Source organism: Chiloscyllium plagiosum, unplaced genomic scaffold (genome assembly GCF_037043375.1).
Source record: "Chiloscyllium plagiosum isolate Xiang-an unplaced genomic scaffold, Cpla_swu_hap1 HiC_scaffold_28, whole genome shotgun sequence".
Lineage (NCBI taxonomy): Eukaryota > Metazoa > Chordata > Chondrichthyes > Orectolobiformes > Hemiscylliidae > Chiloscyllium > Chiloscyllium plagiosum.
In genome coordinates this window covers 5,352,092-5,415,402 of record NW_028270166.1, presented here as the reverse complement: position 1 = coordinate 5,415,402, position 63,311 = coordinate 5,352,092, and the positions used below count along the sequence as shown (strand labels likewise).

At 44.0% G+C, this 63,311-nt stretch overlaps 1 protein-coding gene and 1 non-coding gene across 2 annotated transcripts; one reads left to right on the top strand and one right to left on the bottom strand.

The window, feature by feature from the left end:
* Positions 1-20,386: 20,386 nt before the first annotated feature.
* On the bottom strand, positions 20,387-57,107 carry pgpep1 (pyroglutamyl-peptidase I). Its single transcript, XM_043721479.2, has 5 exons — positions 57,008-57,107; positions 45,517-45,569; positions 32,965-33,081; positions 30,218-30,450; positions 20,387-28,911 (listed from the first exon to the last, which is right to left on the bottom strand). The coding sequence occupies exons 1-5, from the start codon at positions 57,042-57,044 to the stop codon at positions 28,719-28,721; spliced, it is 633 nt and encodes a 210-aa protein (XP_043577414.2). The 5' UTR covers positions 57,045-57,107; the 3' UTR covers positions 20,387-28,718.
* Positions 35,041-35,113, top strand: trnak-cuu (transfer RNA lysine (anticodon CUU)). Its single transcript has one exon. It is a non-coding gene; the product is annotated as a tRNA-Lys (tRNA).
* Positions 57,108-63,311: the final 6,204 nt, after the last annotated feature.

The following is a 63,311-nucleotide window of genomic DNA, read 5'->3' as shown; positions in this document are numbered from 1 at the left end:
GTCATTTATATAAACAATTTGGATGAGAATATAGAAAACATGGTTTGTAAGTTTGTGGATGACTCCAAAATCATTTAAAAATCACCCAACACTAGGTTATAGTCCAACAGGTTTATTTGGAAGCACTAGCTTTCAGAGTGATGCTCCCAGCGCCCCGAAAGCTAACGCTTCCAAATAAACCTGTTGGACTATATACCTGGTGTTGGGTGATTTTTTTTAACTTTGTCCATTCCAGTCCAACAATGGCATCTCCAAATCATGACTAAAATCAGTGGCATTATAGACAGTGAAGGTTTTCTGATATTACCAAGGCAGCTTGATCAAATGGGTCAATGGGCTGAGGAATGGCAGATGGAGTTCAATTTGGATAAATGCGAGGTATTGCATTTTGGTAAAACAAACAGGGAGTAGGGTCCGTACAATTACTGATAGGGCCTTGAGCAGTGCTGTAGAACAGAGGGACCTAAGGTTCAGGTACATAATCCATTGAAGTTTGTGTCACATATAGACTGGGTGGTTAAAAAGGCATGGCTAATAATAACCCATTGGTGGGAGGCAATAGCCTAGTGGTATTATCGCTAGACTATTAATCCAGAAACTCAGCTAAAGTTCTGGGAATCTGGGTTCAAATCCCACCATGGAAGATGATAGAATATGAATTCAACAAAGAATCCAGAATTAAAAGTCTAATGGTGACCATTGTTGATTATGGGTGAAACCCATCTGATTCACTAATGCCCTTTAAGGGAAGGAAATCTGCCATCCTTACCTGGTCTGGCCTACATGTGACTCCAGACCCACAGCAACGTGGTTGACTCTTAACTACCCTTCAAGCAATTGGGATGGCAATAAATACTGGGCTAACCAGACATGCCCACATCCTGTGAATAGATTTTTGAAAAAAGCACACTTGCCTTTATTGCTCAGGCCTTTCAGTACAGGAGTTGGGACGTCATGTTGAGGCTGTACAGGACATTGGTGAGGCCTCTTCTGGAATACTGTGTCCAGTTATGGTCACCCTGTTATTGGAAGGATGTTATTAAACTGGAGAGGGTTCAGAAGAGATCTACCAGGATGTTACCAGGTATGGAAGGTTTGAGTTATAAAGAAAGGCTGAGACTTCTTTCACTGGAGCCTGGGAGTTTGAGAGATGACCTTACAGAGGTTATAACATCATGAGGGGTACAGATAGGGCTAATGGCAGGTGTCTTTTCCCTCGGGTGGGGGATTTCACGACAAGAAGGCATATTTTTAAAGTGACAGGAGACAGATTTAAAAAAGACATGACAGGCAAATGATTTACACAGAGGGTGGTTTGGGGGTAGAATGAGTTTCCTGAGGAAGTGGTAGATGTGGGTGGGTACAGTTATAACATTTAAAATATGTTTGTATAAGTACATAGAACAAAAAACATTTGGAGTGATATGGGCCAAGTGCAGGCAAATGAGACTAGTTTAGTATGGGATTATGGTCAGCGTGGACTGGTTGGAACAAAGGGTCAGTTTCTGCACTGGATGACTATCAGCAGTTCAGGATGGTTGAAAACATTTCGCAGCCACTGAAGCATTTTTGCTGAGCAGTCAGTGTTCTCAGACTGGAAACCATTGACTCGACAGCGGTTCAGTAGCTACACAAGCTTATCTCAGTCAGCAGCGGTGATAGAAACGCATCTTCACTGTTGGGGTTGTCAATAACTCAGGATTGCCCCGAAGTCTCTAAACCTTGCACTAAATAGTCATGATTTGGAGGAGCCAGGGTTGGAATGGGGTGTACAAAGTTAAAAAACACACTACACCAGATTATAGTCCAACAGGTTTATTTGGAAGCACTAGCTTTTGGAGCGCCGCTCCTTCACCAGGTGGTGTGCACTATAAGATTGTAGGACAAAAATTTATAACAAAAGTTTACAGTGTGATGGAACTGAAATTACATGTTGACAAAGATCCCGGATTGTTTGTTAAGTCTGTCTGAATATGTTGGTTTCAGTTCTTTCACATGTAAATCACAGAACATTTAAAAGTTACATTCTCAAGTGAACTTTAACGATAGATGCCATGTTGGCCCAGATAATGCACTGAAGGTGTGAGGTGCCCTGTGTGAGACTGTCTGTGCCCCAATGTTCAGACTGATTCTAATCTAAAAAAAGGGATTTACAGAATCTTACATGGATTCATGCAGTTTCTGAGCAAGATAAAATATAATTCTGCACGTACAAATTCAACCCACAAACTTGTATATGTGTGTGTGTGTGTGGGTTTGTGTGAGTGTGTGTGAGTGAGTGTGTGAGAGTGTGTGTGAGAGAGAGAGAGTGTGAGTGAGTGAGTTAGTGAAAAGGGGTATAAGTCTATGAGAGAATGCGTGTGAGAGTGTGGGTAGTGTGGGTGTATAAGAGAGGGTCTGTAAGAGTGTCTGTCTCTCTGTCGGTCTCTCTAGTGTAGTGGGGTCACCTGTACTGTGACATGAACCCAAGGTCCCAGTCGAGGCCATCCTCATGGGTACCAAACTTGGCTATCAGCCTCTGATCGGCCACTTTATGTTGTTGCCTGTCCTGAAGTCCATCTTGGAGGATGGTCACTCGAAGGTCCGAGGTCGATTGTCCCGGACCGCTGAAGTGTTCTCCAACTGGGAGGGAACACTCCTGTCTGTAGATTGTTGTGAGTTGTCCATTTATCTGTTGCCGTAGCCTCTGCTCGGTTTCACCAATGCACCATGCCTCAGGGCATCCTTACCTACAGCATATGAGATAAAGAATATTGGCCAAGTCACATGAGGTAAAAACAATGACTGCAGATGCTGGAAACCAGATTCTGGATTAGTGGTGCTGGAAGAGCACAGCAGTTCAGGCAGCATCCGAGGAGCAGCAAAATCGACGTTTCGGGCAAAAGCCCTTCATCAGGAATAAAGGCAGTGAGCCTGAAGCATGGAGAGATAAGCTGGAAGAGGGTGTGGGTGGGGAGAAAGTAGCATAGAGTACAATGGGTGAGTGAGGGAGGGGATGAAGGTGATAGGTCAGGGAGGAGAGGGTGGAAAAGGAGATAGGCAGGTAGGACAAGTCCGGACAATTCATGGGGACAGTGCTGAGCTGGAAGTTTGGAACTAGGGTGAGGTGGGGGAAGGGGAAATGAGGAAACTGTTGAAGTCCACATTGATGCCCTGGGGTTGAAGCGTTCCGAGGCGGAAGATGAGGCATTCTTCCTCCAGGCGTCTGGTGGTGAGGGAGCGGCGGTGAAGGAGACCCTGGACCTCCATGTCCTCGGCAGATTGGGAAAGGGAGTTGAAATGTTGGGCCACGGGGCTGTGTGGTTGATTGGTGCGGGTGTCCCAGAGATGTTCCCTAAAGCGCTCTGCTAGGAGGCGCCCAGTCTCCCCAATGTAGAGGAGACTGCATCAGGAGCAACGGATACAATAAGTGATATTAGTGGATGTGCAAGTAAAACTTTGATGGATGTGGAAGGCTCCTTTAGGGCCTTGGATAGAAGTGAGGGAGATGGTGTGGGCGCAGGTTTTACAGTTCCTGCGGTGGCAGGGGAAAGTGCCAGGATGGGAGGGTAGGTTGTAGGGGGGCGTGGACCTGACCAGGTAGTCACGGAGGGAACGGTCTTTGCAGAAGGCAGAAAGGAGTGGGGAGGGAAATATATCCCTGGTGGTGGGGTCTGTTTGGAGGTGGAGGAAATGTCGGCGGATGATTTGGTTTGTGCGAAGGTTGGTAGGGTGGAAGGTGAGCACCAGAAGCGTTCTGTCCTTGTTACGGTTGGAGGGGTGGGGTCTGAGGGCGGAGGTGCGGGATGTGGACAAGATGCGTTGAAAGGCATCTTTAACCATGTGGGAAGGGAAATTGCGGTCTCTAAAGAAGGAGGCCATCTGCTGTGTTCTGTGGTGGAACTGGTCCTCCTGGGAGCAGATACGGCGGAGGCGGAGGAATTGGGAATATGGAATGGCATTTTTGCAAGAGGTAGGGTGGGAAGGGATGTAATTCAGGCATCTGTGGGTGTCGGTGGGTTTGTAAAAAATGACAGTGTCAAGTCGGTCGTCACTGATGGAGATGGAGAGGTCCAGGAAGGGGAGGGAGGTGTCAGAGATGGTCCAGGTAAATTTAAGGTCAGGGTGGAATGTGTTGGTAAAGTTGATGAATTGCTCAACCTCGTCACGGGAGCATGAGGTGGCGCCAATGCAGTCATCAATGTAGCGGAGGAAGAGGTGGGGAGTGGTGCCGGTGTAATTACGGAAGATGGACTGTTCTATGTAGCCAACAAAGAGACAGGCATAGCTGGGGCCCATACGTGTGCCCATGGTTACCCTTTTGGTCTGGAGGAAGTGGGAGGATTCGAAGGAGAAATTGTTAAGCGTGAAGACCAGTTCGGCCAAACGAATGAGAGTGTCGGTGGAAGGGTACTGTTGGGGATGTCTGGAGAGGAAAAAATGGAGGGCTTGGAGGCCCTGGTCATGGCGGATGGAGGTGTAGAGGGATTGGATATCCATGGTGAAGATGAGGCGTTGGGGGCCGGGGAAACGGAAGTCTTGGAGGAGGTGGAGGGTGTGGGTGGTGTCTCGAACGTATGTGGGGAGTTCCTGGACTAGGGGGGATAGGACAGTGTTGAGGTAGGTAGAGATGAGTTCAGTGGGGCAGGAGCATGCTGAGACAATGGGTCGGCCAGGGTGGTCAGGCTTGTGGATCTTGGGAAGGAGGTAGAACCGGGCAGTGCGGGGCCCCCACTATGAGGTTGGAAGCTGTGGGTGGGAGATCTCCTGAGGTGATGAGGTTCTGTATGGTCTGGGAGATGATGGTTTGGTGATGGGGGGTAGGGTCATGGTCAAGAGGGCAGTAGGAAGAGATGTCCTCGAGTTGGCGTTTGGCTTCAGCGGTGTAGAGGTCAGTGCGCCAAACTACCACTGCGCCCCCTTTATCCGCTGGCTTGATGGTGAGGTTGGGATTGGAGCAGAGGGATTGGAGGGCTGCGCGTTGTGAGGGTGAGAGGTTGGAGTGGGGGAGGGGGGTAGACAGGTTGAGGTGGTTAATGTCCCAGCGGCAGTTGGAAATGAAGAGGTCGAGGGCAAGTAATAGGCCAGCGCGGGGTGTCCAGGTGAATGCAGTGTGTTGGAGGTGGGCGAAGGGGTCCTCGGAAGGTGGGCGGGAATCCTGATTGTGAAAGTAAGCTCGGAGGCGACGGAAGAATTGTTCGATGTCACGGCGTGTATTAAATTCATTGATGCGTGGACGGAGGGGGATGAAGTACCTGCCACGTACATGGTGGGAGGTGTCCCCACGTGTAATGTTGGTATCTGTGTACACACTCTGACATGTCGTGTAGCACCTACTATGACAGCGTTGTATGGAGTTGTCCTGAAAGCTGGGCAGTTTGCTACGAACAATGATCTGTTTGAGATTTTGTGGTCATTTAAAAGGTGAGAAGTGGAGGTGTGGAGTAGGTCTTGGCGAGGTGCTCATCCTCATCGATAATGTGTTGCAGGCTGCGAAGAACAGGGCATAGTTTTTTGGCTCCAGTGCTGGCCTTCCCACCTCCCACCATGTACGTGGCAGGTACTCATGTGACTCTGTCAATGTTCTCTATCTTATACGCTGTAGGTAAGGATGCCCTGAGGCATGGTGCATTGGTGAGACCGAGCAGAGGCTACAGCAATGGATGAATGGGCACCGCACAACAATCACCAGACAGGAGTGCTCCCCCCCAGTCGGAGATCACTTCAGCGGTCCGGGACATTCAACCCTGGACCTTTGGGTGACCATCCTCCAAGGCGGACTTCGGGACAAGCAACAAAGAAAAATGGCCGAGCAGAGGCTGATAGCAAGGTCGGTACCCATGGGGATGGCCTCAACCATGACCTTGGGCTCATGTCACACTACAGGTGACCCCACTACACTAGACAGAGAGGCAGACCCATACACTCATGCAGACCCTCTCTCCAAGACAAGCACTCTCTCATATGCTCACAAGTACATTCCCACACTCCCACCCTCCCAACCCTTTACACTCACATCCCCCCCCCCCCCCCCCACCGCCCCCCACACAAGTTTGAGAGGTGATTTTGTACGTGCAGAATTACATTTTATCTTGCTCAGAAACTGCATGAATCCATGTAAGATTCTGTAAATCCCCTTTTTAGATTAGAGTCAGTCTGAACATTGGGGCACAGACAGCTTCACACAGGGCACCTCACACCTTCAATGCATTATCTGGGCCTACATGGCACCTATTGTTAAAGTTCACTTGAGAATATAACTTTAAGAAAGTTCTGAGATTTACAAATGAAGGACCTGGCAGGGAGATTTGTGAGAGCTGCTCAGGAGGATTCAAACTAGTAAGGTGGGTGGGACCCAGGGAGATAGTGAGGAAAGAGATCGATCTGAGACTGATTTGGAGATGCCGGTGTTGGACTGGGGTGTACAAAGTTAAAAATCACACAACACCAGGTTATAGTCCAACAGGTTTCATTGGAAGCATGGTGGCACAGTGGATAGCACTGCTTTCTCACACTGCCAGAGACCTGGGTTCAATTCCTGCCACAGGCAACTGCCTTTGTGAAGTTTACACATTCTCCCTGTGTCTGCGTGGGTTTCCTCCCAAAGTCCAAAGATGTGCAGGTTAGGCGAATTGATAAATTGCCTGTAGTGTGAGGTGTAGGGGAATGGGTCTGGGTGGGTTGCTCTTTGGGTCAGTGTGACTTGTTGGGCTGAAGGGCCTGTTTCCATACTGTAAGTAATCTAATCTAGCTTTTGGAGTGCTGCCTCTTCATCAGGTGGTGAAGGAGCGTCGCTCCGAAAGCTAGTGTGCTTCCAATGAAACCTGTTGGACTATAACCTGGTGTTGTGAGATTTTTAAATCTGAGACTGATAAGAAGTGATGCAGATAGTCAGGGACAAGGTAGGACTAATAAATTAAACTGCATTTATTCCAATGCAAGGGGCCTAACAGGGAAGGCAGATGAACTCAGGGCATGTTTAGGAACATGGGACTGGGATATTATAGCAATTACAGAAACATGGCTCAGGGATGGGCAGGACTGGCAGCTGAATGTTCCAGGATACAAATGCTACAGGAAGGATAGAAAGGGAGGCAAGAGGGGAAGTGGGTTGGCATTTTTGATAAGGGATAGCATTACAGCTGTGCTGAGGGAGGATATTCTCGGAAATACATTCAGGGAAGTTATTTGGGTGGAACTGAGAAATAAGAAAGGGATGATAACCTTATTGGGATTATATTATAGACCCCCTAATAGTCAGAGGGAAATTGAGAAACAAACTTGTAAGGAGATCTCAGCTATCTGTAAGAATAATAGGGTATTATGGTTGGGGATTTTAGCTTTCCAAACATCGACTGGGACTGCCATAGTGTTAAAGATTTAGATGGAGAGGAATTTGTTAAGTGTGTACAAGACAATTTTCTGATTCAGTATGTGGATGTACCTACTAGAGAAGGTGTGAAACTTGACCTACCCTTGGGAAATATGGCAGGGCAGGTGACTGAGGTGTCAGTAGGGGAGCACTTTGGGGCCAGCAACCATAATTCTATTAGATTTAAAATAGTGATGGAAAAGGATAGACCAGATCTAAAAGTTGAAGTTCTAAATTGGAGAAAGGCCAATTTTGACAATATTAGGCAAGAACTTTCGAAAGCTGATTGGAGGCAGATGTTCGCAGGTAAAGAGATGCCTGGAAAAAGGGAAGCCTTCAAGAATGAGATAACGAGAATCCAGAGAAAATATATTCCTGTCAGGGTGAAAGGGAAGGCTGGTAGGTATAGGGAATGCTGGATGACTAAAAAAATTGAGGGTTTGGTTAAGAAAAAGAAGGAAGCATATGTCAGGTATAGACAGGATAGATCATGTGAATCCTTAGAAGAGTATAAAGGCAGTAGGAGTATACTTAAGAGGGAAATCAGAAGGGCAAAAAGGGGACATGAGATAGCTTTGGCAAGTAGAATTAAGGAGAATCCAAAGGGTTTTTACAAATATATTAAGGATAAAAGGGTAACCACGGAGAGATCAACAGGGCGGCCTTCGTGTGGAGCCATAGAAAATGGGGAGATACTAAATGAATATTTTATGCCAGTATTTACTGTGGAAAAGGATATGGAAGATATAGACTGTAGGGAAATAGATGGTGACATCTTGCAAAATGTCCAGATTACACAGGAGGAAGTGCTGGATGTCTTGAAACACATAAAAGTGGATAAATCCCCAGGACCTGATCAGGTGTACCCGAGAACTCTGTGGGAAGCTAGGGAAGTGATTTCTGTGCCTCTTGCTGAGATATTTGTATCATCGATAGTCACAGGTGAGGTGCCAGAAGACTGGAGGTTGGCTAACGTGGTACCATTGTTTAAGAAGGGTGGTAAGGACAAGCCAGGGAATATAGACATGGGAGCCTGACCTCGGCAGTGGGCAAGTTGTTGGAAGGAATCCTGAGGGACAGGATGTACATGTATGTGGAAAGGCAAGGACTGATTAGGGATAGTCAACATGGCTTTGTGTGTGGGAAATCATATCTCACAAACTTGGGTGGCACGGTGGTTAGCACTGCTGCCTCACAGCGCTAGAGACCCGGGTTCAGTTCCCGCCTCAGGTGACTCTGTGTGGAGTTTGCATGTTCTCCCCGTGTCTGCGTGGGGCTGCTCCGGTTTCCTCCCACAATCCAAAAACGTGTAGGTTAGGTGAATTGGCCATGCTAAATTGCCCGTAGTGTTAGGTGAAGGGGTAAATGTAGGGGAATGGGTCTAGGTGGGTTGCGCTTCGGCGTGGACGTATTGGGCTGAAGGGCCTGTTTCCACACTGTAAGTAATCTAAAAAAAAAACTTGATTGAGTTTTTTGAGGAAGTAACAAAGAGGATTGATGAGGGCAGAATGGTAGATGTGATCTATATGGACTTCAGTAAGGCGTTTGACAAGATTGCCCATGGGAGACTGGCTAGGAAGGTTAGATCTCATGGAATACAGGGAGAACTAGGCATTTGGATACAGAACTGGCTCGAAGGTGGTGGTGGAGGGTTGTTTTTCAGATTGGAGGCCTGTGACCAGTGGAATGCCACAAGGATCAGTGCTGGGTCCTCCACTTTTTGTCATTTACATAAATGATTTGGATGTGAACATAAGAGGTACAGTTAGTAAGTTTGCAGATGACACCAAAATTGGAGGTGTTGTGGACAGCGAAGAGGGTTACCTCAGATTACAACGGGATCTTGATCAGATGGGCCGAGAAGTGGCAGATGGAGTTTAATTCAGATAAATGAGAGGTGCTGCATTTTGGGAAAGCAAATCTTAGCAGGACTTATACACTTACTATTAAGGTCCTAGGGAGTGTTGCTGAACAAGGAGACCTTGGAGTGCAGGTTCATAGCTCCTTGAAAGTGGAGTCGCAGGTAGATAGGATAGTGAAGAAGGCATTTGGTATGCTTTCCTTTATTGGTCAGAGTATTGAGTACAGGAGTTGGGAGGTCATATTGCAGCTGTGCAGGACATTGGTAAAGCCACTGTTGGAATATTGCGTGCAATTCTGGTCTCCTTTCTATCGGAAAGATGTTGTGAAACTTGAAAGGGTTCAGAAAAGATTTACAAGGATGTTACCAGTGTTGGAGGATCTGAGCTATACGGAGAGGCTGAACAGGCTGGGGCTGTTTTCCCTGGAGTGTCGGAGGCTGAGGGGTGACCTAATAGAGGTTTACAAAATCATGAGGGATATGGATAGGATAAATAGGCAAAGTCCTTTCCCTGGGGTTAGGGAGTCCAGAACTAGAGGGCATAGGTTTAGGGTGAGAGGGGAAAGATATAAAAGAGACCTAAGGAGCAACTTTTTCACACACAGGGTGGTACATGTATGGAATGAGCTGCCAGAGGAAGTGGTGGAGGCTGGTACAATTGCAACATTTAAGAGGCATTTGGATGGGTATATGAATAGGAAGGGTTTGGAGGGATATGTGCCGGGTGCTGGCAGGTGGGACTAGATTGGGTTGAGATATCTGGGTGGCATGGACGGGTTGGACCAAAGTGTCTGTTTCCATGCTGTACATCTCTATGACTATAACTGAAACCAACACACCCATTCTAAAAGATGAGAGACTTAACAAACAATCCAGGTCTTTTTCAATACATAATTTCAGTTACATCACACTGTAAACCTTTGCTATAAATTCTGTGTCTTATGATCTTATTCTCCACAACCACCTGGTGAAGGAGCAGCGCTTTAAAAGCTAGTGCTTCCAAATAATCCCATTGGATGATATCCTGGTGTTGAGAGTTTTAACTTTGCTCCAAATAGGATTCTTTCGAGATAGAGGTTACTTTCTAATTTACCTTAGTGCATTAGTTTTAAAAGCGTTAGACATGGGGTTACTTGACTGACAGTCACAAATCACTCAATTAATTGGCACCACATTCATAAACATCCACCGCCCCACTCCTTCCCCCCCCCCCCCCCAATCACCCCACACATACGCTCAGTAGCAGCAGAATGCACTATTTATAAGATACACTGCAGAAAGTCAAAAGTCCTCAGACAACACCTTCCAAATGCATGACCATCTCCATTCACATGGACAAGGGGCAGCAGATACATGGGAACACCACCCCCTACAAGTTCCCCTGCAAGCCACTCACCAGCCTGACCTTGGAAATATATCGCTGTTCCTTAACTGTCACTGGGTCAAAATCCTGGAATTCCCGCTCCAAGGGCATTGTGGGTTCAACACACAGCAGGTGGACTGCAACGGTTCAAGAAGGCAGCTCACCCCCACCTTCTCAAGTGCACTTAGGGACAGGGAATAAATGCTGGGCCCAGCCAGCAACACCCTTGTTGCATGAAACAATTTTAAAATTTGGAGTATAAAAACTTTTTTTCTGCTTAATGTAGGAAGATAGAACACAATGGAGATGGACATTAGGAGATGTGACACAACTGCAGGGGTGACACATTGTTAGAATGAACATAAAAGTGACCATGAAAGGGGGCAGTACCTCACTTAGAAGTTGCAAGTCAAACACTGAAACCTCCGGAATCTATCCTGAGTTTGGAAGCCTATTTGACAAGACTGGTATGTTGGCAGGACTTGCAAACATTGATTTGACCCACAATGCCCTTCGGGTGGGAATTCTAGGATTTTGACCCAGTGACAATGAAGGAACAGCGATATATTTCCAAGGTCAGGCTGGTAAGTGGCTTGGAGGGGAACTTGTCGGGGGTGGTTTTCCCATGTATCTGCTGCCCCTTGTCCTTATGAATGAAGATGGTCATGCATTTGGAAGATATTGTCTGAAGTTTTGGTATTTGCACCTTGTCTTTAAGAACTCAATATTCTCGGTATATACGATATTGTGACTCCTCTGTTGGCCTGTAGCAAGTTTGCAAGCTGCACACACCAAAGTCTGCTGTAATGTCTGCTCCATAACTTGTAAGGTGTTTTATTGTTTTAAATAAACTTCCGCAGCAAGTTAATCAATCGCCAATGAGCAACTGATTACTTGTTCATTCCCATTAACGCGACAGTCAGAAGCTGCACTGATGATTGTGGGGACCTCAGAACTGGACAGATGTCATAGATTACCCATGCCTCTCTTTTTGCTTAAAGCTGGTTCTAAAGTTCTAAAGATGCCTTTAAAATATTAAAGCCAACAGTTTTTCCACTTTCCTGGACAATTCACAACATTCAACAAACATAATGAGTAGGAACAGCAGCTGCAGACTCTGGGCACATTGAAACACACTGATCACATTCAGTGCTGTATTTAAGTGGGAAAATGTAACTGGCAGCTCTTTGCTGATTTCAAACTGACTACTTCCTCTCATTCTTCCTGTTTTCAGCCTGGACTCCTGCCAGGTTTCATATGTTTCTGGATTAGTGGTGCTTTACCTGGACCATCTCTGACACCTCCCTCCCCTTCCTGGACCTCCCCATCTCCATTAATGACGACCGACTTGACACTGGCATTTTTTACAAACCCACCGACTCCCACAGCTACCTGGATTACACCTCTTCCCACCCTACCTCTTGCAAAAATGCCATCCCGTATTCCCAATTCCTCCGCCTCCGCCGTATCTGCTCCCAGGAGGACCAGTTCCACCACAGAACACACCAGATGGCCTCCTTCTTTTGCAACCGCAATTTCCCTTCCCACGTGGTTAAAGATGCCCTCCAACGCATCTCGTCCACACCCCGCACCTCCGCCCTCAGACCCCACCCCTCCAACCGTAACAAGGACAGAACAGCCCTGGTGCTCACCTTCCACCCTACCAACCTCCACATAAACCAAATCATCCGCCGACATTTCCGCCACTTCCAAAAAGACCCCACCACCAGGGATATATTTCCCTCCCCATCCCTTTCTGCCTTCTGCAAAGACTGTTCCCTCCGTGACTACCTGGTCAGGTCCACGCCCCCCTACAACCCACCCTCCCATCCTGGCACTTACCCCTGCCACCACAGGAACTGTAAAACCTGCACCCACATCTCCTCCTTCACCTCTATCCAAGGCCCTAAAGGTGCCTTCCACATCCATCAAAGTTTTACTTGCACATCCACTAATATCACTTCTTGTATCCGTTGCTCCTGATGCGGTCTCCTCTACATTGGGGAGACTGGGCGCCTCCTAGCAGAGCACTTTAGGGAACATCTCCGGGACACCTGCACCAATCAACCACACAGCCCCGTGGCCCAACATTTCAACTCCCCCTCCCACTCTGCCGAGGACATGGAGGTCCTGGGCCTCCTTCACCGCCGCTCCCTCACCACCAGACTCCTGGAGGAAGAACGCCTCATCTTCCGCCTCGGAACACTTCAACCCCAGGGCATCAATGTGGACTTCAACAGTTTCCTCATTTCCCCTTCCCCCACCTCACCCTAGTTCCAAACTTCCAGCTCAGCACCGTCCCCATGACTTGTCCGGCCTTGTCCTACCTGCCTATCTCCTTTTCCACCTATCCATTCCACCCTCTCCTCCCTGACCTATCACCTTCATCCCCTCCCCCACTCACCCATTGTACTCTATGCTACTTTCTCCCCACCCCCACCCCCCTCTAGCTTATCTCTCCACGCTTCAGGCTCTCTGCCTTTATTCCTGATGAAGGGCTTTTGCCAGAAACATCGAATTCGCTGCTCCTTGGATGCTGCCTGAACTGCTGTGCTCTTCCAGCACCACTAATCCAGAATCTGGTTTCCAGCATCTGCAGTCATTGTTTTTACCACGTTTCATATGTTGCAAAGTAAAATAGTAAAGGTCAGTCTCATTAAAAGCAATGTAAATAAAAATCCCTGTAATGTGAGTGACTTACTTTCAGGATCACTGGTGTTTTTTCTATCAGTCAACATGATTATTTACCTATCACTTATTGCGTTTTCTTATCCCCATTGAAATACCAGATTTAGGAGTTGTACTGGCTATCCAACAAAATTATTCCTGATCTGGCTATTTTCTTATTTCCACTTTCACCTATAACCCTGGATTTCCTTGTTGAACAAAAATCTAACTCAGCCGTGAATCAATTTAATAACTGAGCTTCCATTTCCTTCCAGCAAAATGGAGTTGCACAAACAACGTTGCAAGAGAAGGCTTTCCCTTTATCTCCATCTCAAAGTGGACATTCCTGAGATCCAAACTCTCGCAAAGGGGAAACACTCTCTCAGTCGTTTGGAGTCAAGGAGAGGAGTCACTGAAACGACTACATAATGATATTAACAATCTTCATCCCACCAAACTTACCGTGGACTACTCTTCAGAATCAATCGCATTCTTGGACACAGGCATCTCTATCAAGAACAGACCCCTCAGTACCTCACTGTACTACAAGCCCACGGCTAACCTGAAAATGCTGCACTTCTTCAGCTTCCACCCTAAACCTATTAAAGAAGCCATCACCTATGGACAGGCCCTAGCTTACACAGGACCTGCTCAGATGAGGAGGAACATGACAAACACCTAAAGATTTTGAAGGATGCTTTCACAAGAACAGGACATAGTGCTCATCGATCACCAGTTCTGACCTGCCACAGCGAAAAACTGCAATGACCTCCACAGAGGATATGACCGATAGAGTACACTTCGTTGTTCAGTATTTCCCTGGAGTGGAGAGACTATGCCATGTTCTTCACAGCCTTTGATATGTCATCGATGACGAGGAACATCTCGCCAAGATCATCCCTACACCTCCACTTTTCTCCTTCAAACAACCACCAAACCTTAAAGAGACCATCGTTTGCAGCAAACTGCCCAGCCTTCGGTACAATATTGACCATAACACTGCCATGGCAACCTCTGTAAGATATGTCAGATCATCGACATGGATACTACCATCACAGGTGGGAGCAACACCCACCGTGTATGTGGCAGATACTCATGTGACTCAGCCAACATTGTCTATCTCATATGCTGCAAGCAAGGATGTCCCTAGGCATGGTACATTGGGGAAACCGAGCAGACACTATGACAACGAACGAATGGACATTGCGCAACAATTGCCAGGCAAGAATGTTCCCTCCCAGTCAGGAATACGTCAGTGGTCAGGGACATTAAGCTTCCGATCTTCGGTTATGCATCCTCTAAGGCGGACTTCGAGATACACAACAACACAGAATTGCCGAGCAGAACTGATAGCCAACTTCCATACCCCCATGAAGACAGCCTCAACTGTGATCTTGGGGTCATGTTGCACTACATGTAACTCCACCACACTGTCCCGTACTTGTAAGATCTTCCTTACTATCCTCACCTTGATAAATTGTTCTGATCTCTCTACAGTAATGAGTTTGTACAGTTTTGGATTACTTATTACTTTGGTTGGACCTTCAGCATGCGACTCTGATACCTATTATTTCAATAATTTGGTTTGTCTCCATCATCACCTTATTTTTAATTTTTTGTAATTATCTCTCTGCCTCAATTAATCAGATTATAGGTCATCCCTTTGCTTGTTATTTAGCTGTTGCCACTCACACCATCTAACATTTTTGATCACCTGCAGAGACTTATTATTCAACAGTCCACTCTCCCCCATCATGTGATCTTTTGATTTCTATGCCTATAAATTGAGTCGGTGCGCTTCTCTCACTTCACCTGACAAAAGGGGCTATACTCCGAAAGCTAGTGCTTCCAAATAAACCTGTTGGACTATAACCTGGTGCTGTGTGACTTCTGACTTTGTCCAACACCAGCTCCTCCACATCACCCCAGAATGCCCAGACAAACAAGGCAAGTTAACGTTTCTGGTCCAGAAGATTCCTAGCACCATCTAGGGTCAGGCTGTGGAACGGCTTCCTGGCTTCCCAGCACCTCTGCACTACATCTCTTCAAGACTAGAGCAACATATTCTCCAGCAGCTGTATCTTGTGCCATCTACAAGATGCACGCCAGCACCAACCTCTTCCAAACCATTAGCTCGACCACCATAAAGGCTGGTAGCTTGGAAGATCCTGCTGAGGGTCTGAGTTACTGCACTGCATTTTATGGATGGGACAACATGAAAAGGGATAGCATCAAAAAAACGAACAAAAAAAATTCTGCTGCATGGAAAAATAACGAAAACCAGCAAAGGGCCACAAAGCAGCTTATAAGGCTACTAAAACAGATTGTGAAAGGAAACTTGTCACGGACATCAACTCCAATAAGAAGTGATCTTAAAGTTATATCAAGGGAGAGCAGGTGGTCAGGAGCATTGTTGACACACTAAATAATGAAACAGGATATTATCAATGACTGTGGGGAAACGGCAGACATGTTAAATAATTACTTTGCCTTCGTATTTACAGTCGAAAAGGCAATTAGTTTGCTGGAGGTCCTGAGGAAATTAATAGTGGATAAGGAAAATGGACCTAATAAAATTGAGGAGAAAGTGAGGTCTGCAGATGCTGGAGATCAGAGCTGGAAATGTGTTGCTGGAAAAGCGCAGCAGGTCAGGCAGCATCCAGGGAACAGGAGAATCGACGTTTCGGGCATAAGCCCTTCTTCAGGAATGAGGAAAGTTTGTCCAGCTGGCTAAGATAAAAGGTAGGGAGGAGGGACTTGGGGGAGGGGCGTCGGAAATGTGATAGGTGGAAAGAGGCCAAGGTGAGGGTGATAGGTCAGACTGGGGTAGGGGCGGAGAGGTCGGGAAGAAGATTGCAGGTTAGGAAGGCGGTGCTGAATTCGATGGATTTGACTGAGACAGGGTGGGGGGAGGGGAAATGAGGAAACTGGTGAAATCCGAGTTCATCCCTTGTGGTTGGAGGGTTCCTAGGCGGAAGATGAGGCGTTCTTCCTCCAACCGTCGTTTTGTTGTGGTCTGACGATGGAGGAGTCCAAAGACCTGCATATCCTTGGTGGAGTGGGAGGGGGAGTTGAAGTGTTGAGGCACGGGGTGGTTGGGTTGGTTGGTCCGGGTGTCCCAGAGGTGTTCTCTGAAACGCTCCGCAAGTAGGCGGCCTGTCTCCCCAAAATAGAGGAGGCCACATCGGGCCCAATATAGAGGAGGCCACATCGCCGGCTACTTGCGGAGCGTTTCAGAGCACACCTCTGGGACACCCGGACCAACCAACCCAACCACCCTGTGGCTCAACATTTCAATTCCCCTTCCCACTCCACCAAGGATATGCAGGTCTTTGGACTCCTCCATCGCCAGACCACAACAAAACGACGGTTGGAGGAAGAACGCCTCATCTTCCGCCTAGGAACCCTCCAACCACAAGGGATGAACTCGGATTTCACCAGTTTCCTCATTTCCCCTCCCCCCACCCTGTCTCAGTCAAATCCATCGAATTCAGCACCGCCTTCCCGACCTCTCTGCCCCCACCCCAGTCTGACCTATCACCCTCACCTTGACCTCTTTCCACCTATCACATTTCCGACCCCAAGTCCCTCCTCCCTACCTTTTATCTTAGCCTGCTGGACAAACTTTCCTCATTCCTGAAGAAGGGCTTATGCCAGAAACGTCGATTCTCCTGTTCCCTGGATGCTGCCTGACCTAATAAAATTGATGCAATAAAAGATCAGTAATGAGGAAATTCATAGAATTAGAATGACAAGCCCACAGGAGCTGAAGGTTTCCATCAGAGCCTGTTAATGGAAGTAGAGGAGCACATTGTGGACACCCCAAATATATTCCTTGAGTTTTCTAGATAGAGGAGTCACCCCTCTGTCGAGGAAAATTGCACATCAATCCGCTTTTTAAGAATGAAAGAGGAAAACCAGGGAATTGCAGGCTAGCTAGTTTAATACCTATGGTGGGGAAATTGTTGCAGTCTATTATCAAGGATGGTGCAATGGAACACCTTGACAGTTTCAATTAATCAACTGATGATACGAAAGTCGGAGGAGTTGTTGACAGTGAGGAAGCATGTGGCAGGTTACAGCAGGATATAGAGAAGCTGCAGAGCTGGGCAGAAAGGTGGCAGATGGAATTCAATGTAGCTAAGTGCGAGGTGATTCACTTTGGGAAGAATAACAAAAAGATGGGGTACTGGGCTAATGGTCGGATACTTGGTAGTGTGGATGAGCAGAGGGATCTTGGTGTCCATGTACACAGATCTCTGAAAGTTGCCACCCAGGTAAATAGTGCGGTGAGGAAGGCATATGGCGTACTGGCTTTTATTGGTAGAGGAATGGAGTTCCGGAGTCCTGAGGTCATGATGCAGTTGTATAAGACTCTGGTACGGCCGCATCTGGAATATTGTGTGCAGTTTTGGTCGCCATACTATAGGAAGGATGTGGAGGCATTGGAACGGGTGCAGAGGAGGTTTACCAGGATGTTGCCTGGTATGGAAGGAAAATCGTATGAGGAAAGACTGAGGCACTTGGGGCTGTTTTCACTAGAGAAAAGAAGGTTTAGGGGTGACTTGATTGAGGTGTACAAGATGATTAGGGGGTTAGATAGGGTCGACAGTATGAACCTTTTCCCGCGTATTGAGTCGGGTATTACAAGGGGGCATAGCTTTAAATTAAGGGGGGGTAGATATAGGACTGATGTTAGGGGTAGGTTCTTCACTCAGCGAGTCGTTAGTTCATGGAATGCCCTGCCAGTAACAGTGGTGGACTCTCCCTCTTTATGGGCATTTAAGAGGGCATTGGATAGGTATATGGAGGATAGTGGGTTAGTGTAGTTTAGGTGGGCTTGGATCGGCGCAACATCGAGGGCCCAAGGGCCTGTACTGCGCTGTATTCTTCTATGTTCTATGTTCTATGAGAGCCAGCATAGATTCATGACAGGTAGGTCATGTCTGACAAACTTCATTGACTTTTTTGAAGAGGTGACTAAGGAAGTGGATAGGGGAACGTCTATGGATGTTGTTTTTATGGACTTCCCGAAGGCATTTGATAAAGTCTTAAAAGATGTTGTACAGCACTCCTTCAGCAGCAACACTCCCTGGATTTTGTACCCACAACGTTGACTCCATTGAGAAAGCTACTAAGTTAGTTGCTGTCCAGTCCAGAATCCACCAATAAAGAGAAGGTTAACTGAAGGTAGAACCTCATGGAATTGAGGGCAAATTACTACATGGCTGGGAAATTGGTTGAGTGGCATGCAACAGAAAATAGGGATAATGGTAAGCACTCAAACTGGCAGGTGGGCCAGTGGTGTTCCACAAGGATGTGTGTTAAAGCCTCAATAATGATTTGTAACGGCAGAAAGTCATATCCAAATTTTCCAATGGCACAAAGTTAGGCAGCATTGTAGAGAGAGTAAAACCATAAGACATAGGAGTGGAAGTAAGGCCATTCAGCCCATTGAGATGATGGCTGATTGACATTTCAACTCCACTTACCCGCACTCTGCCCATAGCCCATAATTCCTTGCAAGATTAATCTCTGCCTTCAAGACATTTAACGTCCCAGTCTCCACTGCACTCCGTGGCAATGAATTCCACAGGCCCATCACTCTTTGGCTGAAGAAACATCTCCTCATTTCCATTCTAAATTGACCCCCTACATTATAGACCGTCAATAACTCTTAGCAATTTTATGCTTAGTAAATGGGCAAAATGGCAGCAGATGGAGTTCAATGTCAGCAAGTGTGAACTTATCCACTTTGGACCAAAGACGAAAGATCAGGTACTTTGTAGATGGTATGAAGTTCAACACAGTGGGTATCCAAAGAGACTTGGGGATTCAGGTGCATAAATCTTTAAAATGTCATGAACAGGCATCAAAAATAATCCAGGAAAGCTAATGTAACCCCCGCCTTTATATCTAGAGGACTGCAGTACAAGGATGTAGAAGTCGTGCTGCAGTTATACAACATCCTAGTTAGACCCCACGTGGAATACTGTGAGCAGATCTGGGCACTACACCTTCGGAAGGATAGGTTGGCCTTGGAGGGAGTACAACGTAGGCTTACAAGAGTGATAGTTGGACTTCAGGGGTTAAGTTACGAGGTCAGATTGTACAAATTAGACTTGTTTTCTCCAAAATTTAAAAGGTTAAAGAGTGATCTGATTGAAGTCTTCAAAATATTAACAGGAAAAGATAGGGTAAAGATCAACTATTGCCACTGGTTGGGGATTCTAGAACAAGGGGGCATGCTCTGAGAATTATGGCCAGACCATCCAGGAGAGATGTTAGGAAGCACTTCTACACACAAAGGATGGGAGAAGTCTGGAACTCTTCTGCCAACAGTAGTGGATGTGGAATCAGTTGGCAATTTTAAATCTGAGATTGATAAATTTTTGTTAAGCAAATCTATTCGAGGAATATGGGCCAAAGGCAGGTATATGGAGTTAGGCCACAGATCAGACATTGAGTGGCAGAACAGGCGAGGAGCTGAATGGCCTCGTCCTGTTGCCATGACAAGTGGGCAGCTCATGTTGAAGTCTGTGGGTGGGGTACAGTGGGGCCTCTTACATCTGAAATGTCAGCCAAGACATTGGGATTAAAATCTCTTCCAAAGGGCCTAGCTGACAGTACAGCATTCCTTCAGCATCCACACTCCCTGGATTTTGTACTAACAACTTTGACTCAGTTGACGCAGCTAAATAAATGCAGAACGTTAGCTGCTGCCCAGTCTAGAATCCCTCAATAAACAAAGTTAAATAAGGCTGCACCTTAACGTGGCAAGGGAATAGCCTAGTGGTATTATCATTAGACTATTAATCCAGAAACTCAGCTAATGGTTCAAAGACCGGAGTTCAAATCCCACCAAGTCAAGTGGTGGAAATTGAATTCAATAAAAACCAATCTGGAATTAGATTAGATGATGAATGTTGGGGAAAAGAAAATAGCCATGTGGCTGACTCTTAACTGCCCTCTGCTTAATTAAAGATGAGCAATAATCACTGGCATTGCCAGAAACATCCATATCCCATGAGCGAACTTTGCACTATATAACACATAACCATGAGAAAACAGTGTACTTTGCAAGATGACCACCAGGAGGTGCTCAAACTAATGAAAACAGAAAACATACTCGATTTGTTATATGCAAAGTCTGATGATTTTTATTTTCAGAACAGAATCTTCACATTTCCAACACATTAGTATTTGAATAAGCTGTTTTCCCCATAACAACTACTTGTCACCTCCTCAAAGTTATTTGATTTTAGGAGACAAAGACCTAAATAATTTCTCAGAGTCAAAGATGATAATTCCCTATATTTTCAGAAGAAATGAACTTTTATTAAGAATCATGGATGTTTCAAGTTGGAGAATTGGAATTTAATAAAACAGATGCAGATTTTTGTTTCTGGAGGTCCATAGACTAAACAGAGCAGATCCTAACTGTATAAAAACCAAAAGGAACTGCAGATGCTGGAAATCAAACAAACACAGAAGTTGCTGGTAAAGCTCAGCAGGTCTGGCAGCATCTGTGAATTGAAATCAGAGTTAATGTTTCGGTTCTGTTGACCCTTCCTCAGAAACCTGTTAACTTGGATTTCTCTTCACCGATTCTGCCAGACCTGCTGAGCTTTTCCAGCAATTTGTTTTTGTTTCTGATCCTGATCCTAACTGTACTGTTGTACAAAATGTATACTGGAAATTCTTCTCAAACCAACACTTCTTGAAGCAGATGTGGCAGGTATTCTGTGCACAGCAAGGCCCCTAAAAGAGCTTCAATTTGTAACAGGGGAGCTAATTGGAAAGGTGGGACCTCTGCCAATGCAGCAAACCTTGGGTACAGCATGCAAAGCCTAGGTCAGGAACTCCAATCCTGGAGCAAGGCATAAACCCATAAATCTTCTGATATCAGAAAAAAAGTGCTGTTGCGCCAAATTAATTTTGGAAAATTTTGCATGCTTTACAGCCATAGAGATGTACAGCACGGTCCAACTCGTCCATGCTGACCAGATATCCCAACCTAATCTAGTCTCACTTTCCAGCACCCAGCCAACATCCCTCCAAGCCCTTCCAGATGCCTCTTAAATGCTGTAATTATACCAGCTCATTCCATACACATACCACCCTCTGCGTGAAAAAGTTGTCCCTTAGGTCTCTTATACCTTTCCCCTCTCAGCCTAAACCTATGCTCTCCAGTTCTGGACTCCCCCACTAAAAGGGAAAAAAACCTGGTCTATTTATCCTATCCATGCCTCTCGTTACTTTATAAACCTCTATAAAGGTCACCCCTCAGCCTCCGAAGCTATAGGAAAAACAGCCCCTGGCAACGTCCTTAGAAATCTTTTCTGAACCCTTTCAAGTTTCACAAAGTCCTTCCGATAGGAAGGAGACCAGAATTGCACCAATATTCCAAAAGTGGCCTAACCAACAGCCTGTACAGTTGCAACATGACCTCCCAACTCCTATACTCAATGCTCTGGCCAACACAGTAATGAAATCTTTCACAGTTCTGCTATTATAGACAAAAGAAATGTTCACAAATGTTAGACATTGATACATATCACATTTCAGTCCATCACATTGACACTGGCTCTAGAACAGTCCAAAACTACTCAAGATCTGCGCGTGCTCGCGCTCTCTGTTCAATTATTCTTTTCTCTCAACAAACCAATCTCTGCTTCAATCATTTCCCTGTGGGAAAACATTGATCCCTCTGCATAGAAATTTCCCCAATCCTGTCGACTCTCAATGACAATTCTGATTTATCACTTTGTCACTGATTTCCCATTAGAGGAAATGGTTTCTTCCAATTTACAACACAACCTTCATCTGTCAAATCTCGATCCTGTGCACTTGCTGTCTCTCCTGACTGCCCATCTCTGATGCGGCGAAAAGATTTCATCACCTGGTAGCTTGCCGATAAAATGCTCAAAACCTTCACTATGGACATCACAATCACGGTTTGGAAATGTGTTAGACTAGAGGGATAATAATTATAAAAGCAGACAGAGGTACAAGATAAAACTGGCATAGTATTCACTGTCCAAAGTATTTATATGGCACATACATGGTTTCTGACTGTAATCACAGAGACTCAATGACAAATGCTGGGGTTCTGCAGGTGTAGGTTCTCAGAGGACTGCAGTGTCTCCATTCTGGAAAATGGTTTAAGTACATCCCACTGACCTCCAATCCAGTTTATGTTAAATTAGCTTTATTTACTCCTGTGTTAACCTTTGTCTTTTTGTGATTGTTGAGGTGAATCTTGGACACCTGTCGTTTTGATATCCAAAACAGGATTAGATATACAGTAAAGCTCCCTTGATACCGTTCCCATCAAACACTCCCAGGCTGGTACAGCCAGGGGTTAGATAGAGCAAATCTCTCCAAACTGCCCCCAAACACACCGAGGGGGAACATCATGACGTTAGAGGCAGAATAAGAGGAACCATCTGATCAATTTCTTGCTTCCACCAGTTCCTGTAACAGAAACATTTCCACTTCCTGCTCCTTTGAGACCAGGACTGCCAATTAAAGTCATTACAACCAGTTACTCCCCTCAGAGCCAGAGATACCAGGTTAAGACTCCCAAGAGATATGATGCTTATATGCAGCAGAATGACTTTGTCTCATTGTTCATGAGTTGGATTTGACTGCCAGTCCAGCAGGAGATGAACAATGTTCAATGCACTGCTCAAACCGTGAATAATCCACCCATGTGTTACTTATTTAAGGTAGGTGACTTGATATCAAGTTGAGGGGTGACATGAAGAGAAATGTCTATTTCTGCTGCTCCCTGTGCACAGGTATCAGAGCACAGGGAAGGTAAAAATTTAGTCCCATACCGACAAGCACTTTCAGATCAGATTTAATATTTAAAGAGATCCACTTGATCTGCTTAGGTGATTTTGGCTTGTGAAGAAAACGGTCAACCAAACACAAGACAAATTTACAGTGCGCTCTCCACTCCTTTACCAACATACCTGTAACTTCTTTCTCTTCTGAACACAAACATTCACACAAGTGGGGGATGAACCAACATTACGTCTCGTCTGTTAGACTCACTTGCTTCTTGCAGCAATGCTCATGTCTTGCCCAAGGCTAAAAGCATTGTAGTGAGACCTCTGTATCAAGGACAGGACACAAGCAACACCTCACCACAAAGCCGACCTCTGGCTCAGTACTGACTGACCCTATAAACTCATTCCTCATGAAGGGCTTCTGCCTGAAATGTCGATTTTCCTGCTCCTTGGATGCTGCCTGACCTGCTGTGCTTTTCCAGCACCACTCTAACCTTGCCCCTATAAACTCATTCGCCCACCACTCTGACACTCAGTCACTACAGGCAGCACATCAATGGTCTTCTGTGCCCTCTGTCATTGCAAGCACCTCTTATGTCCAGTGCACTCTCATGCTATGTTGTGTTGGAGCAACTCCTTATTCTCCATCCTGCACTTCTGTAGCACTTTGTTCCTGTAGAAAACCCCACCAGCTCAGTCTTGCTGGAAAGACCATGCTTGGAGTCATCTACTCAACTGAGTCTCAGCAGTATCCTGCACATCAAGTGTTGACCATGCAATCAGGTTCCACCACCAAAAATACAAACAATTGCTTTTGCTGCAATGCAGCAGGTATCGCATCAACTTTCTGGAGCATCAGTCTAACTTGAGGCACGATACATTCTTCACTGGTTGGTTGAAATGTTTCAGGAGCGAAGGGAGGGAGGGACTGGGTAGTTGTGAGATGGAGTTCCTTTCACCTCAGGAACAGGTGATTGAATGTGGTCCAAATGGATGGCTTACTGCTGCTTGGTGCCACCAGTAAGAAAAGTGCAATTCATGTAGAGTCTTGACCCAACAGCTAGCAACAATTAACTGACATAAAACTGCCTGAAACTGGTAAGAAATGCAACTTGGATTTATACAACACTAGACTCGCACACACATTGAGTAGGAAAAACTACTTGAAGCTAAGCTGTAACCAGTGGCTACTGCTATTTCATTCAAGCGAAGGCCCCATAAGGCACACGGAACAAGACTGGCTGGTAGCAATGATTGAAAAAAATTGGTCAGGGTACTGGGAGCATATAGTCTTTCTGAATAGGGCCATAGGATCTTTAGCATCTCCTTGAGTCACTGGAATGGACAGAAAGGGTAACAGCTCCATATCTCAAACTCCATGCTTCCTGAGTACTGTACAACAAGGTCAACTGAGGCTGTGTTCAAGAGCTCTGGAACTCAAACCATCTGAGGATCACCATGGAGCCCAGCTGATGCACAATCAACCCACTCAGCACTGGCTTTTGCCTGGAGTTAAGACTACGGCTCAAGCCCCAACCCAGAGCTTCAAGGACATAATCACAGCTCACACTTCCCTGCAGTGCTCTCCTAGCTGAAGGTAGAAGGACTCTTCAATACAATTAGAGGAAATGCAGATGAGAATTCCCCAGTGGCCTACCCAATACCTATTGCCTAAGCAACATCCAAAATGTTGTCTTTGGGATCTTGCTGTGCTCAAACTGGCCAAACGCAGAGTCTTCACCTCAATAATACCTCCTCATTAGTGCTATGAGTAGAGTAAGGTGATAGGTCCTTCCTAATGTTGAAATATTATTGACAACCTCCAAACGATGAGCTTCTGTTGAAGGAACAGCTCTAAATTACAACAACTCTGCTGTAGAATTGCATATCATAGTGACACCACAGAAAACCTTCCAAGCACTGAGTAAGTGAGAGCGGGAAGGAGGGGTGGGAGAGAGGGATTAATCTGTGGAATAAATCCCTGAGGAGATGATGCAAGCCACTTATATTGATCATTTTAAGCATAAGTTGAATTTCTTTCACGAAATGAGACATGCTTGGGAGGAACAGATGCTTTTGCCTTATCTCGTGCCTGGGTCTTTTTGGACTCGGTGGAAACATTGAATCAAAAAGGATACTCATTTGGTCCATTGCACCGTTGCTACTTCATGAAAGAGTTACCAATTTAGTCTCACTCTCCCTGTGGCATTGAAGTTTCTTTTTGGTTGATAAGAACATATCAAACGCTGTTGTAAGTGACGACTGAATCTACTTCCACCAATCTCTCAGACAGTGCATTCTGGATCGAGCTAAATGACAGAAATCAAAGGCTATGGTTTGTACATGATTCCATTATTGTTTATCATCTGACTCTTATTATATTGAACGAGATGCATCTTAGTCTTTGTTTCTCAAATAATTCCCATGATCCTTAAAAAAAAGGGCAGGCTGCAGGGTGCAGAAAGCTACAGTCAGGATAGTGTCTCTGTCACTATGACGTGTCTCCTCCACATTCCAACTAAAACACCAGTTATTAAATTGACAAATCCACAAAACAGTGCAGTACCTTAAATGTCCAAAATCAGCAAATTGCAGAATCAATATGTTTCTTCTCCACATACAGAATGATCATCCATCACCACCCTTTACATATTGCCTCATACCTTCCTCCTTCGGAGTGAACAGGAGAGATTTAAGATACTTGCATATGAATATGAACACATCCAATCACAGCACAAGTGTGATTGTGGGATCAGGGAGTGGATAATGGAAGACACATATCGTCATAATCACAATAATTAAATCAATCTAGAAATCAGGTGGAGCTCATTTTTAAAAGGCCCTTGCATCTTAAATCCGAAAGCCAGTAGGAGTCATCTGCTGCTTCCAAGATCAGAGTTCTGTGCACAGCTGAGAAATGCCATCTCTCCAGCAGTCCTGAAAGTTTTTTTGATACAAAAATCCTCTCCTTAACCTCTTCAGCCAGACAACCAACCTCCACTGGACTGGGATGGCTGCATTCTTCCAAGCTCTCGCGTGCCCCAATTTTTTTTTGCCTCGATTTGACAACCATTTCTTAAGTTGCCTAACCTCTAAACTTTAGCATACCCTTGCAAAATCTCGTCAACTCTCCCTCCTTTAAGACGCCCCTTAAAACCTAGGACTTACTAACAAGTCTTTATGCAGCTTAAATGTTATATTTTGTCTGAAATGCTCTCATGAAGCACATTGTAATCTTACTCTATTAAAGGCGCTACAAAAGTCCAAGCTGTGCACGAAGGTTAAATGCTGCCCTTTAATGATATATACATTCCTACAGTACAGTATTTACATTGCCTAATGTTAGAAATACAGTATGTTAGACTTGCCTCACAAATCTCTCAGCTACATTAAATCTACACACAACCTTGCTTTTAAACCCTATGGACTTGAGAGGCATTTTCACTGCACACTAGGTTTACTGACCAGGGGGTTGTGCTTTCAATATCCATAGTTTATAATTTAAACTCCAATTATCAAGACTCATCCAGGAAAATGTATGTTAGAAGAATTGATTTGTTAACTTGGCTTTCAGGATTTGGGAGACTAATCCAATGAGATACCTTCCTTCTGTAAATATCTAAAGCTAACTTTCCGCCATGTCTTTGAATGCCTGGTGCAGAGACCCATCAGACTGCCTCCTGCCCAGTCACACGGCTTTCCTGGATGATGTTGGAGAATTGTTGAATGTTATGGTAAAGGGAGAGGCCCATTGGTCCATTACGTCTGTGTCAGCTGCTTGGAAGTTCAATCAAATTGATCCCCATTCTGCTCCTTCTCCACGACTTACTCCACAATTCTCCCACCCTCCGTGAGAAATCTAACACCACTCTTTGTTTTCATGTTTCCAAGCAAAAGACATCTTCATTCACAAGCCACTGAAAGAAGCTGCAGAGCATAAACACCTCCAGAATGGAGCCATGTAATGTATTTTGAACAAATATTCGCCAAGTGAGCTATGGGACACATTAACCAAGGCACAGATAAGCTTGACCCCAGGGAAAAGACTTTGTCTATTTATCCTATCCATGCCCCTCATAATTTTGTAAAACTCTATAAGGTCACCCCTCAGCCTCCGACGTTCCAGGGAAAACAGCCCCAGCCTGTTCAGCCTCTCCCTGCAGCTCAGATCCTCTAACCCTGGCAACATCCTTGTAAATCTTTTCTGAACCCTTTCATCTTTCACAACATCTTTCTGATAGGAAAGAGACCAGAATTGCACGCAATATTCCAACAGTGGCCTAACCAATGTCCTGTACGGCTGCAACATGACCTCCCGACTCCTGTACTCAATACTCTGACCAATAAAGGAAAGTATACCAAACACCTTCTTCACTATCCTATCTACCTGCGACTCCACTTTCAAGGAGCTATGAACCTGCACTCCAAGGTCTCTTTGTTCAGCAACACTCCCTAGGACCTTACCATTAAGTGTATAAGTCCTGCTAAGATGGTGTGTCGCCAAGTTCCCCTGGATTCATTCGAAAAACAGGCCTATGCCAAAATCCCACAGGAAACCAAGGGACGGCAGAACAGTACTGAAATCCAACAATGACCCAGAGTCAACAGGGTCACAAAGAGAGATAGGAACGTTGGACTTAATCTTGGACGGCCAAAGTAACTAAGGTCTTAAAAACAGTGACATTAACTTATTAACTAATTTTCTTGTATTATCTTTAACTAATTAAAACCATCTAAGCTATGGTTAGTTTAGTCCAAACCTTAAAGAAATACAAAATCTAGTCAAAACTGACTTAAGTACAAAGCAAACATTGCATATGCATGCTGTGAGCATGTGTTCTCTTCGAGTAGTGACAACATCTAAGTGCCTAAGTGCATCCAGCCTCTGGGGCTGTGGCCTTTTAGCCTTCGGGGTAAAGTTTAGCAGAACAGTCAAAATCGAGCTTCTGCGACCATCTGTCATTTCCATTCACGCAGACTTAAACATAAATTGTTCTGCTTCAGAAAGATAAAGAGAGAACGAGCGAGGAACTGGAGAGCGGGCAAGAGGGAAACAGAAAAGAATAGCAGGGGAGCAAGCAGAAAAGAAGGTGACAGCCCTAAAGAAAAAGGGAAAACCTTAAAGGGGGTGGATGGGGTGGATGTGTGTGACCATTCCAGAGAAAGAAAGTGAAAGCACATACAAAACAAAAGCAAGTGGCAGAAGTCTATACCAAGGACAAAGTGAATGAAATAAGAGGTAGGAGAACAGAGGGGCAAATTTGTGACAGACGTATTGAAAAACCTAAAAAGATCAAAAATATAGCCATTGTTACAGGCTCAGATTTAAAAATGCTCAGTAAGAAATGGCTCATTTTAAAACATTACTAAAAAACGAATGCAGAGTTAAATGTATCACAGTGTGCACGTGCACTCAATACATCAGCCCAAAGTGAGGTGTCCTTGACTTCATATCATCTCAGTGTCTTCGGGAGCTGAACTTTAAATACACTGCATGAGTACCACCCACCCCCAAAGAAAATACACTTCAGTTATTGAGGTTCTAGACTCTCAGTTGCCCTCTCCCACATGTGAATTTTATAATGGCAGCTACAATCAGGGTTGCACCCCATAACTGTTTAGAAAGTGGAAAACAATTTGATCTCAGATCTGCTTGCCCTAATGCCCACTCCTGAGAGCTCAGTGTGCCATCTGGCAGTTCATCTTAGCATTGGGATGCTCCAGCACACCCAGCATCACTCCAATAATGGTCTGGAGAGCCCGCCCCAGCTGCTCAGCGGTATACGGTTTCCCAAGAGGAGGCACGTGAATGAAAGCGGATTTGCCGTGGCTCAGGTGCAGAGAGGTATAATAGGTAAAATCACAGAGGTATCTGGATGGAGAGATAGAGGGAGACAAAATGTTAGAATTAAGAATTGAACCATTCAGCCCATGTGCCTGCACTGGTTCGATCAAAGCTTCTGATCACCATTCTCCTGAAATGGCCTCATATTCCTTCAACTTTTAATATTTATCGGATTGCCTTTTTATTAAAGAATGACTTAATCTGCTGCCATCGCTCTTTCAGACTTTGAGATCACAACTTGCTGCATTAATAAAACTCCTCATCCCACTGCTCCACTGGCTCTTTCACCAATTATCTAAAAATGAGTCTTCTGATTACCGACAAGCAGCTTATTTATTTTCCTGCTGATACAATCAAAACCCATCATAACTTTGAACACTTTCAGCAAGACTCCTCCCAGGACTCAAATATTTATTCAAATCAAATTCAGCTGTTTTTTTAAACAAAAACAGAAATTGGTGGAGAAACTCAGCAGGTCTGTCAGCATCTGTGGAGAGAAATTGAGTTAATGTTTCTGGTCCACTGAGCCAGCATCAGAAAAAGTATTCTGAAGTAGAGTCACTGGACTCAAAAGATTAATTGTTTCTCTCTTCAGAGATGCTGCCAGACGTGCTGAGTTCGGTCTGTTTGCTTCAATTAATCACTAGAATACTTAGCGGATTTTGAAAAGATTTGTAGCTCAGGTTGAGGTTCTCTTGAAGTGAATGGGTTTTGAATGGAGTTTAAAATTGACCTCCCTCCACTCTGAACTCCAACCATCCCCCACACATTAGCCCTTTACATGTTCAAAAACCTCCTTAAAACCCAACTCTTCAAAATCCTTCAATCATCTCCTGCGAGTTTTGAAGGAATCCATTGAGACACAAACCGTACCCCATCTCCTCCTTAATTCACTCATGGGACATGGGCATTACTGGCATTTATTGTCTGTCCCTAGTTGCCCCTTGAGAAGATGGAGAGGAGCTGCCTTCTTGAATCACTGCAGTCCATGTGCTGTAGGTAGACCCACAGTGCTCTTCGGGAGGGAGCTCCAGGATTTTGACCCAGAGACACTGAAGGAACTTCATTTACAGATTTTTTTAAAAAAAAAAGAATTCCTCATGCTCTCTCTTCCTGCACACAATTGCTAATTCACTCATCTCTCGGTGGTTGTTCAGCTTCCATCCCTACCTTTAAAGTTAATTGGCTTTGGAGAAAAACCATTGATTCCACAGCTCACCAAGTTCTCACTCTGCTTCTAGCAAGCAGCTGATGTTTGCAAATGATATGAGCTACAGCAGTCAGGGAAAGCCAGGGAGACACGTCATGGGAAGTGGTGACCCCACCCCCTTACCTTCCAGCATCCTGTGAGACAGAAATGACCACGTCCAGTTGTGGGTCAGTGATTTTGTTACACACGACATCCATGTCAATGACAGACTCGAGGCAGTCCGGTCCTCCCTGGACACAGCAGTGATTGTCTGGACAGTAACATCGATTATCCAGTCCCATGTATCCCTGGTTGTGTCCACATTTTTCCAGTGTCACTGTGGTGGCCATTCCCGAAACTCCAACATGGATGAACAACTAAGAAAAGAAAATTCACAAACACATGTCAGAAACTGATGCAGGATAAGGTCAGCTAATCTTGGCCATCACATATGCTGAAGTCTTTGCCACACCCCTCACCATCTTTGACCTAACTTCTATCCCACTCCCTCCTTCCCAGCCACCTCCCAGAGCCTCTCCGTTATTACCCTCTTTCCTCTTTACCAGGAAACTGCAGAGGAAGCTTTTGTCAAAACCTCTACGAGACCCACCCTCAGCACACTTGCTAGGATTTGCCAGAATTTGAGGGATTTTTAACAACCTCCAACCTTACTATTCAACTCATACTTGCCTTTGCTTCTGATGACAATCTGAAAACAAAGCATACTGCACAAGCCTATCAGATACTCTTACTTATCCTTGGGATGGGAAGCTGTTAAATGGACAGTAGGAAGGAGAAGTTCTGTATATGATAGATAATAGAAACCCACACTACCCAGAATCCCATGGGGCCGACCCTGGAGATTTATATTGTGAGCCAGTACTCGAGGTCCTTTGCCAGATGACCACTCCTGGTAACTTTTAGTACTTACCACCTCTACCATACATGGTACCGGCTAAGTGTTATTTGAGTTTTCCGCCACTGATGTCCCTTATATCATCTTGGGTCTGTCTAGTGATTACTGTTAGAGAATAGCCCACTATTCACAGTATAGTATCTACACAGGAGGCACTGTTCGTTGAGAAGGGTTTTTGCATTATAGCAACACATACAATTACATTTGGTTGGAAATACCGGGAACCTACAAGTGACAAATCCACCTAATCCCACTGAAAACTTGGCGGTAACTCTTCACTTCTATCCATGGACCATGTGCACCAACAGGTGAAACTAATGGAAAAGTTAACGTAACTCCTTCAGACCAGTTCTTTAAATGTGAATACAGATTTGGAAATAGCTACAAAATGATAAAGATGACGGTGGGAAACTGGTCCCAATTAAAGACGTGATAACCAAGGATAGAATCAGAGACACAGCATGGAAACAGACCTTTCGGTCTAACCAGTACATGCCAAACTAAACAGTCCCACCTGCCTACTCCTGGCCCATCTCCCTCCAAACCTTTCATACTCACGTACTTATCCAAACGTCATTTAAACATTGTAACTGTACGTGCATCCAACACTTTCTCTGGAAGTTCATTCCTCACACGAACCACCCTCTGTGCAAAAATATTGCCTCTCATGTCTTTTTAAAGATCCTTTTCCTCTCACCTTAAAAACATGCCTCCTGTCTTGAAATCCCCCACACCCGGAGTTAAGAATTACAGATCAATTAGATCAGTATGACAGGACAAACAGCTGTTGAAAATTTATTTTCCCATTTATGTCGAAAAGTTGAATTAACGTTCAAGTTTAGACTAAATTTTCAATCACATCATACCAGGAACCAGTCAAATGCAGATGAAAATGTCTGTACTAATAGTGTGACTCCCGGGACCAATGAGAATACTGTAGTAGATAACAAGATCCTACTTAAAACTTCAAACCCAAATTTGACATGGGTAGGCAGGAGAACAATATAAGCAGCATTGATACAGTTTGCCATCCAATATAGCTAAAGGTGGGGAGGACTACAGTGGGACTCAAAATCACAGCAAACAGAATTGCACAGTCTTTAAATAGAAGCAGGCTTTTTTTTGCGAGTGAGCTAAACCAATTGGAGACTGAAAGATGTAGGAACAGATTTTGGCCATTCAGCTCCTTGGGTCTATTCTGCCATTCGATGAGATCGTGGTTGATCTGATAATCATCAACACCACTTTCCTTCCTTTTCCCCATAACCCCCTTGATTCCTTTATTCAGTAAAAATCTGTCAAACTCAGCATGGAACATAATTTAATCACCCACCCTCAACAGCTCTCTGCAGTAAAGCATTCCACAGATTCACTAATGCCTGAGAGGAAAACAAACCCTTGTCTGTCTTAAATACGTGACCCTTGTTCAGAAGATGACACCCTGTGGTCCTAAACTCTCCCACAAAGGGAAAGAACCTTTCCACATCTACCCTGTCAACCACCCTCAGAATCTGGTGTTTCAGTCAGGTTACCTCTCATTCCTCTAAACTCCAATGAGTTACAGGCCCAACCTACTCAGCCTCTCCGCATAACAATCTCTCCAAACCCAGAATCAACCTAGTGAACCTATTCTGGGCTACCTCCAATGACAGTAGGTTTTCACAGAAAAGCGGCCACAAACCTATTCAGTGTCCCACTGTGGTCTAACTAATGCCTTGTATAGTTTTAGCAAGAGCTCCCTAGTTTTATGCTCCAGTTCTTTTGAAGTAAAGGTCAACAGTCCATTGGAGAATTGTTGCAGAAAACAAATTATGCACCAATAATCAACCAGTCATGTGCAACAGTGCAATTTCCAAACCTAATTGACAAGAAAATCATTCAATCACTATGTTGGACAAGGCTTGTGGTTACTGTTCACAGCTCAAGAAAAGGTTTCCTCGGGATTATATTCTCCGAGAGGAGAACAGGGTCTAACCTGAGGGTTATGACGCTTCCACAGAGAAGGAATCAAATCCAGGACCTTCTGATATTCCACTGGAATCTCATACACAAAGAGATCCACTTCTTCACCTAGGCCAAGCTTCTGTAATTCCTGAAATAGTCAGAAGATACATGATAGTGGCAGAGGAGACACTGATTAATAGATATCATTTGACCTTGGAATCTCACAGAGATAAAAGCATCTTCAGAATTGATGTCTAAATGATAATCTATGGGTTACATGCAGCACAAAATTCTGCTAAAAGCATCCTGCAAGGCCAAACCAGCCCCATCTGCATTGGTTTCGTACTCACTGGTTTGCTCTGTTTGAATTCTGCCCTGGAGGATTGGCAAATGATCTCCTTCCTACAGAGCCTCATCTCCTCTCTATCGCTGTAACCTCCTTCAGCCTTATTACACTCTCAGATCTTTGTGCCCCAAGTCTGTCCTCTTGGTTACCCCCAATTATCACCAATTCCCCCAACACGCCACACTCTACTCGGCATGTTGTTTTATAGAGGTACTTGCGCAGAATGTAATATTCAAACATAGAAAGGTAGCAGCTAGGAACAAACAGTAGATCATTCAGCCCTTTGAGTTTGTGGCAGCATTCAATATGATCATGGCTAACCCTGCATCTCAATGCCATCTTCCAGTTTTCTTCCCATAACCCTTGATGCCTTTTAAATCTGAAAAAAAGTCTCTTTCATCAACGTATTCGGTGATGTGGTCTCCAGAGACTTCTGTGGTAGGCATGCTTGCTAATCTCAATTTTCATCACTGATTTGGCAACAGTTTTAAAGAATGACAAAACGTCAAATCATATGGCAGAATTTTTGCAAAGATTAATTAAACCAAAGGTACATTAAGAAAACATGCAGATTAATAAAACAAAGAAATAAAGCAGCCAGATTATGTAGATTTGGGCCTTTGTAAAACTTTTAAATCAGAGGCTCATCCAGTTAAGCTGTGCCAGAAAAAAGCCAGAGTGTAATAATGGACTGGGGGGGTTGCCAAGTAAAACCTTGAAGCATAACTACCACATCAATCATTGGGACAACTTAAAAATGCGCATGCGTGCACCAACATGCCACCGAAATACACACAGAAAGGACAGTCTACGTGACAGCATTTACAAAGAACAACTTGTGTACTCTGGCCCACAAACTCACCCTCTAATAAAATGTGGAATCATGAAATGCTTCAGAACAATGAAAGCCTTTGTTGCTTCTCAATAACCTGCAGTCAATCTTGCCAAGATGTGAATTGTGCCATTTTCTGTCATACCAGGAACAACAGTCTTTCCCCATCTCTTTTACCCGAGCAATGTTGATCAAGTTCAAGATGCACTTGAAAACATCTCTCCCTCCCAGTTGGGTGGGAAATCCTCCAAGTGCCCCCACCCTCCTGTCTGGTCTGGTCTATATGTGACTCTAGATCCATGGCAATGTGGTTGAATCTGAACTGCCCTCTTAGCAATTAGAGACAGAGTTAGTCTAGACAATGATGCCCACACCCTATTAGCAATTAAAATAAATTAAAAACAAAAACGGAAATTGCTGGAAAAACACAGCAGGGCTAGCAGCACCTGTGGAGAGAAAGTGGAGTTAATGTTTCGTGTCCAGTGACCCTTCTTCTGAACTAAACTAAAATAAACTAACATATTGCTGGGGTCAGCAGGGGCAGAAACATATACAACTTAAACATAAAATAAAGCACACTAATCTGTTTTGTCCGCACAATAGAACATAATAATATGTTAAGACGGGGTTCTGGATACAAAGATTCTAATCTGCTACTATCGAGTTGGCTTGACTTGGAAAAACTGTGGCCCAAAAAAGTCCATTTCTTTGTAATATTTTAGAGCCAACTGAAGAAACAAGCGTTAAGCAAAACAATAAAATAAAATGAAGAACTAATGCTTGCTTCGGAATCATGGAGAAGCTAGTTTAATTCTCAAGGAGTTGTACAGGTTCCAAGTATAGGATGAAGTTGATAACACTTCGCATTCAGACCTGCTCAGCCAGCCAGGAGAGTATACTTCACATTGTACCAGAGCCATAAGCCTCGAGCCCGGGTAACTCAGTCGGTAGAGCATCAGACTCTTAATCGGAGGATCCAGGGTTCAAGTCCCTGCTCGGGCGGGTCACTTGTGGGCGGCACGGTGGCACAGTGGTTAGCACTGCTGCCTCACAGCGCCAGAGACCTGGGTTCAATTCCCGCCTCAGGTGACTGACTGTGTGGAGTTTGCATGTTCTCCCCTTGGGTTTCCTCCGGGTGCTCCGGTTTCCTCCCACAGTCACAAAGATGTGCAGGGTCAGGTGAATTGGCCATGCTAAATTGCCCGTAGTGTTAGGTAAGGGGTAAACGTAGGGGTATGGGTGGGTTACGCTTTGGCGGGTCGGTGTGGACTTGTTGGGCCGAAGGGCCTGTTTCCACACTGTAATGTAATCTAAATAAGGGAACAGCCCCAGAGAACTGCAACAGAAGCCCAAATTCACCAGTACAAGGAGATTAAAAAAAAGGATCATGTGAAGTCAGAGGATATTAAACGGGAAGATATTGATCCCAAGACATAGTTCCTATTTACTCAAAACCGGTTCCAAATAAAAGTAAGCAGGTTTATTGATTCCAATATTACCTTAACATCTGTGAATTCATAGGGAATAAAGAATGGGATTAACACTAATTTAAGAATTTGCCCTGAGAAACTCTCTTGGGTGAAAGGCCTAACAGGACAGGGGAGGTAGAGCTTGTGGCTTTTGAACAAGAATTGGATAATTATTTAAAGATGAGGAATCTGAAAGGCTACACTGTAAAGGTAGGGGAGCAGACGAGGTGAAATGCCACCAAGAGAGCCAGTACAAATGGTGGACTGAATGGCCTTCTTCAGAACTTAGCATTTCATAGCATTTAATACATGATTCTATGAAAGTGAATTAAGTTTAGTTTTAAGCAGCACTGTTAGATTTGACTGTGATCTGATCATGGGCAAGAACCATGTGGATTGTAGACCTGTGCAGATTGGTTGACACAATGGTGTTGCCAATTCTAAAACTTAATTTGCTCCTCCCACAACGACTAGACTAACCATTACCAAGAGCCTTTGGTTTGATAAAACGAATGCTTGACTAATTCATGAAGGTGGAGAAAGTGAGGTCTGCAGATGCTGGAGATCAGAGATGGAAATGTGTTGCTGGAAAAGCGCAGCAGGTCAGGCAGCATCTAGGGAACAGGAGAATCGACGTTTCGGGCATTAGCCCTGAAGAAGGGCTAATGCCCGAAACGTCGATTCTCCTGTTCCCTAGATGCTGCCTGACCTGCTGCGCTTTTCCAGCAACACATTTCCATCTCTAATTCATGAAGGTGTCTACAGAGAAGTAATGACCAATATGGATGGAGGGGAACTGATTGATGTAATGCAAATGATATTCCAAAAGGCACTTGTTTAGATGTTTCAAACATTGCACAAAGGTTATGGTGATAGGGCCAACAATAGCATGGAGAGGACTGGTGAGCAATTGCGAAATACAGAAGTATAAAGGGGTCATTTTCAGTTTGGCAAGTTCTGTGGTGGAATAGCAAAGGGACCAGTGCAAAACTTCAATTATTTGCAACCTTTATCCATGAGATTAGATTAGATTCTCTACAGTATGGAAACAGGCCCTTCAGCCCAACAAGTCCACACAGACCCTCCTAAGAGTAGCCCACCCAGACCCATTCCCCTACATTTACCCCTGACTAACGGACGAACACTATGGGCAATTTAGCATGGCCAATTCACCTGACCGGCACATCTTTCGATTGTGGGAGGAAACGGGAGCACCCAGAGGAAACCCACGCTGACACTGGGAGAATGTGCAAACTCCACACACAGACAAGTCACCCAAGGGAAGTGCCGGGTCCCTGGCACTAGGAGGCAGCAGTGCTAACCACTTAGCCACCGTGCCACCCAGATGGATGAACAGACCAAATTTTTACTTGCTAAATTTGCCATCTTCTCAACAGCAACTAGGGATGACCCAACTATTGACACCCACAACCCAAGAACAAATAAGACAGCGTAAGCTGTGAAAAGGAAAGGAAAATACAATGTGAGATGTAGGTAAAGTGAACGGTGATAGGTAACATACAAAAAAAGGCAAACTCGTCACCTCAGCGTGAAGAATAGAAATACAGCACATTACTGGAATAGAGAAAGAGGTTACAAAACTTTGCAATGCAGAGGGATCTGGGTGTCCTGGTATATAGAGTCACAAAATGCTCGAATACAAGTCCAGCAAGTGGTTTGAAAGGCAAGTGGAATGCTGTTGATTATTACATGGGAATGGAATATAAAACTAGGGAGATGCTTCTATATTTATGCAGGACATAGAGTGCGACCACATTTGGAATATGGTGCACACTTGTGTTGAATGCTAAATATCTTACGCTATTACATAAGAACCACGGTTTTCAACTATGATCGGAGCACATTATCTCCTTATTTAACGTAGGGTTTTTAAAACACATTAACTGGACATTCACCTTTCTGGGTTGCTAGGACTTATGTACGAAACATCACATTTTACCCAACAATTCACTTCAAAATGTCATGATTTGCACTGAATGTAGAGCAAAGAGGTGAGCTATTTATTTGCATGCTCAAAGTTCTGTGCAACCAATTTCATCTCAAACAGAGTATACCTCTTTTTCTATTCCAATCATGCGTTATGCAGCTCCCCATGAAATACACTAATTTTATTCATCTCAACAAATTCCAGTGATAGTCAGCTTCATTTTCTCACCATTCACTTCCATTCTATACTGTCAGCGACCCAAAAATGTCATGCTTCAAGTGATGTCAGCCAAGAAGCAATCTAAAATCTGAAAACCCTAAACATCACACACTATGAAGCAGTGATGATATCAAAAGCATGCCTCTTGAATGGTGCACTGACCGCAAGACAAAACACAACAAGAATGGGAATTAAGCAGCGAGCTCCTTCCAACAGAGGTAGAATGGGCAATGTTGGGTACTTTCCAAGCCATAAGATTCTGTGGTTAGATGAAAAAGATTACATTCAAAACAAAAAACAGTTATCTAAATTTGGAGGAACCAGTGTTGGACTGAGGTGGACAAAGTTAAAAATGACACAACACCAGGTTACAGTCCAACAGGTTTATTTGAAGCCACTAACATTTGAAGCGCTGCTTCTTCATCAGGTGGTTGTGAAGTAGGATCATAAGACACTGAATGTATAGCATCTAAAAGATGAAAGACTTAATCTAGGTTTATCACTTCAGCTGGTTGACAGTAATCTTTTGCTATAAATTCTGTCTTATGGTCGTGCTTCACAACCACCTGATGAAGATGCAGCGCTTCAAATGTTAGTGCCACCAAATAAACATGTTGGACCATAACCTGGTGTTGCGAGATCTTTAACTTAAATAACTTCCTAGTCTAGATGGGATTGAGGTTCACAAAGTGATGGTGTTAGCAATTTTGGAAAGTGTAAAAATAGATAAGCCCCCTGGGCTGGATGGGATTTATCCTCTGGGATTCTCTGGGAAGCCAGGGAGGAGATTGCTGAGCCTTTGGCTTTGAACTTTATGCCATCATGGTTGCCTGGCTTGGAAGGTGCGAGCTATGAAGAGAGGTTGAGTAGGTTAGCTTTATTTTCATTAGAAAAAAGGAGATTGAGGGGGGAACCTGATTGAGGTTTACAAAATCATGAAGGGTAAAGACAGGGTGGATAGAGACAAGCTTTTTCCCAGGGGGAAGGATTCAATAACGAGAGGTCACACTTTCAAGGTGAGAGGTGGAAAGTTTAAGGGGGATACGCGCGGCAAGTACTTCACACAGAGGGTGGTGGGCGTTTGGAACGCGTTGCCAGCAGAGGTGGTAGAGGCAGGCACGGTAGATTCATTTAAGATGCATGAGTAAGTGTGGAGCAGAGGGATACAGATGCTTAGGAATTGGGCAACAGGTTTAGACAGTGATATGGATAGGCTCAGGCTTGGAGGGCCGAAGGGCCTGTTCCTGAGCTGTAAATTTTCATGATTCTATCATTGTCTACCGGAATAGTGCCAGAAGTCTGGAGGATAGCAAATGTCGCTCCCTTGTTCAAGGGGAGTAGAGACAACCCTGGAAATTACAGACCTGTGAGCCTTACTTCAGTTGTGGGTAAAGTATTGGAAAGGGTTATAAGAGATAGGAGTTATTCCTCTCTTGCTGATTATAAGTTGATTAGGGATAGTCAACAAGGCTTTGTGAAGGGCTCACAAACCTTGTTGAGTTCTTTGAGAAGGTGACCAAACAGATAGATGAGGGTAAAGTGGTTGATGTGGTGTATATGGATTGCAGTAAGGCATTTGATAAGGTTCTCCACGGTAGGCTATTGCACAAAATATGGAGGCATTAGAATTTAGCGGTTTGGACCAGAAATTGGCATGGATCAGAAATCTGGACTCTGATCTCAGCATCAGCAGTCCTCACTTTCGCCATGGATCAGAAATTGGTGAGCTGAAAGGTGGTGGTTGATGGGAAATATTCGTCCTGAGGTTCGGTTACTGGTGGTACACAGCAAGGATCAGTTTTGGGTCCATTGTTGTTTGTCATTTTCACAAATGACCTGGATGAGGACATAGAAGGATGGGTTAGTAAATTTGCAGATGACATTAAGGTCAGTGGAGTTATGGATAGTGACGAAAGATGTTGTAGGTTACAGAGGGACATAGATAAGCTGCAGAGCTGGGCTGAGAGGTGGCAAATGGAGTTTAATGTGGAAAACTGCGAGGTGATTCACTTTGGAAGGAGTAACAGAGTACTGGGCTAATGGTAAGATTCTTCGTGGGGTGGATGAGCAGAGAGATCTGTGTCCAGGTGCATAGATCCCTCAAAGTTACCAGCCAGGGTTGTTAAAGAAGGCATACGGTGTGTTAGCTTTTATTGGTCGAGGGATTGAGTTTCGGAACCATGAGATCATGCTGCAGCTGTACAAGACTCTGGTGAGGCCACATTTGGAGTATTGTGTACAGTTCTGATCACCGCATTATAGGAAGGATGTGGAAGCTTTGGAAAGGGTTCAGAGGAGATTTACGAGAATGTTGCCTGGTATGGAGGGAAGGTCTTACGAGGAAAGGCTGAGGGACTTGAGGCTGTTTTTGTTAGAGATAAGAAGGTTGAGAGGTGACGTAATTGAGACATATAAGATAATCAGAGGGTTAGATAGGTTGGACAGTGAGAGCCTTTGTCCTTGGATGGTGATGGCTAGCATGAGGGGACATAGCTTTAAATTGGGGGGTGATAGATATAGGGCAGACGTCAGAGTAGTAGTGGCGTGGAACACACTGCCTGCAACAGTAGTAGACCCAACAACTTTAAGGGCATTTAAATGGTCATTGGATAGGCATATGGACAAGAATAGAATAGTGTAGGTTAGTGAGCTTCAGATCGGTTTCACAGGTCAGCGCAACATCGAGGGCTGATGGGCCTGTACTGTGCTGTAATATTCTATGTTCTAATCTAAGCCATCCTAAAAATGATTCAAAACTAATTTCTCAAATGCAGTGAATGCCGCAGACACATATTGCTTCGGTGTCTAGAGATCATCGTTGTACAAAGATGAGAGAATAATAGTGGCTTTTGTTCAAAGGAGGAATATTGGTCAGGGCACTGGGAACTTCATCAATTGGAATTCGAAATTGTTAGGAGGATCTCAGTTTAATGCTTTTGTCTCCCAGAATATTATCTTCAGAATGCAAGAGCCTGCATTATTTACTCATACCACCTGATGCAAAACTGAAATAATCATCCTTGTGTAATGGATTATTCTGTTAATAACTGTAAAACAAGTCTATTTCAGAAGGTTACTGTCTCAGAATGAGAGATCAGGAGTGAATTAAGAAGAAATATCTGAATCGTACAGATTATGAATCTTTGTAAATATCCTTCCTTACAGAACACAAACTCTCAGACATTGAGTATGTTCATGATTGAGATTAATAGATTTTTCATTACCAAGGGAATTAAAGGATACAGGGTTACAGCGGAAAAACAGAATTGCATTTGAAGATCAGCTAGAATTTCACTGAATGGCAGGATAGCTCGAAGAATCAACTAGTCAACTCTGGCCCCAACTTCTTCTAGCTTAAATATTTGCTAACTGATATATCGAAACAAGTTGTTATCAGAGATAGATATACCCCAGTACTGTACCCCAGCTTTACACAGTGACAGACCTGTTCCTGCTGGTACTGTTTTGCTAACCTTAGTATGCTCTCTCTATTGACAGCCCAGGTTTGCAAGGTCAGGATTTATAGATTAATGGTTGGTTATTTCTGTAGTTTAGTTCAGACACAGCAAGAAAATTCCACAATCCCACTTTTATGCTGGAAAAATGTCTTTACATTTCTTTTTATGATAAAGATCCACCACCAAAGAAAAATTACTTCTCAGTTCAGAGACTGGTGGAGCTCGTAACTTCAGTTTATATTTGACCAAAGTTCCGAATCCGTAAACTTTTACCCAAGTCTGAAGCAGCAGTCTGCGGATTCCTCCCGCTTTGAGAGTTCAAAGAGTCCTCTCACACATGTTCATTACCTTTTAACAAGGAGCAGGCTACCCTTGAATCGATTAGGGAGATACCAAACCAAACCTAACAGTAGAGTCAGCACTTCTGTCCTTTGACTGTAAAGGTCAAAGACTAGGGGATTTTTTTTGAGCAAACTTAGAATCTGTATATCCCTCACCTCCCACAGACATCATTGTTTAAAGTTCCCATTAATCCTTTCAGCTGTTAGGAACAGAAGCCTACTGTGTGGACCTTTAGGATCCAGGTCAATAACAGCTGATGTAGAGGAGGTGGTTTATTATAGTTAATCACTGGAATGGAGTAAATACCTTGTCTTTAATGGTATCAATTGCAGAGAGACTGGTAGGAAAGAAATAAAGAGAAAACATGACTGACAAGTATTTATGCACGTGGTTTTAATTGCCTGGATGTATCAATGTGCAGGGATTTAGGAGAAGAGACTGAATCCAAAGTTTCAAAGTCTGTGACTGATCAGACCAATGCTCGTGGTTTGAAATCCTCTTACAAATCCAAAAGGTACAGGAACAAAAGTTTTGATACTGCATCAAGTTAGGAGAGCAGGCTTTTGAGAGGAGCTATTTGCAGCAATGATGCCTTGCAATGCATACAAATTGATAGCTGTTTTATAACAACCTCAAAACAGAAATTACATAAACAATCATTTACCCAGTTAACCAGGGGTTCTCAGCCACTGATGTGCCCAACCTAATATGGTGTCTCAAATGCATTTGACTGGTTGAAAAATGTCTTGCATTTGTATAGCACTTTTCATGGCCTCAGGACACCACAAAGTGCTCAACTAACAAATACTGTCAGATCGTAGTCACATTTGTGCTCAGTAGAATCCCGCAAACAATGTGATAATAACCAAATAATGTTCTTTGGTAGTTGAGGGATATGTCTCAAAACAGGACACCGGAGAGAAAGGGACACCGGAGAGAAAGGGACACCGGAGAGAAAGGGACACCGGAGAGAAAGGGACACCTGGGAGTTTTCATATTCAGCTGTGGAGGTAGACAGAAACTCAGTTAAGAGCCACTGAAAAGGCAGTGCAGTTCTCGCTCAGTACTGGGAATGCTAACCTGGATTACACAATTAGGTGCCTGGAGCAGGGCTCAAACACATGACCTTTTGACTCAGAAAGGAAAGTGCTACCTAGAAAGCCAGGGCCGAAATGGTGCTGTTCCACTGTGTGTCAGAGATCCCGGCTGCCAATGGCCAGCTCCAATCCTCTAGAGTAAAACTACCACGTGAAAAAGGAAAAGAGACACAATTAGACACAAACTGAAGACGACAGAGTTGATGAGGTTGCCAAATCTGGTTGGACAATATTCCTAGAACTCGCATTATATGACATCCCAGTCCAACAGCCCTTTTACAGACCTCAGTCTCCAATTTTGTTTTTTTAACCGATAAAATGTTGAAGAAATTTAAAATATGCAATGCCTCCAGAATTTTTCTTGCGCACAGTGGTGTCTGGGAGATTAATTTTCCAATTTCGGGAATATCCAGGCATATTTGAAAGATTGGTAACCCTAACAGAAAGTGATTGCATTTCTTTTATATCTATTGGCATGAAACCTTTCAGGAAATGTATATTCTGTGAATAGGTTACAATTTTTTGTTTTAAATACATGTCTGTGTACAGCTCAGACCACAAGTGATTTTCAACATGGGAAAGCTTCTTTGGTGCAATCTTGGGAGTCATTCAAGGAACGGAAAACGCAGGCCTGCCATCATCACACAGACAACTGACCAACGTTAAACATTTCTGATTGATGCCTCTCTGATGAAAATGCAGATCCCGTTACCTAGGGAACAGACGTCTGGTCGCTTTGCCTTTGTGCTGGCTCATTCCCACTGCCTGCTGTCTGGATCAGTGCTAATAAATAGTACAAAGCTCGTGAGTATGTTTAGGGTCGATGTCGGGTGCGTGGGGTGGGGGTGGGGTGGAGGGCAAGGAGAGGAACACAATTAGAAGTCGATATTGAGCTCATGCATGAAACCATATTACAACCAGGAAGTGGCCAAAGGGCTCTGTAAAAAGACCTGCACTCTTAAAAGCATCTCCCCACCTGGTCTGTAAATCAGGATTATCATTTAATTGCCTCAATCTTAAAAAGACTGGCTTTCTTCACTCTAAAGATTACAGCCATGACGCTAATGTTTTCTTTTAATTCATTCAGGGAATGTGGGTATCGCTGGCTTGAGCAGAATTTGTTGCCCAGTGTCTAAACTCTGCGAGAAGGTTGTGCTGAGGCACCTTATTATGTGTATCGAAAATACTCAGTACACCGAGCTAATGGAGGGGTCAACAATACATGGGACCCCGGTCTCTTCAAATCAGGCCTAGGTATTTCTTCAACAAAGGATGATCTAAATAGGGTACTCTCTCTCCATAATCAGAACTATTAAGGATCAAATTCAAGTGAAAGTTTCAAAGCCAAGTTTGATATATTTTCTGTTAGGTAATGGTATTGAAGAGTTATGGAATCAAGGCACATCATAGAGATGTACAGCACAGAAACAGACTCTTTGGTCCAACTCACCCACGTTGACCAGATGTCCTAAATTAATCTAGTCCCATTTGCCAGCATTTGGCCAATATTCCCCTAAACCCCTCCTATTCGTGTACCCATCAGATGCCTTTTAAATGCTGTAATTGTACCATCCTCCACCATTGCTTCCACACTGTAATTAATCTAATCTAATCTCCTCTGGCAGCTCATTCCATACACGTACCACCCTCTGTGTGAAAAGGTTGCCACTTCGGCTCCTGTTATATCTTTCCCCTCCCACCCTAAACCTATGCTCTCTGGTTGTGGACTTCCCTACTCCAGAGAAAAGACCTTATCTATTCACCCTATCCATGATTTTATCAAATTCTGTAAGGTCACCCTTCAGCCTCCAGCACTCCAGGAAAATAGCCACAGCCTATTCCACCTTTCCCTGTAGGGCAAACCCTCCAACTCTGGAAATATCCATGTAAATCTTTTTTGAACCCTCTCACGTTTCACAACATCTTTCCTATAGCAGACAAAGACCAGTCAAATTCTAATTAGATAACAAAACACGTTTGGGGCTGAATGGTCTACTCCTGTTCCTACTGTCTAAAAGGCTCTTTGACTGTCCACTATTTGTTAACTTGTTCTTATGCTCAGATCTGGGTCAAAAGTTGTGCATCAAGCTCCAAATCCTGGACTTCAGTATTATCAGAAACAATACCTTTCGGCTGAATACTTAAAGCTGACAAAGAGGAGAAAGAAACACTTCAATTTTCATCTTTTCACCAATATTAGTCATCCTCTTGGAGAGAAGGCAATGAGAAGACTCATTCCTGAACCACTGCAGTTTTGACCCTTTGTAGAAACCAAACCAATTGGTATTTTGTCTCTTGGACAAGCCAACAGCTTCATGGTCATGTTTACTGACTTTATTTCGAGATTTGAGAGTTCAAACTCTCAAACAGCCATTGACGAGATATGGACTGACATTGTTAGAAGTTCATTCTGGGCCTCTGGATTACTTGTGAACAACTCCTTGCATTTATGTAGCATCCTTAATGCAATTAAATGCCTCAAGGCACTTTGCAGGAGTACTATAGAAAAAAATTAGACACTGAGACCCAACCGGCAATCACTAGGGTGGACGGTCACGAGCTTAGTCAAACGGTTAGGTTTTCAGAGGCATCATGAAGGCGGAAAATGAATTTTAAAGAAAGGAAAAGTTTAGACAGACAGGATTCTGAGCTCAGGGTTAGATAAAGGTGCAATTGATGGAGCAATTAAAATTGGGGGTGCTCAGGTCAGAATTAAAACAGAGCGATCCCAGAGGGTTGGAGGTGGCAGAGATTAGAGATTGGGGAGGAGGGTGTGAGTGGAGACAAGAGGAGGTGAGGTGTGAAATCAGTAAGCTAACCACTACACTAACATTTCACTTTTATAACTACCAAACATCAACAGTCAGCTTACCTGCACAGCAACCCAGCTGGCATTGGTCGTGTGTTCTCCAAAGGGACCAAATCCTAAAAAAAAAATCAAAGTGTTTCAACATTACAACACTAGGAAATAAAAAACAAACTTTATTCTTCAGATTCAAGCTATTCAAATATTCGCAATAAACACGTACGACAATCTTTTGTGCAGTTTTTTGAGCCAAGTGTTAACCCACTTTAGGTATTAGCTTCAGCGCCAAATGTGGGAGTTCAAGACCCACTCCAGAGGCTGACTGACTTTATCCAGGTTAATACTCAGTGCAGTGGGAGTGCTGCACTGTCAGAGATGCAGACTCACAGATGGTTTTAACCTAAGGCCCCATCCACCTCTCAGGTGTGTGCAAGACATCTCACATTATTACTTCAAAGAACAAGGGTCCTTGCATTATTTCTTCTTCAACCACCAACACTAGAACAAAGAACAAAGAAGGAACAGCACAGGAACAGGCCTTCAGCCCTCCAAGCCTGCGTCGATCCAGATCCTCTCAATCTGCAGCCTATTTTCTAAGGATCTGTATCCCTTTGCTCCCTGCCCATTCATGTATCTGTCTAGATACATCTTAAATGATGCCATCATTCCCATCCCTACCACCTCCATTGGCAACATGTTCCAGGCACCCACCACCCTCTGCATGAAAAACTTTCCACGCATATCTCCCCTAAACTTTTTCCCTGTCACTTTGAACTCATGACCCCTAGTAATACAGTCCTCCAGTCTGGGAAAAAGTTTTTTGCCATCCACCCTGTCTACACCTCTCCTCAATTTTGTAGACCTCAATCAGGTCTCCCCTTAACCTCCTCCTTTCCAATGAAAATAATCCGAATCTACTCAACCTCTCTTCATAGCTAGCACCCTCCATACCAGGCAACATCCTGGGGAACCTCCTCTGCACCCTCTCTAAAGCATCCACATCCTTTTGGTAATGTGGCAACCAGAACCGTACATAGTATTCCAAATGTGACCGAACCAAAGTCTTATACAACTGTAAGATGACCTGCCAACTCTTGTACTCAATACCCCATCTGATGAAGGAAGGTATGCCGTATGCTTTCTTGACCACTCTATCGATCTGCGTTACCACCTTCAGAGTACAATAGACCTGAACACTCAGATCTCTCTGTACATCAATTTTCCCCAGGACTTTTCCATTTACTAAATCGTTCACTCTGGAATTGCAACTTCCAAAATGTATCGCCTCGGATTTGTCCAGACTGAACTCCATCTGCCATTTCTCTAAATCACATCACTTAATGCATTATATGTCTCACTGCTGTTTGTGAGAGAAATCACGGTGCATGAATAAAGCCATTATGGTCTTTCTAACATGACATAATTGTCAACTAATATGTTTTAATTTTTATATCCCATACCTAAGAATAATAAAAGGATCAAGAGGTTACACAGACTGGGTCTTTGCATGTATTTGATCATGGGGTTTGGGCATTAGAGGCTTGGTCAGCATTTATTGCCTGTTCCCAACTGCCCTTCAGAAGCTTGTGGGTGAGCTGACTTCTTGAACCAATGGAGTCCTTAGATGTGGGGACAATGCCTCTGTGGAGGGAATTCCAGGATTTTAACCTTGCGACACTGAAGGAAAGGTGATACATTTCCAAGTTAAAATGATGTGTGACTTCAAGAGGAACTTACAGGCGATGAGCTCCAACCAATCTCAATTGCATTAAATACATTGAGTACAACGGCACTTTTAAAAGGGAGAAGACAGACAATAGGCAGCGCACGTTCAGTGAGGTAGAGAGATAGAGAGAAAGAAACTGACACAGCAGTGAATCTGCACAATTACTGCTTTTGCTGTTTGCCAATTCCAACATTTAAAAGGCATCTGGATGGGTACATGAATAGGAAGGGTTTGGAGGGATATGGACCAAGCGTTGGCAAATGGGACTAGATTACGTTAGGATATATGGTCAGCATGGACGGGTTGGACATCTCTATGACCCTATGAGATGGTACACGCTGCTGCCAATATGTTTTGGTGGTGGAGGGAGTCAATGTTGGATAGTGTGCCAACCAAATAGGCCTCTGTGTCCCCTGCATTCTGAATGCTATTGAGCTTTTTGGAACTACACTCTTCCAGGTAAGTGGGCAGGGGTGGGGGGGTTTATGTTGCACTCCTGACATGCCTTGTAGATAATGGATAGATTCAGGAGACAGGAAGGTGAGTTATTTGCCACAGAATCACTAGCATCAGTGCCACTCTTGCAGCCACAGGATTTATTTTCCTTCAGGTAAACAAACTTCTCACTGCAGGAAGACAGCCATAGTCTCACAATGCAATGTCACCTTTAGCAGACTACAGAAAATTAACACGAGCATCAAATGTTTTACTGTATAGATGTGACAGATTGGAGTGGGTGGTGTTGTTAGGGTCAGATCTATGTCCTTAAAACTCTGACATCGAATCAAAGCAGATTTCAGCCAGTGAAAGTTATTTTACCGCAAATCTACCCAGGCCCATCCCACTGTCTCCCAAACTGGGCAACATCCTGCATCACATATTCAACTTTTGCCAATTACCATGCAGCCAAAGATGAGTATACTGCACTCAAAATGTATCATTACACCTAGGTACACAAGACAATAATAAATCAAATCAAAGTAAAAACCTTCACGAACACAGAACTGTGATCTAAGTTTATGATGAAGATCACAAAGTAATAAAAACAATGCAAGTGTGAAACATTCTGGTTACACCTTAGTGAGGCCACACCTAGAATATTGTGTGGGGTTTTGGTCTCCTTTTCTGAGAAAGTGCAGTGAAGCTTCTGAGGCTGACTCCGGGGACGGCAGGATTTACATATGAGGAGAGATTGACTAGGTTAGGACGGTTTTTGCTGGAGTTCAGATGAACACATTGAAACTTTGAATATATTCAAGAGGCAGCTTAGACAATTAACCATGATCGTGGTGAATAGCAGAACAGGCTGGAAGGCCTGAATGGCCTCCTCCCACCTTCCATGTTGGACATCAGTGAGAAGTTTAGTCCTGGACATCACACCTCAATAGAAAACAAGAGAATCCGAGAGAGCCCAGATTAACAGACAGAGCAATTCAAGGGCTAAGGGGTAAATAATGAGGCCAGCTTATACAGACAAGGCTTTCACACATTTTAGAAGTGATCTAATTGAGGGGTTGAAGGTAATTAAAGGAGTTGATTAAGGTCCAGACATGGTGGAGGAGACCCAGAGCTGGGGGACATCTACTCTGAGACAACTTGCTCAGATTTTGAGGTTACATCAGTTATTAACAATTTCTCATTTAAAAGGAAATCTGCAAATTTCCCTCTAAATAATAGCTGGAATCAACTGAAGATTCCAAAACTGATACTGAGCAATTGTTCTCAGGCAAGGATGATTGAGACGTATGGAATGAAGGCGACTGAATAGATCCATCATCTCACTGATTTGCAGAACAAACTGGAGGGGCCGAATGTCCTCTTCCTGTTCCAAGAAACTTTGCTCAAATGAGATTTATTTCTCAACGTGCGGACTATGTTGACAGAAGGTCCTTGCCATGACCTACTAGGGCCTGAAAACTGTTAAGCGGCTTGTCACAGCACACCCTTGGGATGGCAGCACCGTGTGTGTGTGTGTGTGTGTGTGTGTGTGTGTGTGTGTGTGTGTGTCCTTCTTAGTTGCTGTGGTCTTAGTTGCACAGTGCTGTAATGGAGAGTGTTCCAAGATTTGGACCCAGTAATAAAGAAGGAGCAACTGACATATCTTCAATGCATTTGACCTGGAAGTGATGTTACTCTTATCCCTTTGCTGCCCTTACCCTAAGTGGTGGAGGTTACAGGAACTGCTGTCCAGGTGGTGAATTGCAGCAATTCAACCCATTACAGTGTATGCAAAAGGTAGATGGGGATAGACGTTAGGAAGAGTCCAATGCACTTTGGTTGCCATTGAACAGAAATGGAAATGGACCAGCCATTTAAATACAATCACTACCAGAACAGATCAGAGACTAGGAATCCTGCAGATACCCCAAAGCCAAGGCACAAGTCAGCAGTGTGATGGAATGCCCCCCAATTGCCTGGATGGGTGCAGCTCCAACAACACTCAAGAAGCTCGACACCATCCAGGACAAAGCAGCCCAATTGATTGGCACCACATCGACAAACATTCACTCCCTTCACCATCAAAGCTCATTGGCAGCGTGTAACTATGTCCTACCCACAAGATGCACTGCAAATATTCACCAAAGATCTCTAGTTTGCACTTTCTAAACCCACAAACACTAACACCCGAGAGGAAAAGGACAGCAGGTACATGGGACTACCACCCCTGCAAGACACTCACCATCCTGACTTGGCAATATATTGCTTTTCCTTCACTGGCACTGGGTCAAAATGGCCTCACTGATGCCCTGTCTAGCCACAACATGACATCTGAACTCCAGGTACTCTATAATCTGACCAATGAAAGTTAACATATGAAACGCTTTCTTCACCACCCTTTCTACCTGCAAGTTGAGTCTCTTCACAGGCACAACCTCTGGACAGTGAGTAATTGGAGAACAATATGATGCAAATCTTTGTTAAAGGAACATCATAGAACAAAAGCTGCATGAACATTTCAGGCTCAAGTTCAGTAACTGGCTTTATGAAACCAAAAAAAAAAGTTGCATGGTTATGAGACAGAGGAACACTAGTTGCTTGATTGGGAAGTAACTTTCTGAAAACAATTGATGTGAAACAGTAGCATTTTCTGACCAAAGCAAGTGACCCCACATTACAGGTACCCACTGGTGATCTTTAAAGTAAAACGATTAGTACACATCGAAATGTAGAAAGGACTGTCAAAGGTTCTTGATTTCAGAGGCTGAAATATATTGAACTGCATTTGGCTGTATCGGTAATCGTAACTTGCGATTGTAAAGTGAACGAAAGGAGGAGGAGGAGACGGAAGGAGATACATAGGGAGGTAATTCCAGTGCATAGGGCCTTGACAGCTGAAAGCAAGCCCGTCAAGACTAGAATGATGAAAATTATAAATGCAGATGAGGCCAGAATTAGAGGAGCACAGCGATCTCATGGGGCTGTAGGCACTGAGAACATTATAGAGCAGGAAGAACAAAATTATCAAACTCTGCACAAAGAATAGCAGATGCCAAACAACAATAGAAAATACAAAAAAAAAGGTTAAACAAGAATCTAACCTCAACATTTGAAAGACTAAGATTTTGCTGTTTCAAAGATAAAAAGATGCATTTGTATAACAGCTACCACAATCTCCAAGTCCCAAAGCACTTCACAGCTAACTAATTCATTATAAAAATCATAGCCAATGTTGTAGAGTCAGAGATTTGGTTGTTATTTTGCACACAAGAAGCCAACAAGTACAAGAAAGATAAATGACAAGATAATCTGTTATAGTCATTACAAGCAGGGGAAATCAAAGAGTCACATGAACAAATATTTGCTTGGTGGCATAAAACATTTGTTTAGTATTGGTGAAAGAAAAGGACATTCTGTTGAAGCTTTTCAACTTGCATTCTCAATGGGAACACCTTGACCAATCAGAGCTAACCAATCACTTTATTCATGCAGCATAATTTGTATCTCCCCTTTGAAAGTTGGCATTCTTGCATCTATCCTGATGAATGCAAGTCAAAAACCTTTGATAACACATCTCATTGTTTACATGGTAATTGCTGAAAACATATCTAATCTATCATGGCATCATTTGCATTGAATTGGAGGATACAAAAGCCTGAGACTATGGTCATCCTTAGTTCAGTGAATGTACAGCCTGATCGTAGGGACTTGTGGTGCAGCATTATTGTCCATGCTTCTGAGACCAGCAAGTCTGGGTTAAAGTCCCAGGTATGCCAGAAATATGTCACAATATGTTCGAACATTTTGATTTGAAATGCTTACACTTGTGGTGTTAATTTACGGCTCTAATTTTCAGGAAATGCACGCTCAAGTCCCATCTGCACAGAAGGTGTGTTGTAAGGTGTCTGAACATGGTTGATTAGAAATAACTATCATACAAGGTGTTTGAAGCAATGAAAAAAAGCACTTGGCTGTTACCATGATTGGCTCCAGAATCAATTCTTCACCCTGCTAGAATCTTTGGACCAATCTGTTGAGGAGGACAGTGCTTTTTAAATGATGTGACTGGTGTCACGTGTAAGATAGACATGAAAAAATTCTGTCAATGCTCAGCAAAGGATGCTGTGGTGGATTAAGTTGCTTCATGTATTATTGCTCATTTTGGAAACCAGGTTCAGAAGGTATTAACCACGACTTCAGGAAGGTATGATTCCTATTCCAAACAACATGTCCAGAATAGCTCAGCAGAAAGGATTAGCCACAGTAGCACAAGTCAGTAGCACTTCATCCCATTACGGAGATGAAACAGAATAGTTAAAGTTACATATAAGTAGAGAAATGACCATTTGACCTAACTGATACAGATTTAAGAGCCATCTTCCATCCTTGTTGAGTTTTACATTGCAGAATTGTCCAGATAGGTTCATCCTGCAAATTAAGGTATAACAAATCAGGCGACTGACTGTGCATACTCCACACATTCTCCCCGTGTCTGCGTGGGTTTCCTCCCACAGTCCAAAGATGTGCAGGTCAGGTGAATTGGCCATGCTAAATTGCCCGTAGTGTTAGGTGAAGGGGTAAATGTAGGGGAATGGGTCTGGGTCTGGGTGGGTTGCGCTTTGGTGGATCGGTGTGGACTTGTTGGGCCGAAGGGCCTGTTTCCACACTGTAACTAATCTAATCTAATCTAAATCATCTATTCCTGCTCTTTGGCTGGGATACAGAGCAGACAGCTAAAAAAACTCATTAAAACTCTGATCATACAATTGATGCTGAAAGGACTTGTACGCAAACAACAGAACATTCTTAACTGGGAAGAGAAATAGAAGCTATTTTACAGTAAAATAAAACGTACAGTCACAGGAACATGAATGGGATCATTAAGGTCAAACTTTATCCAGCAGCTTCAGTTTTGATAATCCTTCACTGTGGCTCACCACAACCTGAGCCTGCAATGAATCCCAATCCAGAGATCTCCTCTCACAATCCCAGCTCTCACTGCAGTACTGAGTGAATGCTGCACTGGCAGAGGTAACAGCTTTCAATGAGATATTAAAAAGGGAAAATTTGTATGTTCTCTGGGGATGACAAAGAAAAAACAAAAGTGACATATTTGGAAGAATAGCTAAGAGTTTTCCTTTATATTCTGGCTCAACATTTAACCTCTGACCAACAAAAAAAACCCCACACCTTGATATTGTGTGATCTTGCTGCGCACATATTGGCTGTTCAGTTTCCTACATTACATCAGCAACTACACTTTCACTGGCTTTAAAACACTTCCAGAAGTCCAGAGATTGTGAAAGGAGCTATAAAAATACATGCTCTTACATCCTTCCTTTCACATGACCATTTCTTAAGTCATTGATATGGAGGAGCCAGTGTTGGATGGGGTGGACAAAGTTGAAAATCACACAACACCGTGTTATAGTCCAACAGGTTTAGTTGAATATACAAGCTTTTGGAGCGCTGCTCCTTCGTCAGGTTGTGCGATTTTTAATTAAGTAATTGAGAGAAGAGAGAAGTGCAGCCCCGATCACAGCTACCCACTACTGCTGTCATCTTTGCTCTGCATTGCCAACCTGAAGTTAGAAGCACAGATGCAGTGTCGAGTGATGACGAGGTTTCTGTCCCTACACTGAGTCAGCAATAACCCAAATCCTGAAGCTGACAAGTTACTGGACTCAAAACATGAATTGTTTTCTCTCCAAAGATACTGCCAGATCTGCCAAGTTTCCCAATAGTTTGTATTTGTTCCTGATCGAATGTCAAAGCTTAAAGGATACAGTGACAATGAGACATTCCTGCTCTGTTTGTCTGTTGGGCATGACATCCTGGCGATGAACCATGCAAAGTTCAAATCTTACAGTGCAGCCAGTTTACACAGTAACACATCTGTCAACTTGATTTGAAACGGAACTTTGCAACTAAGTTACTCATTAAGTATTTATTTGAAACATGTGAAAGATATACTGTTACATTCACCTGTTACAGTTTTAATTTAATGCACACTTATCTTCACCACATCAACAATTGCATATTTTCTTTTCAAAACTTTATTAAACAACACTGTACAGATTAGGCACAAATTACAATGATAGCAGCTCACCAATGATGCCTTGCAATAGGGTAAGTGTTGTGAGGTAAAGAATTACATGTTTTTCTTTTGCGCAGGGTGATAAGAAACAGGACACTGGTCAATTTGGGTGTCCAGTGGTCTCGATCTCCTCCAGGTCGGATGCAGTACAGTTTAGTAAAATCCAAACCCCTCACCATGCCAGGTTCCATTTACATATCACCCATATCCACTGACCTCCCTCAGCTCTCGAGCAACAATTATTGGATTTTATGATCCTCAGTTTTGTTTCCAAATAACCCCATGATCTGGCAATGATGACCCCCATCGCCAGTGCTACGTCCTACCAACTGAGATCAATGCTCCTTCAATTCTAATCGCTTGCAAATTCTCTATTTAAAATTGCTCCAGTATTGACAGTGGGACAGTAGTTTCAAAGCTCTAAGCTCTGGAATTCCTACCCCACCCTCTTCCTTTCAGACCTTCCTTAAAACTTAGCTGTTTGACCAAGTTTTTGGTCACTTATCCAAATATCTCTGTGTAGCCCAATAACAAATTTTGCTTGCTGACAGTCCTGTGAAACGTCCTGTGGCAGATTTGCTGTATTAACTGCACTGTAAAACTCTGTTGTTGACTTAACTCAACTGAAGAATATATTAAGTCAAATTGGAGATTGGGAAGTGGAACGTATGTGACATTCCTTCATTGTTTCACTGTCAACCAGGGTCATCTCCAGATAGCAGCTGCTGCTCTCCCTCCCGAGTCCACTTCTAGAGACAAGAAACATCCATCAGGCAAGAATCCAGCATAATGCGAGAGATAGACTAATGTAAGATATTTTTGTTCATAAATATCTATGATATGACTTTATAACTCAGATGTTACCATTGCACAAGAGCCCCTAGATAATCCAGAACTCTACTGCCACATTAAAGTACCCGTGAGCTGGTGACCCGATCAATCTGTTCAGAGATATTATTGCATACTTCTGGAGCTGATGAGAATTGAGCCCAGATGCACTGGCTCAAAGGTTGGGACACTACCACTGCACCACGAGAGTCCCATATCAAGGTGATTTTTTTTTTAAAAAGTTAATCTGTTTTTCCCAAACAAACAGTCTGTTCAGATATGTTATTACACACCTCTGGAGTAGGTGGGATTTGAACCAGGGAAAGGGGCATTACCACTGCACCACAAAAGGTGAATACATGAAATGTAAATAGAAAACAGTTGTATTCAAATTGATTAGCAGAACAAGATCAAGGATATGAATGAATTCCTCTTGTTCAGAGCACCAATGCTACTTAAGGGGGAACATAATAGTTTAGCAGACCCCTGGCATCCTGAAAGCATTCAGCCCAGCAGATGGATTGTGATCACTAACAGCACGTCTGACTAATTCCCCTCTGCAGTGTTTATGGATCCTTAAGTTAAAACACCAAATCTCCAGCTACACAGTTACATTGCGGACATAGCAAAGAGCTTTTGATCTGTACAGCTCAGCATGTGACAGGGTAGTGCATGTCTTCATTGAGGCGAAGGGTGGTGTGGGGGCAGGATGAGTCTTTTCTTATTTGAGTGCTTTTAATAGTTAGTGAACAGTCTTTTTGCAGCAGGTCAGGCAGCATCTGAGGAGCAGGAAAATCGATGTTTCGGGCAAAAGCCCTTCCCAAAATGCCGGTTTTCCTGCTCCTCGGATGCTGCCTGACCTGCTGTGCTTTTCCAGCACCACTCTCTCAACTCTAATCTGCAGTCCTCACTCTTGCCTAGCCTTTTTCCACCAGACTTCAGCAAAACAAAGTTGATAACTCCCCACACAGAAAGCTGCAGTGTCAGAGGTACTATCATCAGTTGTTAAACAGAGGCCCCGTGCAGCCTCTCAGATAGATACAAGAGTTCCTATAGTAGGAAAGCATCAGAATTCTCCAAAGGTGTTGTGGCCAATATTTATCTCTCAACTGACAAAAAGAGTTTCTGCAGAATATCTGGTCATTATCACATTGCTCTTTATAGGCACTTCTTGTGCATTAATTGTTTGCCACATTACCTACATTGCAACAATGACTATACTTCAATGAAGTACTTCATTGGCTGTAAAGCATTTCAGGGCATTCTGAGGTCATGAAAGGCACTATGCAAATCCATTGTCTTATTACTGTTAGGAGGCTGTACTAAGACAATGCCAGAAATATCAATCTTTTCCATAAAGATTCTAATGAGTCAGACAAAATAAATATTGTCAGTGCTAATAAAACACATCACATAAATATTGTCTGCCTTTTACTTATCAGACTTCCTCTTTCCCAATCTCCCATTAGTCTCTCTCAAAATAGCACAAAATTCATGCAAAAACAGAAGTGGAAAGTGAAATCAAACACTCCAAATATGACACTAATCAAAGACTTTGGTGTAAACACTGAACTTGACAATCACTGTCACTATTTAGACGTAACAGTTTCAAAAGAAAAAAATTCTGGAAACGAGTTGCAATCTCTAAATTTAAACTTCATAAGCATTAATCTCTGTTAAAGACCCCAGCTATTTGCAGTCGGGCAAGTAATCACAACACTCCCAAGTCACATCACTCCTGCAGACACACAACAATCCCAAGCCTTTCATGCATGGTCTCCTCTGCTGAATTTTACTGTCTGGCCCAGACTCTGCCCCTGTCTGACCAACTCCCTTGTCCCTTTCTTTGTCTAGTACAACTCTGTATCACATGCAGCACAGCAGAGTTAGTATAATGGCTCCCCAACTGTGCCCAACACAGCAAAAAAAAAACTAAAACAGACCTTTTCCCTGTCTTGCCCCACTGTTTTTCCTAAATGTCTGGGTCCCTTTCAGATTAGTCCAAACAGAAAGCTACAACAATAGAAAATGACAGTTTACAGCAGTGCATATATCACTTTCAAACTTCACTGTTGTTGACAAAAATTGCAATTTGTAACGACACTATTTTCTCTAACTCGCTTATCAACAGGTGTTAATACTTCAAAAGTGCAAGAGTCTCACTTACAAGAAGTTGTGCTGAACAAAAAAAAACTGTGCAGAGGCAAGTAGCAATACTTTAAAGGAAACGCTGTGGAGTCACACAAAAAGAGACAGGTAAACATAAAGGCGATCCTGTCGAAAACTCGAGAGTAAAGGGGGCAGAGGGAAGAATTGTGTGGGGAGAGGGAGGTTTTAGAGTTTGGGGGTGGGGGAAGTACTGTCAATGTGAGCTACAGACGCTGAAGCTGCCTCAGGCTGAGGTGTTGCCAGAGCCCAGTGACTGTAACAAAGTGCAAGGGATACAAATTAGCAACAATCCCACTTACCTGTAACCACCACCGTCCTGTTGCTGTTCCTCTCCATCTCCTCCAGCTGAGTGCAACCTCTTCTCAACTCTTTCCTCCTGCTCCTGGCTTTTCCTTTTTCCTCCTTCCTCACCCCCTCCCTCCCTCCTTCCTTCCCTCTCTCCCTCCTCTCTTCCCTCCTCTCTCTTACACACTCACTCTCTCTCAGACTCTGGCCAACTCAATGGACCCACCATTACGTCACCCCGTCACGCACGCACGATAGGATCCTACGTCAACACGTACGCAGCGAGACTAGGGGCGTTTTGCGTCAGCAAGCCCCGCCCACCCCTCTGTATCCTTTTCCAGGGAGCGCGGGAAAGGTTGCAGCACGTGTCCTCTCAGGATGTTCTGACCAGAGGGACATTCTGATTGAGCTGCCCAACCTTTGGAGCAGGGTTCCAATTGAAGTCAGGTCTCCTGTTCCAGAGTTAGGGGCATTACCACGGTCCCTTTAAAATTTCTGGAACAGGTGGGATTTGAACCCTGGTCCAGAGGCAGAGCTATTATAGCAACATCACAAGAGCTCTGTGCCATTCTCTGACCGTTACAGCTTCCATATCTCTGGGCATTCAGCCTTGCCTCTAAATCATCGCCATCCCACCTGCCTCTTCCCCCAACCCACCCCCACTCCCCTATTTAACTCTCAGCCTTCTTCCCCTCCACAGTAGAGTCCACACTGTGGGAGGTTAGAAATGTAGTTTCTGCAGGTGGTGGTGCTTAGAGATGTTGTTTTTGCAGATGGGCTGTGGGGGAGAGGGTGGGGGGACATTACACAAACGGTCACGTGATTCTTGCAGCATACTTAAGGCTAAGATTTTAACGAATATAGAAGGTTTTTTTAAGAAATAGTTTTAATCTAAGAAATAACTTTAAAGTGTTGTAGCTGACCACAAAAGAAGCAGTAGGGGCATTTTGAAATAAGCTTATGGTATGATAAGGGGGGTACTGAATAAAATAACAAGAAGGCTCTGTAATGAACAAGTACAAGGACAGCAGGATAGCCAGATATGGAAAAATTAGAGAAAAGCAAGTGAGGTAATTGGCTTATGATAGGATGAGACTAGACTAATGGGAAAAAGGGAGGCGTGATTCTGCAACTTGCAAACTGAATAAGAATGCGTACATGCTTTGTAGTGCGTGCTTGCTTGCCTGCTTGCAGAATAAAATGTTCTTGTTTCCAAGGCTTTGTCTCAGACTGAATTGTGAGTGAGTTTTGTTTCTCACAACACAAACGTCAACTCTACTGCTCCTCGGACGCTGCCTGACATGCTGTGTTTTTTCCAATTGGTTTGCATAATTTATTTCCAATAAAATTCACAAGTCAAGTGCTGTCAACTTTTCTGTTTCAGGCCACATGAGACAGGAGCAGAAGCTGGCCATTCAGTCAATCAAGGAGGAGAAGGCGAGGACTGCAGATGCTGGAGATCAGAGTCGAGAGTGTGTTGCTGGGAAAGCACAGCAGGTCAGTCAGCATCTGAGGAGCAGGAGAATAGACGTTTTGGGCATAAACCCTTCATCAGGAACACACTTTTCCAGCGACACACTCCCGATTCAGTCCATCAAGTCTGCTATGTCATTCAGTGAGGTCGTAGTTGATCTGATAATCCTCAACTGCAATTTCTTGATAACTCTTGATTCCCTTCCTGATTAAAAATCTGTCAATCACAGCCTTAAATATTCATAATGACCCAGTCTCAACAATAGTCTGGGATAAAGGATTCACCACCTTCTGAGAGAAGAAATTCCTCCTCATCTCTGTCAAATTGGGGAACCCCTTATTGTGAGATTATGCCCACTCATTCCAGGCTGTTCTACAGGGGAAACAACTTCTCCATATCTACCCTTTCAAACCCTGAATATTTTACATATTTCAATAAGGTGACCTCTGATTCATCTAAATACTGTGTAAAAGCCCAAACTGCTCAAACTCTCCAAAAAAAACAAAGCCCCTCCATAGCTGAGTCGACTTTGTGAACCTTGATTCAGAATTACAGATTTCTTTAATCAAACTGTTCAGAAATGCTATGACACCAATGAAGCCTTGCCTTCTGGTCCAGAGGTAGCAACACTACCACTGCAGCACAAGAGCCCTCAAAAAGTGCTATGCACTGAACCACAGTTGATATCTTAAATAGCAATTATACAATGAAGTTATGAAAGCCATAATAGAATTTAAGATGTTTGTCCCCATGTGGACAATGCACTCCAGCTTACTGGAGCCCTCCAGTCACGTGAACCTGTTGATGTAGCTTACTCCCTCCCAAGGGATCCTGGGACACAGGCACAACAGAAGAGGGCAGTCTGTCATCCCAAACAAGCTCTGCTGACCTTCATAATACATTTCCTGTTCTTTCAGTCTCTGATTGTACAAAAGGATAAAGAAATCCATCAGTGCCGGAATAGGAAGAATTTGTAATAACGTAAATGAGGACTTCAGGAGGGATGTGCCTTGCAGCAAATTAAATATTTCAAAAATATGTGATTAGTGCTATCATGCAGGAAATTAGGGGCAGACAATTTGTGCAATATACGATCCCAGAAATTGCAAAGAGGTAAGTTGATTATTCTGTTTGTGCCATTGGTTAGGGGATAAATATTGTCCCAGGGAGAATTTTTTATTAGTTTAGTTGTTTTAGTTAATAGTTTATATTTACTTGAGAAGGGAGACAAACTGTGTTTAACACTTCATTCAAAAGACTAAACCTCAGTCAATGCAGCATGTTCTCAGTAATGGTTCAGAAGCAACAATGGAGGTTAGGGTGTCACAACAGTGGAGTGGGGCTGAATTCAGAAAAGATTGATGAGGGCAGAGCGGTAATGTTGTTTACTTGGGCTTTAGTAAAGCTTTGACAAGGTCTGCATGGCAGACTGATTACTAAAATTAGATCACATGGGATTGAGGATGAGCTTGCCAATTGAATACAAAATTGGCTTGACCGTATGAAACAGAGAGTGGTGGTGGGTTGTTTCTCAGACAAGTCTGTGACCAGAGGTGTTCCACAGGGATTGATATTGGGTCCACTTTTGTTTGTCATTTATAGAAACGATTTGGATGAGATATTAGGAAACATGGTTAGTAACTTTGTGAATGACACCGATATTGGTGGTATAATGAACAATGAAGAAGGTTATCTAAGATTACAAAGTTGGGTCAATGGGCTGAGAAGTGGCAGATGGAGTTTAATTTGGATAAACACAAGGTTATGCATTCTGGTGAAACAAACAGGGGCAGGACTTATACAGTTAATAGGAGGCCTCAGATAGTGTGGTAGAACAGAGAGATCTAGGGCTTCAGGTACATAATTCTTTGAAATTTGTGAACTAGGTAGACAGGGTGCTTAAGAGGGTGTTTAGCACACTTGCCTTCATTGATCAGACTTTTGAGTATCGGACTTGGGACATCATGTTGAGGTTGTACAGGACATTGATTAAACTTCTTCTGGAGTATTGTCTGCAGTTCTGTTTGCCTTGCAATAGGAAGATTATTATTAAATTGGAGAGAATTCAGAAAAGATTAACAGGATATTGCTGGGAATGGAGGGTTTGTGTTATAGGCTGGATAGGCTGGGACTTTTTTCACTGGCGCATAGGAGGCTGAAGGGTGACCTTATGGAAGTTTATAAAATCATGAGAAGTATAGCTAAGGTGAATGGCAGGTGTCTTTTCTTATTTCAAGACTAGGCGGCATATTTTAAGGTGAGAGGAGAAAAAGTTATAAAGGACATTTTTCCACAGAGAGTGGTTCATGTGTGGAATGAACTGCCAGAGGAAGTGGTGGATGCAGATGCAATTAGAAAATTTAAAAGACATTTGAACAGGCATATGGATAGGAAAGGTTTGGAGGGATATGGGCCAGGAGCAGGCAGCTGGGGCGAGTTTAGTTAGGCATTATGGTTGGACTGAAGGGCGTGTTTCTGTGCTGTATGTATGATTCGATGACGCTATTGAATACTCTTGAACATTCAATTCCATGCATTCAAATATAGTGCCATTAAGTATATTCAGGGCTGAGATGGATAGATATTTAATCAGTAAGGGGAATTAAGAGTTATAGGGAAAGGCAGGAAAGTGGCATTGAAGTTTATCAGATCAACCATTGAACGGCAGACCAGACTCAAAGGACTGAATGGCCTTCTTCTGCTCCTATGCAAAAGTGAGGACTGCAGAGCTGGAAATCAGAGTCTAGATTAGAGTGGTGCTGGAAAAGCACAGCAGGTCAGGCAACATCTGAGGAGCAGGAAAATTGACATTTCGGGCAAAAGCACTTCATCAGGACTGAAGGCAGGGAGCCTCCAGGGTGGAGAGATAAATGGGAGGGGGTGGGGCTGGGAAGAAGGTAGCAAAGAGTACAATAGGTGGATGACGATGGGGATGAAGGTGAGAAGTCAGAGAGGAGGGTGGAGTGGGAAGGTGGGAAGGGAGATTGGCAGGTAGGACAGGTCATGAGGACAGTGCTGAGCTGGAAGGTTGGAGCTGGGGAAAGGTGGGGGAAGGGGAAATGAGGAAACTGGTGAAGTCCACATTGATGCCCTGGGGTTGAAGTGTTCTGAGGCGGAAGATGAGGCGTTCTTCCTCCAGGCGTCGGATGGTGGGGGAGTGGCGGTGGAGGAGGCCCAGGACCTGCATGTCCTTTGCAGAGTGGGAGGGGGAGTTGAAATGTTGGGCCAAGGGGCAGTGGGGTTGATTGGTGCGGGTGTCCCAGAGATGTTCCCTAAAGTGCTCTGCTAGGAGGCGCCCAGTCTCCCCAATGTAGAGGAAACCGCATCGGGATCAACGGATACAATAAATGATATTGGTGGATGTGCAGGTAAAACTTTGATGGATGTGGAAGGCTCTTTTAGGGCCTTGGATGGAGGTGAGGGAGGAAGTGTGGGTGCAGGTTTTGCAATTCCTACGGTGGCAGGGGAGGGTGCCAGGATGGGAGGGTGGGTTGTTGGGGGGGCGTGGACCTGACCAGGTAGTCACGGAGGGAACGGTCTTTGCAGAAAGCAGAAATGGGTGGGAGGGGAAATATATCCCTGGTGGTGGGGTCTGTTTGGAGGTGGCGGAAATGTCGGCGGATGATTTGGTTTATGTGAAGGTTGGTAGGGTGGAAGGTGAGGACCGGGGGCGTTCTGTCCTTGTTACGGTTGGAGGGGTGGGGTCTGAGGGCGGAGGTGCGGGGTGTGGACGAGATGCGTTGGAGGGCATCTTTAACCACGTGGGAAGGGAAATTGCGATCTCTAATGAAGGAGGCCATCTGGAGTGTTCTGTGGTGGAACTGGTCCTCCTGGGAGCAGATCCGGCGGAGGTGGAGGAATTGGGAATCTTCTGCTCCTATGTCTATGGTCACTATGTGGTCCGTGGATGGATGTTTATATTTAGGATAGTTGTTTCTGGTGTGTATTTCACAATAACCAGCCATTCATTTTGAGTGAAGTGAACAGTCAGTATCATATTCACAGGGAGAACCACAACACCACCCTATGTCAGTGGGGGGTCAGCTGATGGCATTCGCGCATCTGAACTTCAAAGTTTCAGGCTCAAGTGCCACTGCAACCCAACAATTGAGATGAGCACTCCGGCCCAGTACTGAGGGAATACTCCACTATCTGAGCGGCTGTCTTTGGGGATGAGACATTTAATGAGGACCTCACCCCTTGAAGAGGCAGAAAGTAAAATGTCCTGCAGACTCTATTTTAAGGAAGAGCAAAGGGGTTCTCCTTGATATCCTGACCACTGAATTCTTACAGTGCTGAAGGAGGCCATCATGTCTGTGCCGGCTTTTTAAATGAGCATCTCACTTAGTTCCAATCTTCTGCCTTCTATCCATACCCTCTGGTTATGAATGTTCTCTCTCACAATAAAGCTGACTCTCTCTGGTCACTATCATATGGCTGTTTGTGAGAGCTTGCTGTGTTAAAAGTTAAAAATCACACAACACCAGGTTATAGTCCAACAAGATTCAGGGCGGCACGGTGGCACAGTGGTTAGCACTGCTGCCTCACAGCGCCAGAGACCTGGGTTCAATTCCCGCCTCAGGCGACTGACTGTGTGGAGTTTGCACGTTCTCCCCGTGTCTGCGTGGGTTTCCTCCGGGTGTTCCGGTTTCCTCCCACAGCCAAAGATGTGCAGGTCAGGTGAATTGGCCATGCTAAATTGTCTATAGTGTTAGGTAAGGGGTAAATGTAGGGGTATGGGTGGTTTGCGCTTCGGCGGGTTGGTGTGGACTTGTTGGGCTGAAGGGCCTGTTTCCACACTGTAAAGTAATCTAATCTAAAAGATTAATTGGAAGCACGCTAGC

Excerpts from the sequence above, each read along its gene's own strand:
- pgpep1 (XM_043721479.2), bottom strand. The coding sequence starts at position 57,044 with ATGGAGAGGAACAGCAACAGGACGGTGGTGGTTACAG. Across the intron at positions 33,082-45,516 it reads CCAGCTGGGTTGCTGTGCAG|GAATTACAGAAGCTTGGCCT; the intron begins GTAAGCTGACTG and ends TGACTATTTCAG. Across the intron at positions 30,451-32,964 it reads GGAAGCGTCATAACCCTCAG|TTGTTCATCCATGTTGGAGT; the intron begins GTTAGACCCTGT and ends TTCTTTTCTTAG.